Source organism: Triplophysa dalaica, unplaced genomic scaffold (assembly GCF_015846415.1).
Source record: "Triplophysa dalaica isolate WHDGS20190420 unplaced genomic scaffold, ASM1584641v1 Contig8, whole genome shotgun sequence".
Taxonomy (NCBI): domain Eukaryota; kingdom Metazoa; phylum Chordata; class Actinopteri; order Cypriniformes; family Nemacheilidae; genus Triplophysa; species Triplophysa dalaica.
Window position 1 is genome coordinate 2,883 of NW_026622642.1, and position 72,089 is coordinate 74,971.

Consider the following 72,089-nt stretch of genomic DNA (forward strand, 5'->3'; position numbering starts at 1 on the left):
TGTATAATTTGTTACATTTCGTCCTTACTTTCAATATTGTTTAACCTCATTGGGAGTTGTATTGTCTCTTATGCTGATATGAGTACCCAATGGTCTCTATCTCGAGGTTCACAATTACGTCACAAGACAATATTTGATACTGTATTCTTACATGGTTAAATACATCTATTGAATCTCCTTCTAGTCAGACGAAGTGATTTAATGCTCACAGCTAGACTGAGCATTAAAGCACAACTGAGATTATTCAATAAAAAAATCAGGTATTTTTCAGTTATTTAACATTTAACAAAAAGGAAGAGAAAAGTCAGGGGAGTGCAATAACGGCCCGCCACAGAGAGCAGCCTTCACCTGGGTTAAAGCCTGCTGGCAAGGCTCCGTCCACTGGACGGTATCCGGTGCCTCCTTTCTAGTGAGGTCAGTCAGCGGGCTGATGAGGTCCGAATAAATAGGTACAAACCTTCTATAATATCCCGCCAGCCCCTTGGGTCTCGGTGTGGTTGTAACTGCTGCCGTCTTATCAATTTGGGGACGCACCTGACCGTGACCCAAGTGGAAGCCCAGATACCTTACCTCCACATGCCCAGTTGCACACTTCTTAGGGTTAGCCGTCAGCCTGGCCCCTCTCAGTGAACTCAGGACCGCTCGAGATGGTACATATGCCGCTCCCAATCATTACTGTAGATATTTAGACATTTTGGCAGACGCTTTTATCCAAAGCGACTTACAGTGCACTTATTACAGGGACAATCCCCCTGGAGCAACATGGAGTAAAGTGTCTTGCTCTAGGACACATTGGTGGTGGCTGCTGGGATCGAACCAGCAACCTTTTTTTGATTTACCAGTTCAGTGGTTTAACCCACTAGACCACCATCTCCATTGATGACTATGTCGTCCAGGTATGCCGCCGCATACCCAGCAGGTGGTCGCAGCAGGCGCTCATGAGCCGTTGAAAGGTCCGAATGGAAGTGAAACGAATTGGTGTTATCCAAACAGCGTGGTGAAGGCTGTTTTCTCTTTGGATAGGGGAGATAAGGGGATCTGCCAGTATCCTTTCGTTAAAACCATTGTCGAAAAAAAACAAGCCGTGCCCAGCCGATCGGATCGGATAGGCATCGAACTTCGACACAGCATTCACCCTTCTGTAGTCCACACAGAATCAGACAGAGCAATCGGTTTTAAGGACCAAAACTATCAGACTCGCCCAATCGCTATGGGACGCTTCCCTTAGGACTTCCAACACCCCATGGGGCGGACGTCCATTGAGTAACTCGATGGGGGAAAACCCGTGGAGGCTTGGGGGACATCTCATACCTCAAATAACAGGGGTTCCAGCCACCGATCCCAATTACGAACTTACGGATCATTGCCTTCAACGTGCGATGAAAGCGTTCAACCAGCCCGTCTGTCTGTGGGTGGTAGACGCTGGTACGAACTGCTTTAATGCCCAATAGCCTGTATAATTCGCGGAGGGACCGTGACATGAACGCTGTGCCTTGATCCGTGAGAACCTCCTTCAGGATTCCCACGCAGGAGATGATTCGAAACAGAGCGTCCGCAACACTCTTAGCGGACATGCTGCGGAGAGCCACTGCTTCGGGGTATCGTGTCGCATAGTCTACTACGACCAATGCGAAGTGATGCCCTCGTGCAGACCGCTCTAATGGCCCGATCAGGTCCATACTAATTCTCTCGAAGGGGACCCGAACCAAAGGGAGAGGGCCCAATGGTGCTTTTGGAGTGGCCGGTGGGAATTGGATTACAGTGAGCCGTCTGGAAAAGCATTTCCCGATGGCTCCTTGGGATGACTAACTGGGTTGTATCCTTCTTTGACTGAGTGTCTCGGATCACTTGATACAACCTGTCTTTTAAAATGGCAAAATACTGATAGACAAGTGGTGGAGACGCTGTTTCCCGATGGCTCCTTGGGATGACTAACTGGGTTGTATCCTTCTTTGACTGAGTGTCTCGGATCACTTGATACAACCTGTCTTTTAAAATGGCAAAATACTGATAGACAAGTGGTGGAGACGCTGTTTCCCGATGGCTCCTTGGGATGACTAACTGGGTTGTATCCTTCTTTGACTGAGTGTCTCGGATCACTTGATACAACCTGTCTTTTAAAATGGCAAAATACTGATAGACAAGTGGTGGAGAAGCTGTCCGTCGATGGTACGAACTTGGTCAAATGCATGTTTGAGCGAATCATCGTGAGACTGTTTCAGGGCAAAATCATCGCACCGAGAGAGATTTTTCCTCTCTACGGCACTCCATTCCCCTGAGTCAGTCGCCTGAGGTCCCAGCTCAGCTTCCGGCGCCTGCACGACCACACTCTTGCGTCGCCTTTGATGCCCCGAGGAAACATCCGCACATAGTTTACCCAAGAACACAGAAAACATTGGCCAATTTGTCCCCAAAATTAGCGGATGTTTGATGTTTGAAGTGCGGGTTAACCGCCACCTCCACTCTATTCTTTTAAATTGTATGGGCATTGCCACTAAGGGATAGTTCACCACGTCCCCGTGCACACACAGTACCTTCACCATGCGGCTCTTATACTCTGCCACGGACCAAATCAGGTGTTGGTGGATGGAGGTTTGGTTACAACCTGAATCCACTAAGGCCTGATATGTATTCCCTTGATTCTTGCAGGTATTTGATACAGGAACGGGCAACCTGTGGGTCATCGGGGATCCGGATAACCATACCGACCTCCATCACTGGACAGCGGTCTATCGTGTGACCCAGCTCCTCGCACCCCCAGCAGGTCTGACTTTTCCGCCGCCCTAGTGGCAGGAAGTAGGCCAACGGATTGGTGAGGAGAGGCTTGAGGCAAAGGAGGGCCCGCAGTCGGGCTGAAACGGCCGGGTCCCCGATAGAAGGGTCGTCCAGCTCCAGCGGTGTCCCTGGCCCTTGGAATGGGCCTGGGGCCGAAGGACGACTGTTACCTGGGAAGGGGTACAGGTCGGGAAGAGAGAAGGACAGATATAGAGGCAGGGAGAGAGAGAGATGGTTGGGGTAAGCCGACCCCAGGGCACGCCACCATCTGGTCCTCAGCCAGCTGGATGGCCTCCGTCAGTTCTTCGGCGGAAGCCGCGCCACGAACTGCTCGAGTGTCACTCGGTCAATGATCTTTTGGACGTCGCCTCCGTCGGCCATCAGCCACTTGCGAAGCTGTTCAAACCACTTCAGAAGCTGCTGAGCCAGGGCAAAGGGTTGGCCAGCTTACCCCAGCTCCAAGGACCGGAACTGCTGCCGCTGCTGTTCAGGGCTCAGGCCGACCCGCTGGAGGACGGCTTTCTTGAGTTCTGCAGATACAAGAAGATTTGGGACTGGCAACTGCTAGGCGGCTAGCTGTGCCTCCCCCGTCAGCAGGGGGATCAGCCGCGCCAACCAAACATCGAGTGGCCATCCCGAAATCTCTGCAGACCACTCAAAAAGCTCTAAAATCGCCTCCGGGTCATCCTGAGGAACCATTTTGTGCAGCGGCACACCTACCCCTGGGGAGCCGGCCGCTGGTACCCTGTTGGCCACCTCCTGGCCCAGCCATCCCCGGAACGACTTGCGATCTTCCTGCTTGGTGGTGCTCGCGATAAAGACCTGTTTTGTTGCCATTAATACCTGGTTGTGCACAAGGTCTGTTTCTTAAAAAATAGTCAAATTCCACTTTGTAAGGACAGTTTGCCGCTCAGTGTCACAGCCTGTAAGTTAGTTTTCATTATTGTCTGAGTAAAGTGACATAAAAATATGTTTTTGAGTTTGACAATAATAAAAATCAGTTATTAACCACCCAGACTTGAATGGAGAATAAAACATCAAAGGAAATAAAATAAGTTAGCAAAATAAGCAGGACTCTCTGCTCTCAAACGCTGGGGGCATGTCCACTGTTGGCTGAACCCACGCCCACTCACGTCGCTAAACCTTAATCCCCAGTGGGCTATATGTGAAAACAGGAAAATCAGAGCTGACACTACGGGACTGTTAGACTGAATTGCTATGGCACTTACACTAAACAACAAGGTTTCTTGTAATCTATTTGATGTAGCAGCACGCACACTACACAACACAACGCAGACAAAGGGATAACAGCACGCCTTGGGTCTAGGACCAACAGCGAAAACACCTCATTGAGAACACTTCGATTTTGATGGTGGATGGCAAATTAGTTTTTGGTGCGTTTACACCAGCCACTGGAATGGAGCGTGAAACATTGAAGTGTCTTTAAAGTGTTTTCTATTTTCCATTATACAGATTTGTTGCTCTAGGATAGTTTAAAATAGCTTTATGTCTTTATCTAATAAACAAGCCATTTAACATGCTCCGTTATTATAATGAACATGTTCCAAAGTGTCCACACAACAAGATCATATGGCGATACTGTCAAACAGGTTTGCAAATATTGTAGCGTGTGGGATAGCTCAAGACAGGTCCAGATTATGTTGCACACCTGCTTATACTTTACGAGCTTCGGCAACTGAAATGAGCAACGTATTGGTCGCGATCCGGAAGTTTTGTCGCAGACCTTAGACATCTGTCCGCGACAAAAAGTTGATCACATCGTTTTCACAGCTTCATCACAGCTTCATTCACATAGTTCATCACAGCTTTGTCTATTTGTAGTGTATTTGTAGTGATCATGACCCTAAGGCAGAGCAGAGGCATTTTTATTTATTTATTTATTTATAAGTAAAATATCTGTAAGCTCTAGATTAGTATCTCGATGACTCTGTGATATTGGTTTTAGAATGTTGTTATCTGGGAATAACACATCTTAAAATGTTACAACTGATCAAGAATCAAGTATGACAGAGTGATACACTCAAACAAATCAATGTCTTGGTAGTTGACCAGAGTCTAAGCTTTACACATTGACCAGTCCTGCCCAGTCCGGTACCCGTGATTGGTTAGAAGTATAGCATAGACGTAAAAAGTAATTAATTCCACTGAATCTAGCATACATTTCTCTGTAGACAGGGTTACATTTTAACGCTGTAAATAACAATTACAAACACTGCATCCCATGAATGTCTGTCTTAACTCCTTAAAATTGTTATAGCGCGTAAACACTATCCCTATGTCCCAGTTTGAAGGCTGGATTCATTGAAGTACACACACTTTGAGGGTGAAGACTCAGGCTGCATTCCAATTCATATTGTTCCTACGCTGTGTTTACTGCTCCCTACTTCCTGAGCTCAGGATGTCCCCAGAAGTGGACTTTGCTGACATTAATCTGTGATTTGGAATGCCCTGCAATGTCTTAAAAGAAAGGCAATGGCAGGATTGCGCAGATTGTGTGATATAACATAAATTAGCATTGTAATAACAATGCAACCTGTAGTGAAATCCGCTGAACAAACTAACTACAGCACCCCTAAGGAGAAATTGCAATTATTTTCAGTAGATCACGATGAACTGTCTAAAATCATTAGATCATCTAAATCATCAACATGCATGCTACACCCTATACCTACAAAACTACTGAAAGAAATGCTCCCAGAAATTATAGATCCTCTTCTTAGTATTATTAACTCATCTCTGACATTAGGACATGTGCCTAAAGCATTTAAGGTGGCTGTTATAAGGCCTCTTTTAAAAAAAACCAAACTCGACCCTAAAGAACTAGGGAGTTACAGGCCTATATCGAATTTACCTTTTATATCTAAAGTTCTGGAAAAAGTAGTTTCAACTCAATTATGCTCCTTCCTCCAAAGGAATGACATTAATGATGAATTCCAGTCTGGATTTCGAGCATGTCACAGTACAGAGACTGCTTTGATCAGAGTTACAAATGATCTGCTTTTAGCGTCTGACCGTGGCTGTATTTCGTTATTGGTGCTGCTAGACCTCAGTGCTGCATTTGACACCATTGACCACAGCATACTTCTACATAGACTCGAAAATTACGTTGGCATTAACGGAATAGCATTGAAATGGTTTAAGTCTTATTTATCCGACCGTTTTCAATTTGTAGCAATAAACAATGAGGTGTCCCGCAAATCACAAGTCCAGTACGGTGTACCACAGGGCTCAGTCTTGGGACCCCTGCTCTTCGCATTATACATGCTACCTCTAGGAGATATAATAAAGCGACACGGAATTAGCTTTCACTGTTATGCTGATGATACTCAACTTTATATTTCCTCGATGCCTCATGAAACCCAGCAGTTTCATCGAATAAAGGATTGCATAGTTGACTTAAAAATGTGGATGAGTAACAATTTTTTCTTACTACTAAACTCGGACAAAACAGAAGTGTTACTTACTGGACCGAAAACTGCTATGCGTAACAACCAAGAATACTGCTTAACGATTGACGGATGCTCCATAAAATCCTCGTCATCAGCTAAGAATCTTGGCGTTGTATTCGACAGTACTCTCTCATTTGAAAGCCATGTCGCAAACACCTGTAAAATTGCATTTTTCCATCTTAAGAATATATCTAAATTACGTCATATGCTGTCACTTTCAGATGCAGAGAAATTAATTCATGCATTCATGTCATCAAGACTAGATTACTGTAATGCACTTCTAGGTGGTTGCCCTGCGGGCCTATTACAAAAACTGCAACTGGTTCAAAACGCGGCAGCTCGAGTTCTTACACGTACAAAAAAGTATGAGCATATAACCCCGGTTCTGTCAACCTTGCACTGGTTACCTATAAAGCATCGCATTAACTTTAAGATCTTGCTTATAACCTATAAAGCCCTACATGGTCAGCGCCGCAGTATTTGAATGAACTTCTATTGTATTACAGACCTCCACGTACATTACGCTCTAAGGGGTCCTGTCAGTTGGTAATACCTAGAATTTCAAAATCAAGTGCAGGTGGTAGATCCTTTTCTTATCTAGTGCCTAAACTTTGGAATATTCTTCCCTGCACGGTCCGGGAGGCAGACACACTCTGTCAGTTTAAATCTAGACTAAAGACTCATCTTTTTAATCTTGCATACACTACACCTCCATAATATTAATCCTCAGAGGATTTAGGCTGCATTATTTAGATCAACCGGAACCAGGAACACATCCAACAACAAATGATGTACTTGTTGCATCAAAGAGTGCAGAACAGTACTCTACTCTCAGCCAGTCTTGTCTCTTTGTTCCAAGGTTACCGCAGGATGCAGTTCATGCCCAGACCTGATGGCAGAGCTGAGAATGGGAAGCGGTTACCTGACAAGCGCTAAGAGGATAGAGCTGGATAAAGGACGCGACCATTTTTTTTTTTCTACAACATTTCAAATGCTATTAGATTGTTAATGATAATCTTTAATCCTTAATTTTTATATTTTTACTAAGCCTTGTTGTGCAAGCACTGTTGAGCTTGTGCAGAGGCAGCAGCTTTTGCCAGAGGGGAACTGGAATCCCCTGGTTGGGCCTGGGTTCCCCTGAGGTTTTTTTTCTCGATGGGAGTTTTGGGTTCCTCACCACCGTTTGCATATTGTTTTGCACTATCTGCCTGGCCGGGGGGGCTGCTTTAGAATTCATACTTGTATTAAATGTGTCTCATGTACAGCTGCTTTGTAACAATGAAAATTGTAAAAAGCGCTATATAAATAAAGTTGAGTTGAGTTGAGTTAATGCAGGGCTCTATAGTGCGACCAACCGTTTCGAGGGAGAAAAAATGTCTTCCTGTGATTCAACAACAGACACGCATTAGGCCCATATCGTGGTCTAAACCAATCAGAGATGGTGAAGGGCGGACCCCCCACTGATTGGCCGTGGTCCATTTATTCCTGAACGTGTGTGTACCAGAGGCCGCGTTAACCGAAAATTATCTGTCATTGACAGATTTTTTTTAACAATAACAGAAAAATCTGAAGGCAGACCGTCATTTTGGCGGATTACAATGAGGAGAATTTGTAAATCCCCGTTTCCCTTCACTAGAACGTGATATGCTCGCGAATCGAAATGCGTGTTTTCACCACATTATAATATGTTTCTAAACCAAAAACATATAATAAAATTAATAGTGATCATAACATGGTGTTCTATTGTTTGCAAACAATGCATCATCTTTACTCTTAGAAGTGTGCACCCTGAAAATTGAATGTACTATATCACTCTTTATCGACAATATACAAATGTGTTTCTAACACACGGCCTTTTCGCTTATAAATATTAAAATTTAATGAGGTGTAGTGCCTTAGACAGAACAGACATTCAATATCCTAGTTATATTTCTTAAATATAACAACAACACCCCTCACCCAATCAACAAGCTAGTCTCCAGGGGGTCTAATACATGTACAGTACTCAATACTTAGTTGGGGCTCCTTTTGCATGAATTACTGCAGCAGGGCAAGGAGTCAATCAGTCTGTGGCACTGCTCAGGTGTTATGAGAGCCCATGTTTCTCTGATAGTGGCCTCACCTCTTCTGCATTGTTGGGTCTGGCATATCGCATCTTCCTCTTCATAATACCCTATAGATTTTCTATGGGGTGAAGGTCAGGCGAGTATGCCGGGCAATTAAGAACAGGGATACCATGGTCCTTAAACCAGGTACTGGTAGCTTTGGCACTGTTTGCAGCAGTGGCGGCTGCTGATCTTTTAAAGAGGGGAAGCTCATTTTCGGCCTAAATCATAAAAATTGTCCATTTATTTATATGTAAATTCTGCCCTACGTTCCTTTTCAAGAAAATGCTCTGTAACCCATGTCAAGAGACATGGCCAGCAGTACATTTTCTTTTTCACAGCACTTCCAGTCAGCCAGCTAACTTTGTCATACCAGGAGAGCTGAAAAGACCTGTTACTTTTCCCTATCTTTTGCACTAAATCAATCTTAGGTGTTGATCTGCCCTGCTGTTTAATTCTAAGTTTCTCCTCGTAAGGAAGACTTTCTAATGGCTTTGCCAAAATCAGGTCGACAATATTAGCACTGTCTGCCATCGTGTGCAGTTTGCTAGCTGGCTAGTTCAGACTATATGAATTAATGAACAAACGATCTAATATGTATATATATATATATATATATATATATATATATATATATTTAACTCAACGGGAGGAAATGTGGGAATTATGTTAAACTGAAACAATGAATGTGGTGTGAAATTGTGTGAAATATACGATGAAGGTTGCAGCAGTTTGTCTTTCGACTACACATGCAAAATCCGCGATGGGACTGAGTTGGAAATGGAGACACAGAGTGATACGCGTCATAATCTGAAGACCACACCCACGCCCACACCAACCGTCTCTTTGCATTGCGAGAAGCTGCCGCCTCCTTGTCATTTATGATTTATAAAAAAATTAAAAAAAAAAATGTCTAAAAGCTGATATGTGACAATGTGTATAGCAAGGTGGTTTGCAGGTGCCAAGTCCTGTTGAAAAATGAAATCTGCATCTCCATAAAGTTGGTCAGCAGCAAGAAGCATGAAGTGCTCTAAAACTTCCTGGTTTACGGCTGTGTTGACCTTGGACCTCACAGAACACCGTGGACCAGCACCAGCAGATGACATGGCACCCAAAACCATCACTGGACCTCAAGCAACGTGGATTATGTGCCTCTCCTCTCTTCCTCCAGACTCTGAGACCCTGATTTCTAAAGGAAATGCAAAATTTACTTTCATCAGAGAACAAAACTTTGGACCACTCAGCAGCAGTCCAGTCCTTTTTATCTTTAGCCCAGGCGAGACGCTTCTGACGCTGTCTGTTGTTCAAGAGTGGCTTGACACAAGGAATGTGACAGCTGAAACCCACTCTTTGTGAATCTCCCCCACATTTTTGAATGGGTTTTTTTTTCACAATCCTCTCCAGGGTGCGGTTATCCCAATTGCTTGTACACCTTTTTTCTACCACATCTTTTCCTTCCCTTCGCCTCTCTATTAATGTGCTTGGACACAGAGCTCTATGAACAGCCAGCCTTTTTTGCGATGACCTTTTCTGTCTTGCCCTCCTTGTGCAGGGTTTCAATGGTCGCCTTTTGGACAACTGTCAAGTCAGCAGCTTTCCCCATGGTTATGTGGCTAACAGAACTAGACTGAGAGACCATTTAAAGGCCTTTGCAGGTGTTTTGAGTTAATTAGCTGATTAGAGTGTGTCACCAGGAGTCTTAAATATTGAACCTTTTCACAATATTCTAATTTTCTGAGATACTGAATTTGGGGTTTTCATTAGTTGTCAGTGTTAATCATCAAAACACAAAGAAATAAACACTTGAAATATAAGAGTCTGTGTGGAATGAATGTATACATTATAAAAGTTTCACTTTTTGAATAAAATTAGTGAAATAAATCCACTTTTTGATGATATTCTAAATATATGACCAGCACCTGTACTCCTTTAGAACCTTTCCATGTATTGATGTTCTTGTTGTTATGTATGTTTTAAACATTAACTTAAGTAGTTTGAATGAATGTGTGTAAAACTATAATAATTATTAAATTTGTAGTAGCTCATTTAGCCAAGATGATATACTGTATATCATGTTTGGTGTCTATGAGGCGCATTTGTGATTTCCTTATGTTAATGTTTATTGTGTTTTGGTAACTCTTTTCATATTAGTTGTGTTAAACTTTTAGGTTTTCTTAGAGAAAATTCAATCAGCTTCCACATACAAAACACCATGATGGAAGACAAAGACAATTAATTCTCTGATTGACACAGTCACATCTGTAGGATGTGAAATACTCAAAGCTTAAAAGAGGCCACAGTCTCTTCCGTTAGAGGGTTCTTCCTCTCCTCTCTCTTCTTGCATTTTGCTTTTCATTTTGTTAGGGTTCTGTCCGTGCCACCTCCACAAGGGTAGAGCTATCTCTAAAGGATGGACTTGAAAAAGACTTCACCTGGACCCCTAAATTTGTGCCAGGCTAGGACCATTTCTTTCCAGATACAGATCCTCTGCATAAAACCTTCTTGATGGAGGGAACAAGACGTTGTGTCGAACCGACAGATTGGGTTTGACTTGAGAAACCTATCATCTTCTGACTGACTTTGAAAAGGCCAATGAAATTGGCGAATGAATATTGCATGCCGGACTCCGCCCCAGATATCTTGGTATAAGAGAGAGACGGCGCGCTGCATTCATTCACCTTATGTGCCGAGGAGCCTGAGAGGATCTCTCGACTGTTGCAGCGGGCGGCAAGCATTTTGGCATGATGGACACGCATTCCCTTTTTGTCGGTCTCTCAACATTGTGTCGAACCAACAGATGGGGTTCCTATCGAAAACGACACTGCGCTGTGCTGCATCATAATCTCTAGCGAAGCTACTCTGAACGGCCTGGGTCTTGTCAGACATGAGCACTACCGTGAAATTGTAACCTTCCAGTGGATAGGTAGGCGGTCCCAGAGCTTTTGGAAGGGTGGGAAGCCCCTGCCTCCGGCCTTTCCAGGCGGCGGCCTTGTTTCTCTAACAGCAAGAAGCCGCCCATCACCGTACGGGCAACTGGGGAAGCGTTATTTCCTCACTGAGGAAACTCGCTACAGAGACCACTTCCTACCGTAGGGAGAAGTTTGGTGGAGACGTCAACATGGTCTCGTCGTCAGGGGAGAACTCATGGGAGGAATGTGCGGACTGCAGGGAGTACCGCAAGGTGGAGGCCCACCTACACTCTAAAAAATGCTGACTATTTATAGACTATTTATATTAAAATTTTAATATTTTTTAAATATAAAATCCTAGGGGTAATTTTTAACCCAATTTGGGTCAACCCAACCCAGCGCTGGGTCAAAAAGGGACGAACCCAGCACTGGGTTATTTAAACCCAGCTGGGTTGGGTTAACTGTTTGACCCAGCATGCTGGGTTATTTTTTGACCCAGAAATTGGGTTAATATTAAACATACTGCTGGGTTAATCTCAACCCAAAATGGGTTAAAAATTACCCCTAGGATTTTATATTTAAAAAATATTAAAATTTTATTATAAATAGTCTATTTGTGAAAGTAAACGTTGTGTTTGTGTGCTGGGGTCTGAGAGAAGCGCATGGCAAATCAAGTGGGGGGAACAAACAATTTAATCTTTTTAATGTGTAGAACAAGAATTGTTCAAAAGGAATGGCCAGGTTTGTTGAGTAAACAAGTAAAACCTCAGTAGTTCATTATGCAAAATAAATATTTTACATATCGAAAGAAATGGTTATAATACATCAACTGTAATGTAAAAGAACATTGACATTAAAACATTCTCAAACTTTATAACTTGTTGAGAACTATGCACATCTACACAATGTCAGCATCAGTTAACATTCAGCAAAAAACAACAATTTTCCTAAGAGAGAAATGGTCACAGTAAAAATGAATCAATTGTAGTGTAAAAACATTGGCATAAAAACATTCTCTATTTTTTTTAACACACCTCTGCACAATGTCAGCATCAGTTAACATTCTGCAAAAATAACAAACCACTAAAGAAATTGTCTCAGTAAAATCAATTTTAGTGTAAAATCATTGGCTTTAAAACATTCTCTTAACTTGTTTTACACTTTATGCACATCAGCATGTCAGAATCAGTAAACATTCATCCAAAGCAACAAACTGCATAAATTCTGTTTTCCTAAGAGAGAAATTGTCACAGAAAAATTCATTGTAAAAACTTTGGCATTAAAACATTCTCAGAACATGTTTAACACTTTATGCACCTCTGCACAATGTCAGAATCAGATAACATTCAGCCAAAATAACAAACTGCATATGTTCAGTTTTTCCTAGAGAAAGGGTCACAGTAAGAACTTCAAGCAAAATAAATTGCACCAGCAAAGTTGTTCTAACTAACAATAACTACTCTTTAGCAGCAGATATAAAAGCACGTAGAATTCTTATTGATGGAGTTTAAACTCCAAGAAGTCCAAAGACCACAGTCTGTAGAAACTGCCAGACGGGGGAGCACTGCTTGGGGTAATTGATATCGAAGACGTAGAAAGCTTTAAAGCAAACATCTACTGCTGCCAGCAATGTTTTTTGCTCAATTGCTTCTCCATTTAGTATAACAAAAGCCTGAAAGCACTCGTTGTCTCCCAGCATGAGAACATCGCTTGTGCCTTTTGACCGCAGGTATTCAGCCATGTTGGTTCCGATCTGAAAATAATAATAATGTAAGAACAGAGCTCAAAACTATTGTACAAACTAGAGTGCATAGTGTGAAAGTTAACCCAATGATCCTAAAGGAATAAAAAAAAAACTTACTGAAATACTTTATGGAAGAACCCCAATATTAGTATTTTCCCATAGTTGATTTGGGCTCAAACAAATTAAAGATTTCTTGCGAAATGTGAAGGCAAAAAATTGTTTAAAGTGATTGATTGCATTTTTTACAAGATTTATACACTTGAAATAATAAAAGCTGTAGCTCACATTAATATGTGATGCTAATAAATATGGAGAGCACAATGTCTTGTGACACCTTGATGTGCTTTTAGCAATGGCTGTTAACTTACCGGTTGTATGTCTATGAAAGCCTTCCTGGTTTCAATATAAGTCGGTCTGAACATTTTCCTTCCAATCTTATAAATTGAGGTTGGAAGGATTATAGGTAGGACAAGTAAGGTGATGTCACTCTGATGGTCTGCAATTAAAATTAAACGAGTTCATGTAACCACTTAAAGTGCTAGCATCCTTAAAATTTGACTCAAAGGGTTACGCTTTTTACAAAGGGTAAAATAAATATTAAAAATTAGTTTGGAATGACATGAGGGAGAGTAAATAATATACTCTGCATCTAGGCAGACTCAAACATAAATGCCATCCATCCATCCATTTTCTACCGCTTATCCGGGGCCGGGTCGCGGGGGCAGCAGTCTAAGCAGGGATGCCCAGACTTCCCTCTCCCTAGACACTTCCTCCAGCTCTTCCGGGGGGACACCGAGGCTTCCCCAGGCCAGCCGGGAGACATAGTCCCTCCAGCGTGTCCTAGGTCTTCCCCGGGGTCTCCTCCCGGTGGGACATGCCCGGAACACCATCCCGGGAAGGCGTCCAGGGGGCATCCGGAAAAGATGCCCGAGCCACCTCAGCTGGCCCCTCTCGATGTGGAGGAGCAGCGGATCTACTCTGAGCTCCTCCCATGTGACCGAGCTTCTCACCTTATCTCTAAGGGATCGCCCAGCCACCCTGCGGAGAAAGCTCATTTCGGCCGCCTGTATCCGGGATCTTGTCCTTTCGGTCATGACCCACAGCTCATGACCATAGGTGAGAGTGGGAACGTAGATTGACCGGTAAATCGAGAGCTTCACCTTGCGGCTCAGCTCCTTCTTCACCACGACAGACCGGTACAGCGAACGCATTACTGCAGAAGCTGCACCGATCCGTCTGTCAATCTCCCGTTCCATCCTACCCTCACTCGTGAACAAGACCCCCAGATACTTGAACTCCTCCACTTGAGGCAGGAACTCTCCACCTACCTGAAGTGAGCAAGCCACCCTTTTCCGACTGAGATATACATAAATGCTTCATGACAAACTTATCAGTTAGATGAACTAACCCCTTTAATCTTAATTACCTGCTGACATAGTTTCTAAATTGGAAAGTAAATGAACAGGCTGCTTTTCTCGGGTGGCGAACTGTCGGATCTTATCCTTGAAGACAGGCACCCAGTTCTCGTGAGTTTTGAAGCAGAGTCAGGATTAAGAATTGAAAAGTCCTTGGATATCTACAGTACAAGAAAAAAACAGAACGTTATTGTGTATAACTATCAAACTTACATTTTTTTCAAATTTAAACTCACCATGTCCGGAGTGTCGAGGAGACGTGGATACTCTTTAACTATTTCCATGACTGCTTTGGTTCCATTATCTCAAATCCATTTTGCCCGATGGATGGCTGTCTCTTTCATGTATTGTTCAACCTAACTTGGTGGCCAGATATTATTTTTAAGCCACTCAGTCATTTGAACGGCTCGTTCCATGTCCACAGTTGATTCTGAGCAAAAATGTAAACACAAAGAAATAAATGAGAAAATATTAACCTGTAGATAAAGGTGGGCGGAATGACCAAAAATCTATTTCACGGAATGAATACTGGGTTTCTGCAGGTTTCACAAAGTCAAATTAAATTAAATTTTTTAGACCATTATGAATAAAACTTAAGACCTGCATCACAACATAAAAAACCTCACACCCAACATTCACAGATCAATTCCTTTCTGGCATATGAAGCCAGAAGCTTTAAAACATTTTGTTTTTCAATGAGCATTAGAGGTAGGTTTACATGGCTGTAGGAAAATTAAGACCTGATTAAAATTATTTAAGACCTAGAACACAATATGTCAGTGAATTTAAGACCTTTTTAAAGCCTAAAAATTTGGTTTTGGAATGTAAGACTTTTTAGGACCCTGCAGTAGTTTTTAGGAAACCCTGGAGTAGTTTTATATCATAATAACGATATATTCAAAAATAATTCCAGTATATCGTCCAGCCCTACAAGATGCCAAATTATAATTGCAAAAACCCTACCCGGCAAAGTTAAGTTATTGGCTTCGTCAGTGTTGTTTGATATACTCTGATTTGGTAAGGCGCTCCTCCAAGAGGCCTTTGGCAGGTCTGTGATTTCGACCTGGACTGAACCATGCTTCCTTGTGTTTTAAAAAGAAAAACAGGATTAGAAAATATGCTATTATGAATGGCATCAACACCCATAATATCTACATTTTTAGCTGTGTCAACCAATTTGTAAACTACACAATTATTCAATTTAATTATAAGTTGGATTCATAAATTGATTTGTTTCTGTAAACAGCTTAATGTAACATTTTCCACTTAGAAGCCACGTTCATCACACTCTACTCACATAGCCTTTATTCTGGCAGTCCTTAAGGCCTTGAAACTGTTCAACAACAGATGAAGCCAAGATGACTTTTGTACCGGCATATGGACTAAAGGCAACAAAAGTAATGCACTTTTTTTGATTAAAAATGCACATTGAACATTTTTCTTAAGCACTTACTTTTCTCCAAAGCACCTCCTCAGATGTGACACCAATATCCGAACCATGGCTCGTCTCTCATGAATTGACATGCAGTGCTTTTCTTCTATACCATTAATAATAGGTTTTCCATCAGGTGTTGCCAGAAGAATTTCTCTTACGTTCTACAAAACATAACACCTGTTAAGAGCTGAAACATAATCCTCCCACTTTAAATAGGTTCTTGAATGTTGGTCTAGTAAAACAAACTAATGCCACAGAAAAAGTAAACCTACAAATGAAGTTATTTCCTCCAGAGATATATTTGGTTCATGACCATGCTGCTCTGCACTTGTTTTTTCAGATACTGCTCTGCTTACTGTGCCAGCATCTGGGATTGATTCCTATAAAATAAATTGTGGTATGTAGATGATGTCCAAGGTTGAATTATAAATTCTGATTGATACATACAGTACAATAGAAGGGCAATTTACCTGTATTAATTCTAACAGTATGCATCATATTTTATTTAAGTGTTACTGAACAAAAGTAAACTTAATTTTCAATTTCAGCAAGTTTTGACTATCATATTATAGTGAAATTTACTGTACCTGGATTTTGATGTCACTAAATCGTGAACATCTCTATGTTTTGTGATGTGCCCATGATGACTGATATAATTATTACCCGAATATTGTTAATAGTCAAGAGGTAGTATTGGGTAGTAGGTGTAGACAAGCTTACCCTTTGTTTTAGTTTGATTAAATCTGACATTAAAACCAAAAAATAAAAATGACTTTAAACTAATACTCACTTCCACAGCTTTGGCTGATGATAAGCCATTTTAGCTTAAAAAGGAAAATACTGAAATGTTAAAACTATTATTGCATAGGATGCTCTTTACAACTAGAGTGAGTAGTGTGTAAAACATATGCTCTTCAAGATATACTACTTAAATAAAACAATGTATCATCAGCCTTTATGGTTGCCTCTGAAATAGCCTGTTTCTCAGAGAAACGTAATTATTACGGTCATTCTCTTTAAAGGACGTCACAACATGGAGAGGGTGGTGATCATCAAGTGACTGGATGTCCACCAAGTCAAGTGCAGAAGAAGGAGACACCGTGAAAGCAAAAAAATGTCTGTCAAATCCTACTGTCTCCCATTGTTTCACAATAAATTTGATTTTGGTGTCAATGAGCACAATGTTTTGAATGGTTCCGAACAGGGGCTCACTATCACCAGAGTGAGACACAAAAAGTGTCATTCCTGACCTGTAGGTAGTTCCCTTAAATTTAATCCAAGCAGGCAAGACATCTGAGAACAATGGAGCTCCATCAAACCCACATTTTACTTTTTCAAAATTCTCTAATAATGCCAGGAGCGTGGTGTATCCTGGACCAACTTCCAAGTCATGTGAGAACATCTGGTCAGACAACATGATGTAGCACATCATCATTTGGTGTCGGTAAGCCTGCGTTTTACAAATATTGCGAAAATTGCACGTGATATGGCATACTCTCTTAAAAAAGCCATATTTGGCCTCCAAACTTGACCAAGGGTCCGAGTTTTCTGATAGCCCCAGGATAATGAAGCATAAAGTGGTGTTTTGGCTTCAGATGCCTTTCTGGATAAAGCTCCAAAAATAGTCTGTTGTGTTCCTCAATCAGATGTTGTAAAAATATAACTGCCTCTTCATTCAAAGCTGGAGAAAAAATCATCTCCATACAGCCAAGCAAGGAAAGCGGTATTTCCCAGTGCTTGTGACCTTCTGGAATCAAATCACCAATCATAAGAGGTAGTAGTCTCAGAAGCCACCATGTCTGTGTAACCGGCTGGTACTTGTTGCTTATTACTACTCTGCGTTGTGTAACAGAATACGAAAAGAAACAACTGGAACTGTTGCTGATGGAGATTTTATTATGAGGCCTGGATGGATTAAAGAGAGTACAGTATGAATAGATGTTACGTCTGTAACTTTTCACCTCTCCTCAGCATGCTCAAAGCGATCTCAGTACACATCACAAGGATAAATCAAAACAAATGCCAAAAACACATTACAAAGCGCGTAAAGCGCAAAATGAATTGTTTCAAACACTTATCTAAACATGCAATATAATCTCCTGCAGCTAGTTTTAAATCAATCACGAAAGTTTAACAATCGACACAAAATGGATGTAATAAGAAACAAAACAGATTTAATCATACCTGGATGGATTAAAGAGAGTACAGTATGAATAGATGTTACGTCTGTAACTTTTCACCTAAACAGATTAAGAGCAGTTATTTTATCTGTTAGTCACAACATTCTGTTGACGCACACACACATACTCAAACCGCTGTACTCGGTAATAAAACCATTAATACAATCCATCCATTCACAAAACACTTTCTAATACATCCATAACACTGTGAACAACAATATTACTGCATGCCGTTGCCTTAATCAAACTTTTATAAACTTTTACAGACATGTGCTGAGAAAGCACCGCTAATTGCTTACCTCTCCTCAGCATGCTCAAAGCGATCTGAGGACGCAGCGTGAGTTTACCCGAAATGACGTCATCACGCAAGGCAGATATAAAACCCTTTCCCAAAACAACAAAAACAAAATACAAAACTAAATTACAATGCTTTTTTGTGGACAAATTATTACAAAGTAAAAGAGTAAAAATTGAAAAGAAGGATTGTTAGTGAAATACATTAATATTAGTATATACAAGGATATACTCATTAACATCCGTCACATCTCGGCTGCAGTCTGTCTGATGGCCCCATCAGGATTTTTAAGATCTTGAGGCTTTATGGCAGATGGCTTGTTGTGACTATCAGAGAAGCCACAGTCAAAGATTGTCAGTCTATTATTGATTTGATCAAGGGTTCAGAGTTTTTGTTCAATCAAAGAATTGAAAATAAGCTTCATTTCATAACCTCCAACACCTTCTAAAATGTCATGCATAACATCTGGAGTCACGTTGTCAGTTACATGGTAGCACTGAAGTTTATTTAGTGCACACTCTCGTAAAATACCACTTTCAGTTGGGTTATTCTGAAGTAGATCAGAGTTATAGTTCACCTTGTTGCGCAAAACTGACAGATCTTCAACTGTCTGTTCTCTTAAGATCTCTTTTTGCTCTCGACACCATCGCCAAACTGTTTTTCCTGAGAAGCTTTCAGTGTAACCTAGGATGCCATTAAGACCCAGGTTATCAGAATCAGAAAGCGCTTTATTGCCAAGTATGTTTGCACATACAAGGAATTTGTTTTGGTGACAGGAGCATCCAGTACACAGAATAAGCAACAACACAGAGACCATCAAACAATACAAAAAACAGTTACACAGATGATTTAAATAAGGGCCTATGTGTATAAAAATTAAGAAATACAATACAGTAAACATAAGAGTAAAGCTATAGAGAGTAAAGTTATGTGTGTATGTAAATATGTACAAGTAAAAAATAGAATAGACTATTTCAGTAAAAGGTATGCGTTATATACAGCAAGATGAAATATAATTTACAGAAAAAGTTGTATAAAAATAGATCGTGTATTATCTGAAGGATATTGAAGATTGCACTTTGTTATTATTGCACAGAGTTAATTGCACATAAGAAGTTTGCACGCAAGAAAAAAATTAAAAAATAAATTAACTGTTCAAGAGGTAGATGGCCTGAGGGAAGAAGCTTTTTTTGTGTCTGGTTGTTTTGGTGCTCAGTGCTCTGTAGCGCCGACCAGACGGCAGCATTGTGAAGAGATGATGGCCTGGATGTGAGAGGTCCAGGGTGATTTTCTGAGCCCTTTTCCTCACTCTGGATGTATACAGTTCTTGGAGGGTGGGCAGGGGAGCACCAATGATCTTCTCAGCAGTCCGAACCGTCCTCTGTAGTCTTCTGAGGTCTGACTTTGTGGCTGAGCCAAACCAGACGGTGATGGATGTGCAGAGAACAGACTCTATGACCGCTGAGTAAAACTGTTTTAATAGAGTTTGCTGTAGGTTGAACTTCTTCAGCTGATGTAAGAAGTACAACCTCTGCTGGGCTTTTTTAGCAATAGAGCCAATGTGATTGCCCCACTTCAGGTCCTGAGAGATGATGGTGCCCAGGAACCTGAATGACTCCACTGCTGCCACAGTACTGTTCATGATGGTGAGAGGAGGGAGTGCAGGGGGGTTTCTCCTGAAATGTTTTAAGCGTGTTCAGCTCCAAGTTGTTATGACTGCACCATTGCAGTCACACCGTTGGTATGATTGTTATCACCACCAACCTGTGCAACACCTGCTTGACAATGCCCTTGAAATATTTGGTTTCAACCTCAATTCCTTCCAATTCCATGTCCTTATTCTCACACAACTTGATCCAAGACGGCATTTATTCCAAAGGTTTTACATCATCTTGTACACTGCTAATAAGAAATGTCAGTTTAGTCTGGAAAGGTACTCAGATGGCAAGCATTTCAGAAGTAAATAAATGAAACCCAGCTTGTGCACTGAGGTTTTTGAACCTAGTGGGTTGTCCATCCCATAATCATCACTGTAAAGTACAAGTGGAATAGATAGATCTTTGGAAAAAGGGGCAGTTGCTTTAAAGATTGTGCCATCTTTAAAATCTTCAAGGCCAGATCTTTTTTTATTTCGCCATTCAATTGTTTTCTCCATTGTTCCTGGACATTCTAAAACTTGTTTTAGCATAGGCTTTAAAGGAACACGATAGAATGTGTCTCGGACTGCCACTTGTCTTACAGTCCCTGTCAATACATCTCTTTGTTGTGTGTACGAAAAAGCCAGGGAAAGGTACTTCTTCTGGCTTCACAAAGCATCCAGATTGAGTAAAATACTGCATTTGCTTGTATTCTGACTCAAAGCCCTGAAATGGATGAGCAGCAGATGCAAAATGTTCTAAAAGCTTCTGCCCATTAGGACTCTCGACGTGTCCTGTCTCTTTTAAAAAAGACACCGTTTGTCTCTGTAGGGATCCAACAATATCACTGATAAGGCCAAATGTCTGCTCAACTACATAATTAACGGCACTCAATGTCTGTGAGGAATTTGACATCATCAACAATGTCATCACATTCCTCAAAAATGTTATCACAATCCTCATCACAATGTTCAACAGCATCAACAACTGTATCTGATGAACTGTCCCTGGGCTCAACTGAAGGGGTTTCCACCACTTCTTCTGTAAATTCTTTTAAATGGACCAGTAGGTGTCTTCTTAATTATCTAATAATACTAAATGAGCGATGACATCCAACTTGAGCACACTGAAAGAACCTTGATGTAGAAAATACATGATGTACAATTCTTAAGTGTGCAAAAAAAGCTCTGATATTAGGCCCTAAAGACCTTTTGCACTTAAAGCAAAAAAAGGTGACATCCAGTACATGTAATATTCTGATGTTGAAACTGTAAAATTGGGAATTATATTTAGCTCTACTAAATCTCTCTCTCTCTCTCTCTCTCTCTCTCTCTCTCTCTCTCTCTCTCTCTCTATATATATATATATATATATATATACACATACACATACACAAACACCTAAGTTTTTTTCATATAGGTGCCTTCCTTCTGCAATTAAAAGAACTTGGCAGCAGCTGAAAATTAAATATAAAAACATAATTCAGTCAGGTGAGTTTAAAGAAATAAAATGCTCTTACTAGTAGGATGCCTGACTGGGAGATGTTTGATATATTACTTAAACAAGCCTTAAAAGTTATGAGGAGAACCGAGCGCTATGGCTATAGAAGACAGAAAACATGCCATGCTTGCACCTGCTACCCCAAGAAAATCATGGCAGATTTTTCTAAATACTATCTGTAAAACAGCTATGCACTGGATTTGATAGTCCTTGAAACCACAACCAATGAAATTAATCAACAGTTGCAATGGCCTACCAGAGAAAATCCTCTCTGCATATCTTAATTAGAGTAATGACATTAATTTGACTATTTCATGTCTACTCAGCCAAAAGAAAGAGGGCAGAGGCACGTAAAATGGGAGGAAGACCTGCACCACCACCTCTGACGGATGCAGAGGAGATGGCCTTGAGCCTCAACACTGGGCGACACTGTTACTCCCCAGGATACAAGTGCTTATATAATATGTAAGAGGCCTGACTATCTTGGTTTGTACAGGCTCTTATAGTTACATTTATTTCACTTTGGCCCTTTTTCTTTGTCTCAGCAGATTCTGATGGTGAGGTTGGCCTTGTGGAACCTCTTGTCACAACAGAACCCCAGGCAGTTGTAAGTGGCCTAACCAATGCAGAAAAATTTAAGGGCATTCTTAAAAAGTGAATTCTACACAAAATTCACATCTTCACAGGATGAAGAAACTTTGTCTGCTGGCACAGAGAGGCCTACAGAGGTAATGTTCATATGATGTATCTCCAAATCACACACTCTGTAGTAGACCTCTAGAGTGCTAGTTGGTATATGTGCACGAACTGACATGCTTCTCATTTTTTGAACAGAGCATGGCAGAACAGGAGGAGGGTCCAACAAATTCTTACTCACAAATTAACGTTCAGTAATGTTCAGTAAATGTCATTGTTTGAATCTGCAGAATTTTTGAGAACTTCAACATCTAACCTCAGTCTTGTGTTTTTCAGTTGCCAGTTAAGGAGCTATATAAACTCAATCTCATAAAACAATTACAAAAGACTGATAAAGAACTTGTGTACTTGGATTCTAAAAACAGATTTGGAAATTGAGCTGCTTCAACACAAACTAGAGGTGCCAAAGACATTACAGCATATGAGGTCTCTGACCACCCTTCTATCCTGGAAATCCCCAGGGTGTATGACGTCTGCTTCAGGATCTTGAATTTGTAGGGCAGGGTGTTGCTCCCCTCTAACGTGATTTCAACAGGCCTATGGTCATCTCCACCCGGGCTCGTGTCCTGTTGTGTGCCATATTGAAGTGCTGCTGGGGGCCTGGCTCAGGTTCTGGGTAAGGGGTTATGAGTGTAGGTTGGCATGGTTAACCCCTATCACCCAGCACCACTATTTCCACAAACAGAGATGACCATGTGGTCAGTGCATACATTTACTTACCTTGGCCCATTCTGTTGCTCAGAGATGACTTACGATATATCCGTGAATCATGAACAGAGCCTGGCCACTTAGCCTCCACATTTGTAATTATGTGTGCAGCATCACATATGATCTTTACAGTGACAAAAAAAGACATTAGTGTTACTGTACTTGGACACAGTCTTTGAAATTAGGAAACATTAGGCCATGTCAGTGTACCTGCACATTAATGCTGTGGATGGACTTCCGATTGACATAATCTGCCTAATTTTGTGAAGGAGCGATGATGGGTGTATGGGTGCCATCTATGCACCCAATCACATTGGGAAATCCTAAAGGGGATTTTAATTATTAGCTTACCTCCACAGGTGGCAGCAAGACGTTATTAGCAGCACAACATTTATTTGATCAGCCTAATTTAGAAAGATGTAGACCATTCACCTGCAATCATGTGAAACTCCTCTTTGATGGCTCTCACAGGTTTGTGGCCAGGAAACTTAACAAAAATGTGCAAAAAGTGCTTGAGAGCGAGGCACACTTTTCTTACCGCTCTGCATACAGCTGCCTTGCTAACATGTTCTGCATCCCCGGTGTTATAAAGAAAGCTACCATTAGCAAAGAAACGTAAGGCCATACAAAAAATCTGCTCAGATGTAAGAGCACGGCCATGACGAGTGAGGTTTGTGATGTAGGATGAAGCAGAGTGTGTATGTATGTTATGGACTGTAAAGAAAATCGGTATCGCTCAAATAAAAATCCTCCAGATATGATAAAACATCCAAACGGGGCCTCACAATTCTCTCCCGACATAAATCTAACTCTGCGAATTAATGCAGCTTCCTCATCTACGGGTTCCTGAATAAACGGACATGCCATTTTAAAGTCTGTGTAACTAAATTGAGCGCGATTAGGAACACGAATGAACAAACAAATGGCGTATACAATTTCAACACCGCTCGCGCTTCGAAAAGGGGGCAGAGATTGTAACAACCCCTGGGTTTGTGGAATAAAACCTGCTCCCGACCAGGTTAGGTTCACGGAGTAGGTTACTCTGGTTACTCACTCGGAGTATAAGATACCTAGATTTCTGAAATGGGCTTGACTTACCCCGCGGTCGCGGGTTTGACATACCACACGTTCTGAAACCAAAAACCCTGAGTTTTCGTTTTCTTGGGTAAAAGTACCCTGAGTTTGCACTTACCCTGCTTTCTGAAACGGGCCCCTGCTGTCTGTGTCGCTCTCGCTGTATGATGATGTCATACGCTGATCAATCTGAGCCAAAAACTGCTAAATTTTCTTCCAATTTGACAGTGTGTAGCCGCTGCACTGTATTACAATGTCTAATGAACCTGCTGCTGAAGTGTATGAAGCTGGTGTGCGTGGCTTTATTCACTGCTCCCGTCTCCTCCAGCACAGACAACAACACAGCAGACTTGTATCTGCAAAGACGTCTGACGTGCTTGCCAATATATACATATGCAAATATGCCAATAAATTTGTGATGTCACCAGCGCCACAAGTCTGTCAAAATCCTGTGAACACTGTACTCAATCGTGGATAAGCACAGATAGATGAATTCGACACATGCGAAGTACGTCACAGAGTGGACGCAGCTGATTCAACATTTGGGGGCATTTAGTGATAAGGCAAAAGTATGGTCCGGCCGTCAGTGTCCCGCGTGATGTAATTTTCATCATCAGGAGGCTCACTTAGACTGGACGCATACGACAGGTCATGCGCGGAAAAAATGTTGAGTCAGGCGTGTCCACTCGGTGACGTACTCGCCATGAGAACACCACAAAGCAAGCATCCACGTTGCACGCTCGAGTGGTGCCTAAAAACTGAATGCGCATGTGTTGAAGTGCTCTCATGGACGTACTGACAGGGTAGAGAAGAATATGTTGATCAAAGTACTTTTCTGGACCTTGACGGTAACAATTAGCATGATGTCTATGAGGTGGTATGGAATATCTCGGATGTGGATCTAAAATATCTTAATTTAATCTGAAGATGCTAGGAGGTCTTAAATAGTGTAGAACGTCATGTGGGTGAGTAAACATTAGGGATGAGCGAGTACAGCATTATCTGTATCTGTATCTGTTAACCATATGAATTATCTGAATCCGTATCTGTACTCGGACTGGGCGGGGCCTAACCAGGAAGTGGGCGGGATTTTACCCGGAAATTGGGTCGGGTTGTCTTGAGATGGGCGGGGCTTTAATCTGTATGTTATTTTAAGCAGGCAATTGATATGGGTTGATCAGAAATTGTTATATTTAATGCTGATTAGAAAAACATTTACATGACAGCATCAGCATTGAGCTTCAGATCAATGGTTTTGATCACGATGACAAACGAACTATATACAGAATAAGTTTTGCAACAATGAATACAACACATGCGGTTGCAATTATGAAGTAAAATGTAATGAACAAGAGTTTTCATCTCAACATAACTTTATTTTTTGTAACTTTTAATTAAAAACTGGTTAGAGCCAGCTGACGGTTTAAAAAAGACGCAACGCGAGTCGCATTCTACCAAGCATCACGTCTGAACAAACCCCACGTTTATCAAAACTCTACTGGTTAATAAGTAAGTACTACAAACCGAAATAAAAAACAAAGCTGAAGAGACCTAAACGTTAACGGAAAAGACACGCGAACCTGAGTGACTGAGGGAGAGACGGAGAGAGAGAGCTGCGAACACAGTCAGCAACACAATACATCTGTATGTGTGTAGGGGAGGGGCGCTGTGACTATCACAGAACGCAGACACAGTCAGCTACCCAATGAGGATTTTTATTCAATCCAAGCACAGATATTGACTCGTATTAGTCGTACAATACTCGTACTCGGCAAAAGTGCTTTATCCGTACCGGATACTCGTTTCAGCCGAGTATCCGGCAAAACTCTAGTAAACATTATAAAAATTTGATTTTTGGGTGAACTATCCCTTTAAATAAAACTTTAACCTTGAATAAAGGAGTGCATTATTGCATTGCTATATCAAAAACACTGTAAAATATTATACATTCACTCTTACCTTCAAATGAGGGAATTCACTCGTCAAGTTTCCATTCTCTAAGCTTACTTTCTACATATTCATCCATCTGAAAAAATTGACATCTTATCATACTAGACACATTTTAATATAAAACCTCAATTATGTAAAGTGGCATGTAAATAATAATCTATATATGAACAGTTCAGATGCAAAACCCTATAGCTTAAGTCCGTCTGACGACATTTCGTTTAAACAAGAATTTTTTATCAGGCCCCTCCATTTACTTCCAGCAATACCAGATATTTCAGATCGGGCAGAGTGTAGTATTTAGTGGGTTTTGATGAAAAATTATTTGAGGTAACGCATAATATGTCTGGAGAGCATTCATTGAACATCATAATCTAATTTTTGATGAAGGGGGCTTTTAGAGGGGTTTGCATCTGAACTCTTCATATAACTGTCATGATTCCACCTCTTCTTGTTAGGTAATTCTTGGTCTTGAGCTGGAATCATACAGGATCCTCTGTTTCATGTGGGAGAGAGACGATTTCGTCTCTCTCCAGTCTGCGTCATTGTTCCTACCCTCCTGTTTCCTAGTTTGTGTTAATTAGTTTATCCCTTGCGCCTGTTCCCTCTTGATTTGCTCCCCTTTAAAACTTCCGCGTGTTCTTTGTCCTGTGCTGGTTCATTGTATGACTTACCTGGTCTGTAAGTTGTAAGTTGTAAGTTGTAAGTTGTAAGTTGTAAGTTGTAAGTTTTACCTGGTCTGTTTTGTTGTTTTCCTGTGCCACAGCTTTACAATAGCCTGACAATAACAATTGTTGTTGCTTTCGTTGCATAGCTTATTCGAGCTACTCGGTTCGAGTTATTCGAACCGAGCTACGGGAAAACTATACCATGCACACAGAACTAGCAGCCTGCTACGTTAGATTTAAAACTTTCGAATCAAAACGCTGGCATAAATGGTAATGAAGCGTATGTCTGATTTATTCAAGAGAAATTTAACGTTACTTTAGTTATCTAAATGAGAGCAGGTTTAACATTTAAGACCGCTAAAAAGCCACTGAACTCAACATTAAATAGTATTCTCTGTGTTAACAAATAAATTGTGATGTGATGAATAAATAACTACACGAAAATTGTCGAAAAAAGAAAACTTGCTAGTCGGGAAATTATCGTGCTAACAGAAACTCAGGGCATCAACTTGATGGCCAACATGACCGTATCAATAACCACAATTATAAAAAACTTATAATACACCAAAGTGTATCTAAGATATAAATAATACGATTAAAAAATACTAAAGTCATTTTACATCTTACCTTCTCTGGCCTCAAGAATCCAACGCCGGGCCTCAGCTTCAGTTTTCGCGCCCTCTCACTTCACTGAGCAGACTCCGTTTACTAATTGCGCAGCAGGCAGCACATCCGCCAACTAAAAATAGTCCTTAAGCCCAAAGCGTCAGGTTTTTAAGTGTCGTAAAGAAAAGACTAAAAGGCTTATTTTAAATACACTATGAGTGAAGCGTTTTCATGACGTGTCCCAAGAAAGTTTACACGTTCCCTCTCATTTGTCCCTCTCACTGGTTACTGAGGGATACACGCCGATTTAACCCACAAAGATCACCTCAGGCATATTCACATTTTACGCTATTTAGTTGTTTTTTCCCCACACATATTTCTGCCAAAAGCCGTAATATTTTGTCAACCACCGCAAACGGAAGGCGGAGTGTTATCAGCACGAGGGAATCTTCAGAACTTGTTTAACGTGACGTGCATGCTCTCTTTAACGTTCGCATGAACAACCCAGCACTGTTGGCTTACAGTCGCCAACCCAAATTTGGGTCAAATCAACCAGTTTTCGTACCCAGCGGTCTTAACCCAGCGTATGGGTTAAAAAAAACAGCAGTTTTTAGAGTATAGGTAAGGTCATGAGTTACCAAGATCGGAACCAGATCATGAGGATGCATCAGACGGAATCACCCTGCTGGGGGGTCACTTCGTCTGGAGCACTACGTCCGGCTAGAGTTATGCGCTAGATAACTCGGCTGATACCCAGGAGGCAGGGCTGCTCTGCCCAGCCTGCCAGCAGGGTGGTCTTACAGAGTTCCTCATGCACTTCCGGGAAATATGGCACCGGGGCCGGGCGTGGCTTTGAGCCGCGCTCAGACCCGACGCACCACGTATCCAGCATTGGGACGGTGCGGTGCACTGCAGGGGCTGCTGGGGAGCAGACGTCGCTCGGGATCTCAATGGCCGAGTGCGGCGTGGGAGGATATGCTTAATAACCTCTGTCTTTTTCTTTACTGTCGAAAACTGACGGGAAAAGTGGCGGCCCGGAAAAGCATTGCTGACATTTCAACGTCAGCTTCTTCCTGGGCTCGACCCCCCTAGGGAAGGAACTCCGAGGAATCGTTGTGGTCGGATGACAGTAAGTCAACCTCCAATGCTGCAAGGGATATATCATCACCGTCATCAACATGGTTTCCGAATACTTGGCTGAGGAACAAGACGGGGTCGATGAGTGTGTTGCACCCACGATAACAGCGGGACATGCCACGCTGGAGAAATTAGCTCTTTTAGAGAATCAAATACCTCTGAAACTGCCCAGACGCCCAGGGGAAGTTGCCACAGGAAGGGACAGTACATGCACCACATCATAAGATTCCAGCAGATTCTAGAAGATCAGCGTAGATCAGCTTTGAGATCATAAGATCGAAGGCTCCGAAGAACAAAAGGTGAATGAATGCAGCACGCTGTCTCCCTTTTATACCCGAATAACTCGTCAATTCTCACGTCAAACCCCATCTGTCGGTTCGACACAACGTCGAGAGACCGACAGATAGAGACCTGATGTTTTGTTAGGCTATTGGACTTCTGAATATCAAATACTACACTCTAAAAAAAAATTTGTTTACTCAACTTAAATTTCCTAGTTATCTTTTTGCACTTAAGGATTTAAGTTGAATTTACTTAATATTTAAAGTATTTTCAACTTAAAATGTGTAGTTGGCATAATTAAACTATTTGGCCCAACAATTTATTTCAAGTTGCCTGAACTCAAAAAGTTTATTTGAAGCACGTTAACTTACATTTTCTAGTTATCTAAACTAAATTGTATGTTCTTTGAACTTATTCTGGCATATTATCTCAACTTGCAATAGCACATTCAACCAAATAAATAACAGATATTTTTCATTTAAATTGTTTTATTGTCCCTTACATATAAATACTCGTTAAGGAGAAAACTCAAAAAGTAGATTCTCATGACAAAAATGAAATATAACATTATGTGTCACATTTACATTTACATTTAGTCATTTTGCAGACGCTTTTATCCAAAGCGACTTACAGTGCACATATTACAGGGACAACCCCCCTGGAACAACATGGAGTAAAGTGTCTTGCTCAAGGACACACTGGTGGTGGCTGTTGGGATCGAACCAGCAACCTTTGATTTACCAGTTCAGTGGTTTAACCCACTAGACCACCATCTCACATTTAAAGTGTCTCCTACACAAAATGACATCTCCACTTCAATAACTCTGAGTAAAACTCATGCATAAATACACATATCCTTACAGAAAAGACACATGAATTTCACATGTGATCATATGCTTACCACATGTGTTTAACATGTGCAAAAAAACACATGTCAAATGTGTGTTTTTTGAACATATGGGTGTGAATCCCATGTGAATTCCTGAGTGAAACACATATGATAACATTTAAAAATCCATGGGATGAAAAGTGAAAAACAGGTTGTCATGTGAAGAACATGTGTTCACATGTGGAGACATATCACCACATGTCGCACATGTCATCCCATGGGTTTTTACCTGTAATCATATGTGTTTCACATGGGAATTCACACCCAAATGTTCCAAAAACACACATTTCACATGTGTCTTTTCTGTAAGGGATATAAATATATATATATATATATCAGTATATATATATATATATATACATAGAATATAGAAATACTGAAAAGTTAAAAAACTATTTGAACACACATGAAAAGTGTTAGTCCACAAAAACATGATTTTGGGTGAACTAACACTAAGATTTTACACATTTATAAAACCACTTTAACTTCGAAGTAACTTAAAACAATTGAAAACTTAAAGAATTTCTGAGTAAAATTTAAACAGATTCTTGGAATAAATTAATAAGACAATGCATTTTTAAGGGAGTGCACTCTTGAAGTACAAGTTTCAGCGCTGACGTTCATCAGTGGCCTCTGAATTACCTCAAAGGTGTATCTGAGGTTTTTGGGTAGTTTATGTTGACAGCATACAACAACCCCATCATGTTCACATAGGCATTCTCAGAACAACTGCTTCCTCAATTGAAAGGGCCACATCACACAAGCTGCACGGAAGGGGGTCTGTCACATCTTCCACCACTGTGAGGATTCCAAGAGTCATGCCTCTGGTCATCACTTCTTCCGAATCTGTGTTCTGTATTTAAAAAATGACAAACTTCAAAATGTGTGTTTTCACATATACAGCACTAAACATCAAAGACTTAAATACAACATGAGTACACCAAATCGTATTTACATTCAACAAATCAAACCTTATTTTAAAGCCAACATGTACTTTCATGACAAGTCCAGCTTGAATAACTATGCTGACGCATTGCTGCCGTGCATCGAATGCACCATCAGAATAGTTCCTTACTAATGAACAATTGTTTTTCATAGGGATGTACAGAAATGCCTCCACTTTGAATAAACATCATCCAAATTCATGTTTAATAACAGAACCCAGGCAAATTCAGTTTTAAGATGTCCTCAATGGAAACAATTACATTCCAACTAGTGCTATTGCTGATATGACATGTCTTTTAACCCAGCCCTAGTCTCTGCTATATTTAATTTAATACATACCCACTTGATCAAAAGTTAAGGATCCCTTCACAAAAATGTTTAAATTAAAAATAAATTATAAATTACAATAATAAATTAAAACTTTTAATTAGAGTCCAACAAAAAAGGAATTTCTTTAATACTGTTTAAAAGGCTACCAAGTTGAGACCCCATGAAGCTGAATGATAAAAAGCAAAGTGTACGGTTTAGCAAATTTTAGTCAAAGGGTGACTACTGTGAAGATGCTAAAATATAATATACTGTAAGTCATATATTTTGAATGCTTTTAAGCCACAACATAAATCCCATAGTTACAACAGTGTTGTTCAAATTTCTAAATCTTTATTTCTTTTTTTTACTCTAAATTTGAGTAAGTGATCCTAAACTTTTGACCGGTCCTATACTCCATCCACATCCAACTTCAACTTCTCAATTGTGCGTACGCATGTTTTACAAATCCCTACTATCGAAGAGTGTACAGAAGCTAAATTTTCAGGTGCAACAAGTGCCAGATTTGATAATGAAACTCCGAACTGGACATAATTTTAACATAAAAACAATTTTAATGCTGCAAACGAGTCAAGTCTGTAAAAGGAGCTACTAATTAGGTAGCATGTTACAAAATTGTATTAATGTCATTGTTCTGCTGAACACAAAATAACATATTTAGAAGAATATCAGTGACTAAACAGATCTCATCCCAAATTTACTGCTGTAGTAGGGAAAATAAATAATATGGGATTGATTTGGTTACTGAGATTCTTCCAAATATCTTCCTTTGTGTTCATCAAAACAAAGAGATTAATACAGCTTCAGAACAATATGAGGGTGAGTAAATGATAATAGCATATTCATTTTTTAGTAAACTATATATTTAAATAATAACAGAATCATACCTGTCTTTCACAAAAAAGAGCAGCCCATTTCTTCTTCCTTTCAGACACTGGAGGCTCTTTATGAATGATTTTCTGTCTTCGTAGAGCATATGTGCTGCTCATGGCTCCATCCACAAAACTCATGTCTGGATTTTTCTTTTTCATCTCTTGGCACATCAGTCCCCTTTCGTGTTCCAGTGTTTTCTGGTCTTTTCCGGCAGGTAGATCTGGGAGAAAGTTTGTTTCAGATCTTTTTGGCTTCTTCACTTTGTTTTGTTGTCCTTGGACTCCCTCTCTACCTCTCTTTGTAGACTTTACTCACTGTGCTTATAACAAAACAGCGCCTCTCTTGAGGCATAATGCCGCAACTGCAGTTACAAAAAACAGTCCATTGAGTGCACCCAGTGTTTTTTGAGAAGACTACCAACTTGGAGTTATTTAAATGATGTGTGATCTTTAATGTGAAAATTCATGCAGATGTAGTCAAATCACACAAGCTGTTTTAATTAACCACTTTAGCAGTAACGTTTGCGAAAAGCATGTTTCACTCGCACACAAAGCTATTCTAGTGTTTGTTTATTCATGTCACTTGCAACGAAATAATATAATAAGTATTATGATCAAAGTTTTTTCAGCAATGGGAGCGTTCACTTACATCTATGTCGTCTAAATAGGTCGGACTCGGTTCAGCTGCTAAGTAACTTTTCAGTTCACGTGAAGGAGCGTCCGGTCGCACAGGCTTTAAAGCCTGCCATACGTTACCATTTAATGTTACAAAGCTTTACATGGAATAACATAACATTTGTCAATCTCGCGTAAACGCTGATTTGGCTGTATAGTGATTCGTTTTGACGCAAATAACTTGAACAGGAAAAATTAATTATGAAGGCGCGTTATGTCTCACAACACATTTTCCCGCTCTGTATTTTGCCATTTATCCATATTTCTCTCTCACATTATTAGAACGGTGCAGATTACTTTACTTAATTACACATTAATTGAAATATTGTGATATTATTTGAATAAGGGAGGGCATATATCATATATCCTCCATGTAAAATTAGCAGCAACCGCCTTTTAGCAACAAATAATGCACGTCTTTAATGAATTGTAGAAAAAGATGTGCAAGATTAAGTTACTAGTTTTGTTGATTTTTTTAGCTTTGATTTGCAGATGATCAACTAAAGTACTGATAACTGGGTTATATGTGGGAACACCACATGGATTGCAACGGTCTAATCAGTCAGATCTAGAAATATTAATAGTGTAAAAACACATTGACGATTTGTAAAAATACATTGACGATTAGTTCATACATGTCAGTTTACAAGTAATTACACCTTAATGAACAAATATACTTACCAGATTAGATGATGATTGAGGAATTAAAAACAACTGCCGAAATAAACTCCATGTCATGGCCTACGAACATCTCCCGCCGCTTCGCTGCAGAAGATCTCGCGATATGCTAACCTTACTGGTTCAGCAAACATTTTTAAGTTGAGTCGACACATTCTTTAGTTCAGTCAACTTGAGACTAGTTGAGACAGTGAAAACTTAGCATGTTCAGTTATATCAACAAATTAAAAAACTGCAAGTTGTGTCAACTTACAAAATTATGTTGAGAAAACTAAAATGCGGAATCATTTTTTACAGTGTAAGAGGCCGGGTTCTACTCTCGTTTTGGTATTCAATCAAATTGATTTAAGACTTAAAATGTATTTTTATTCATAACGTTTAGGGTAAGCCTTACCCGGTAAGATTAGGGGTGTAGGGCTTTAATATCTCAATAAGTTGCCATCATAATAATAATTTGAATAACACACTGTAATTGTTGCATATCTGCCACAATGTATAAGTATGAATAGCATCTTACTACTATTTCTACTTAATCCAAAGAAAATACAGCCATTTTTGGTTAGAGTAAAAAGCATTGCTGCCTTAGCCGGGCTATTTGTAACGGTACTCTATGTAAATAACACTCTGTAAATGTAGGACAGTTATTTCTATATTTGAAATAGGTCTACAGCAGTGGTTCTCAACTCTGGCCCGCGAGATCCATTTTCCTGTCGAGTTTAGCCCCAACTCTGATATAAAACACCTGAAACAAGCTAATCAGCATATTTTATCTATTTAAAAGTATTGTTAGGAAACGGGTCAAGGTAATCAAGAGTACATGACATTTAAATACCTTAAAAACACAGGAACAATAGATAGAATATAGGAATTAGTATTATTATTATTTTTTTGTATTTCTTTCTTCCAAAACTATGTAATTTCCACACTCCAGATCAATAGGTGGCGGTAATGCACCTTTTCTTGGGTTTGCCAAGCCGCCATAAAAACACTTGAAGAAGAAGAATCAGCGTATTTAGGAATAGATGCGTTCAATTTAATGCAACGCTGCGCAAATCTATCAGCGTATGAGATTTAAGTACCGCGAAAGCAACTCAACTGCGGATTTCTCGGTACGCATTTGAATCGCTCTCGTGGTATTTTAATGCGATATGCCATACTATCTGCGAAGCCCAACATTACATCAAACGCGTCTGTTCCTGAAGTCACTGATTAGCAAGGTCAATCAAGTACTGGGTATGTAATATGCAACGACTGTGAGGCATTGTATGTATATGAAAGCCATAAGACTGGTACCTCTAATATGGTACATCCAGTGGTGTAGTCTACGTGATACGCAGGTATACGCCGTATACCCACTAGAAAAGATCAAGAATTTCCGTATACCAACTTAAAAAAGCGCAAGGTTTCGTAACCACATCGTTTGTGTCAGAAAAGTGTTTATAAATCAATGTTTATAATTGTTTTAGATGATAAGAGATGAGAACTCCTTACAAGCCTTGTGAGAGTCAAGCTAGAGACAGTGCAAGCAATCTATAGGTGCAACAGGTGCTTGATAAAACTGCACAAATGTTCATTGTTAATTATTATAGTTAACTATCAATGTCAATAATAGATGCAACTCTCACACTTCAAGTGTGTGAAAAATCTAGTTATTAGGAACGAATATCAGAGTTTGATTTTAACCATTTTTTTCAATATGATTTACTGTAAGTCTCTGACTTGTCCTTAGTCAAACTAAATCAAAATCTAAAGTTTATACATTCACAAGATATTCTTTACATTATGTAGTTGCCCTTCTTAACAAAAACAATAGAACCCTGCCCAAAACACAAGAGATGCAGATGGGAATCAATAGAAAAGGCATAAAATAAAAAATTATAAAGAAATGTGTTTCATAATGGTATTTAAATTGAAACCACTAGAATGTATTTAATACTATTTTTAGCAGGATGGGTTTATGTAGAAATACTTAATAGCTTTTCCTGTGGATCACTAATGTGCATTGAAAATTGCCAGCTGATAAAACCTGTACTTTAGTGACTGTATACATAAATAAAACTCTTAACTGACTGATTTAAAACCAGCAAGTCCCACAGCTGTCAATGGCTATTGAAATCTTGCTTGCAATAAATCTTTCTTGATTACATATAGAGGCATACTCTATCCTTGCATTCGTGAGTGTGGTGGTGCTCATGGGTTGTCGACCTGGAACGGATGAGTAGGCTAGGGGGAATCAGAGTATACTCACTATAAAAAACTAGACTACACCACTGGGTACATCATGTGTGTGCTAAATCGAAATATTAGATTTAAGTATTTATAGACAAAGACAATGCTAGAAAATTTACTGAGTAATTTAAATGACGATCGAGTCCGGGTCGGATGTGGATATCTATATCAGAGAAAATTATACGTGCTGGTGGATAATTTATTTGAAACAGCGGATGTGGGTGACATTTTAATTGGCTTATCCGCGCATCTCTATCGGGCAGTAGCCTATGTTGTAGAGGAAATGCTTCCCTTAAACACGGTTGACTCGCTCTCGTTTCGTGCGTTTTACACTTGTTTTGTAAAATCACTCCTTGCTGCTCTAATGCTGTGAACAACAGTTTCAATGTTCATAAAACATGTTAAAAAAAATTAATAGTTACATTTATAAATAATGTAGATTATAAATAGTATGTTTTGCCATTATTAAAGTGTTACAGTTAAATATGTCATGTCAAGAAAGACTGTCTTTATTTTTTTTATATATAAAACAAGTATTTAAGTTAAGTGAAATAAAAAAAACAGTCTTTATATTATTTTTAATAAAAACATGTTTTTTTTCAGGAAATACTCTTTAATTTCAATTTAAAATGTCAGGAGATACATTGTTGACATTACTGTTAAAAATACACTTCCAATAAAGTGAGTGTTGGCAAAACCGATTGTCATTTTTATGTTGAGGCTGCGGGAGTGTTGGTGGCAGCTGCTGAATGTAACTGATAAAGTAACGTGTAATCTAATTTAGTTACTTTTAAAATCCAGTAATCTGTACAGTAACTAAATAACTTTTTAGAGGTATATTCAGTAATCAGTAATCAGATTACTTTTTCAAAGTAGCTGTGGCAACACTGGGGGCGACAGCACAGAAATCAAATCGTAACGTTAAACATTCTACCTGTAGATCAGAGGTTCTCAACTCTGGCCCGCGAGATCCACTTTTCTGTCGATTTTAGCCCCAACTCTGGTAAAACACCTGAAGAGGTTATATTTGACCAACAAATTGTAGTAGAACATAATTATGTTATTAAAAACTTGATATAAGAACTGTCATATGTGAAATTTTTGCTAAAAGTTTTACTTCAGTGTTCATTATTATTTAATTCGATTAACTTATGAATTAATTAAACAAGCCTTATTTTTGTCTTTAAGAATACAATAATGGAGAAAAACTGCCTTATGTGCTTGAAATTTGTGTTAAATGTTTCACTTGAGCGTTATTAACATATTTTAATTATCTGCACATTTATATCCTAAAAAAGAATGTGAAATAAGGCATACAGTATAAGGAGAACATTTTTTATGTTTAAGTCACATAACTAAATAGTTGAAACTTTCATAAACAACTTTACAATAAACTCTAGAAACATGACTTTTTTAAATCATTTCAAAACACACTTAATGCACTACCCACTTCTTAATTTGATTCAGAAACACCAACTAGTGTTTCTTTTGAAAATAAAACAACTATAATATTATTTTTAAATTATGTAACATACTTTCAAATCATTACCAAAGTACATAGCAGTAATTTGATGTTAGTCACATGGCTTCCTGTCTCACTAAAGTAGAGTGTTTTTTCAGTGAGTTCTGGTGTACAGCGTGTGTCAGTTGCTTGTTGTTTGTGTGAAGAAAATGGTCATGGCAGCAAAAGCAACTATTCTGTATGACAGAGAACCATATGACTATGGTGTTAGGTCTTTATGGTTTGTATTTTAATATTTTTTTGTATTGTATTGTCTGTGTACTAATTCTTTAGCCATCTTCAGTGAGTTTTTAAATCACGTCAACAGTGGTGCATCGCCTCACAAGAAGTGGAAAGGAAAATTTACCCAGTGTTCATTGCAGCGAATAAGTAAAATACCAAGCCAAAAGGGGTTGATGCATTGGCAAGTTCATTTGCTGTTAAATGCTTATGATATTTGCAGATAGATAATAATGATATACAATTATTATATTATATTAGATACAAAGCTTCAGTTATTACAATGCAACATCCATGACCTTGGTTCACATAGCAGTGATAACAAAATCAAGTAAACCAAATCACAATTATCTTCATAGTAACATTGCAACTTTGCTGACCTACAGAATTACTCATTCTCGCTTGGGGTTTCTTAAAGAACTATATATATTGTTTTTATTATAAAACTTAAACAAAATATAATTATCTTTAAAAAAAATACAATAAGTTTTGTGCATGTAATACTATTGGATGAGTTTCCTGCATATTTGATATTTTGCACGTTATTGGTCAAGTAGTAAGCTTTAAGTTAAAGATAAGTAAACAAGATGTTGGTTTAACCTGGCAACCTGAAATCTTTAGAACAATGCATGTTTAGCAGGTTTTTTAAAGAGTAAGTAGCATTTGATTTTTAAGGTCCTGCTTTGGTTTATGCAGTGTACAACAACAAGTTTATGTACATAGGTGTAAAAAATACTACTATACTAATAGTCATTAAACATATCCTGCAGGCAACGTGCCAAGATTATTGAAGCAATCTTCAGGTGAAATGACGCACGCACAGTAAAACCCTGGGGTTATACTCCTTTGGTGTCATTTGAAAATGAATTGTAACCATTTTTTCCTCAGAAGATTTTCCTTTGGTGGTTTAAATAAGATGCACTTAGTTTCACAACGTAGAACACAGGTTCTAGACGGCACACGCATCACGAAGGAACAACAGTGTTTTGCGGTAGGAGAGTGAAGTTTTCGCGGCAGTCGCAGCTAAACGTAGCAGAAACCATGTCAAGTGACGTAGATATGCGGCGGTAATAGTTCATGTCTCGTTTGCGTGATTTAGAGTTGAAGCCCTTTTTTATAAGCCAATAACTTCATCAATTCATCTTCAGGCTTACAACTTGGCAGACTGCTTACTTTCAAACACGGCACACTGGATGAAATGTAATTTTAATGATCTAATGCTACTTACTCTTTAAGTTTTTTTGTTAGAATAAAAAAGTCCAAAAATAATTTTTTACAAGTTAAAGAAAATGTAAACTACTTGGACCCTATGAATTGGCAAATAAGTAATATTTACAAATTAGACCATATGAATTGGCATTCAGAAAACTATGGGTCCAAACTTCCCTCGAAACTGAAAACAAAGTCCCAGCAGGATTTGCTCATCCAGTCCCCTTTCTTCTTTCTTTTTTTCATTCCCGCTGTAAACCCTGACCCACAATGCACAGGTCAGGGTGTGAGGCGGACCGAACTGTGCCTCTGAGTTCTGTTTGCTCATTTTCCCTGGTAGAACCATCTCCCAACCTGTTTCAACAAAATAGAATAAGACTGTTAGCAGACTAAAGGATTAGAAAAGTGGATTAGAGCTGGTTAGGACTATTCATAAATTACTCGTTGAGACATTACGTTTTGCCACATTGTCATTGTTAAACTTCAGGTTCCTTTCGAACACTAAGTTTCTTTCTGTGTTTTGGATTACCCTTAAAATCAAATCAGGAATAGGTAGGATGTTGTGAGAGAATTCTTCTGCAGATCTGGGAGCACAACAACTAGACACAGAGGCATCCAGCATTGAACTCATTCATTTTAGAAACTACAAGTCTTTGTATAGGTACCAAAAGACATCTGGATTGTTTCATATGTCCAGTAGCTTAGAAGGAATACCCTCTTATAGACAGAAAGAAACCCTTCCTCCAACTATTTAGCCGTCTATTCAGTGAGCTTAACAACTTTACAATTCATTATTTTGATGGGCTTGTATTAATTTATGCGGAAATTAAATCTAACAGTCATGTTTTGTATTCAATACAATGTAAATGGAAAATAATACCTTTACATTTTATGACACTATACATTAAAAGTGTGCTTTATTCATTAAATTATCTAGTAGTAATTTACTTCATTAATCTCCTTAGTAACACTTTAGGGTTGTATTTGCTAACAATAAGTTAAGGCATAAACTAAGCTAACATGATCTAACAATGAACAATATATATAAAGTTTTGCATATCGGTATGTACTGTGTAATGACTTACCAATTATGTAAAGCTGAGTCTTTAATATAGATGGGTTTTTTGGAGTTTCAAACTAAATTTAAGCACTTGGGTGTAACGTTTGATGTTCATTTAACATTTGACCCCCCACGTACAGAACAATGTTAAAACGAAATTCTTTCATCTAAGAAATATTGCAAGACTGTGCCCAATACTGTCTTTTATTGTGGCAGAAAAAAAACGATCAACACACTAATTTTTCTTTTTTACATTTTGTTACTTTTTTTAGTCGAATGGAATGCAAAAACTTTGAAGATTGTTATCGCAAAATTAGAATGATTAGAATACATGTGGAACTTGTTTTTTTTACATCTAAATAAACATGTGTCCCTACATACATGAAAGCTTTAACCTTAATCTTACTGTGTGTTGCTCCAGCTTACAAGGTAGTTTCCAAAAGCTGCTATTATTTTGGTGCAAAATAACACATACACAGCATTCATTTGTGATGTTCTTCCCGGGATTTCTTATTGATTTAAAAAAAAACTAAATAAACAGGTTTCCTTACACAAACGAAAGTTCATTAACATTTTTCTATTTCATTTGAAAATCTAAAACGAAGGGTGACACTTCAAGCATTAATGATACTTAGTAACTACTTTTACCAGAAAGATGTTTTAAATAAAGTCTAAGTGTGAGAATCTTAAATGCTCTATCTATTGGGCATCAGAATCCAAAGTGTTCATGGATCAGAAATAAAAAATGCACTGCGGCCTTTTTCAGTAAATGTATGGGTCCAGCTCATAGGAATTTCGAAGCGTTTTCAGAACATTTGTGCATTTGGTCAAGTTATTCGGTTATTAGCCTTATTTTTATTTTGTCATATAGTAATATACATTATGATTGTGTATTTATACATACTTTGCCATGCAAGATCATACCAAATTTAATATCTGATGATAATGACTATCTATAAATGAAGAGTTTATTTGCAAACGTGTTTTTACTGTGTTTATTGCCTTTCGTTGTTTTAGCTGTAGGTTTTTGTTATTATTACCTAATCAAAACAACCCATTTGGAGTTTGATTGATAAATAATTGGAATGCACAATAAAAACATGATTTATGAACATTTCTAAAAATAGAAATTTGCAAATAAACTCACCCGTGGGTGCTAATTGCTGGTTCACTTCCACAAGTTTCTGCCACAGAAAGAGTTGGCATCCTGGGCGGCAGGCTCAAACTTGGTCTCCTGTCTGACTGGCTGCGTTGGATGAATGGTTGGGCTCCTCGTGCAGACACTGGTAACCGACCATGCTCCCCCCAAGGACGAGGTAGAACACTGCTACCAGAGGAGGCCCATGCCTGTGGGGCCTTTGGTGGGGGAACAGGCTTAGCCACAAATAATGATGATGAAGCTGGACAAAACACTGATCGAGCATTGCTAAATACTCTCGAAGTAGAGTCCTCACAACTGTTTTCTCGAGACAATCGCTGCACTTTTGGAGAAGCAGGAGGTGAGGGTGCCTTAAAAGGGTAAGCAACACCAGATATTACGCTGGATTTGAGGTCGTGCTGCATGGCAGAACTGACTGGTAATATCCGTTGTCCAGTAGAAGGAGGGGTTGGGAGTTTTCGAACAACAGAAGGACTTGATAAAGTTGTATAAGTGGGTTGGCTTTTAAATACCAGAGGACTCGGGAGCCTCCGATGTAACAAAGGTGTCGATGGTAGGACACGTGTTCTGGATGAAGGTGGAGTGGAAGTAGTTTGGTCCCTACATACATTATTTGGCAGTGTTTCATTGGTATTGTTCTTCTCTTGTGTTACTTCTACTCCACCTTGGCAGAAGGAAACGTTTATTTGTCCCTGCTCAGCCATAAGTTGCTTTGTAGGTGAGTCAGAGGAATGGATGAAGTGAACATTTCTTGCTTGTTTGTCGATAGCCTCCTCACTTTCAGCATCTTTTTCGTGGCTGGAATCATGATGGCCAACCTTTCCAACTCCTCTTGTATCTTTGTGTGTGGTACGAACTGGTGACATGCTAAGAGAGCCCTCACGAAAGTTTTTCTTACTGGGTAGAACTGTTACAGACTGAAGAGATGCCCGTAGTCTCTGAGTCATTGCTGTCCTTTTTGGTATGGTGGATCGGCCTCTGCTTGCTGAGTTTTCTTCCGTGTCTTTTGTCTGTACATTTTCAAAAGAATTGTCCATAAGAACCTCAAGTGGAGGGGGTGGTAGACTGTCAATATCAAGATCCTCTGTCATTTCAGAGCATTGTGACTCCCCCTGACCACAGAGTGTATTATTTACATTGAATGCTAATGTGCCAGAGGTACTTAAACCTGGAATGATGGGAACACCAAACTTTTTAACACCTTTAAGAGTTCCAAGCACTTTGGTACTCTCTGGCATCTGTCTACTTCCCTCCATCCCTTGACTAAAAGTGTCTATCAGTTTCTTAACAGAATTACTACCCTGGTAAATCCCTGAAGATTGCTGTGGTGATGGTGGAGGGCTTGGCATAGGTCTTACCTTAACAGGACCTGTTTCACCTTTTTTGTCAGTGTCTTTTACCTTTTCTTTCATCTTTTTTTCCTCCATCACTTTCTGCTCTCCTAATTTTGTTTTACCTGCCTTTCTTTGATTACTTGGAGAAAAAAATGTTTTATTAAAAGAACCGTGCTTACCAGCACCCTCTGATGAAATACCATGTGTTTGCTGTTGCTGCTGCTGGATTTGCTTCGATACTACTCGCTTTGTTTTTCCTTCACCCTTGTTCATCCTTTCCAGTCTTTGGTTTAGTTCCTTTTGAGTTTTCTCAAGCTCAATAAATCTAGGATCTTCAGCTTTACATCGAAGTGAATCTGCTGATCTTGACCGGCACTGTTTAGTTACTGTGGTCTTTTTCATTGGTGTTCTGTTGGCAGCTGTTTGGGGTCTTTTGGAGCTTTTGTCACCCGTCTCATTCCACTGGTCACTACTGCTCTTCAGGATATCTATCTGTTTTGGCTTTACTCCTGAATCTTCACATGGCAAAAACTGAATTCGTCTACTGATGGCATCTTTCAATTTCAATGTCATTTCAACATTTTGTGGATTCTCTATGCGCTTTGCTGGCAAGCGACGTGGTTTTAATTGAGTCATTTTATTTACATTGTTCACATTCTCCCGTCCACAGCTTTCACCTTCATCCAAGGATGCAGAGCCAAGTAGTAATTCTGTATCATTCTGTTCTTTTTCTGTAATAGTGCAGGTTGAGTCTATGGAGTTTAGAGAACTGCTGTTGCTCACTGTTCTGAGAAGTCTGCCTCTGCTACCTTTTGTTACTGTTGTGTAACAACTTTCTCTGTGCTGACATTGTCTGTCTGAACCTGCTAGTGATTCACTTTCTGCCCCAATACCACTGTCTTCACTAAAAAGTGTTGAGTCCTCTGGAGCAGGTCTTCTCTGCGAGGCAGACTCAATTCGAGAAAGCAACTGCATTAATCTAGACTCAAATGTACGCTTTGTTTTGAGCTTCTCTTCTAAAATTTCACAAATCGAAGAAAAATAATCCACTGCCTCTTCAAGTGCAGTCTCACCAATTTCGCACACTGATCGACCCACTACCCGCATCCTTTGAACAGTGTATTGGAGGAGTTGTTGAAGCAGGTCTGGTGGGACCTCGCTGAAGGTGGGAGATGTCACAATGTTTGTTGCCTTGGATGAGGAGAAACAGATTTTTTGGCAGGGCCAAGCCAAATGGTCACTGTGTTTTTGAAACATTTTCTCTCCTTCTTCCACTATTTCCCCAAGCCCTTTATTGACCTCTTCATACCGTAGGACCAGGAATGTCACCATAGGTTGTAAGGAGATTTGGGTCTGGGTTGCATGATCAAGTAACCCTAACAGGTCTTCATATTTAGTAATACTAGGGTTAAGGTATCCGTACGCAGCGTGATGAGCTTTCACAAGTGGCTCTGGAAAATCTATTTTTTCTTCAACAAAACACCTTTCCTTTTCTTTCTTCTTTTTCTGTTTTACATCTTTAAAGCCTTTTTTAGATTTTTTCAATCCTTTTTTCTCAGAAGCCTCTTGTTTTACTATTTGTTTGTCTTTCGGTTGAGATAAAATGTTGACGTTAATACCTTTTGTGCCTAGTTTGATAGAGGCACACCCAGCATTTTCTGACTCTGTTGAAGGATATTTTCTTACTATTATTGTGGAATTTGTGTTTTTCTGACCTGTTGCATTATCTGTGTCCCCTCCACCATATATTTCACTCCCTCCATGATCAGACTGTGATTCTCCGGGGCTTTCCTGTGTTTCTGGAAGTAGAGTTTTTCCCCATCGGAATGGATCCTGTGCTGTATGGATAGTTTTCCCTCGTGATGGAGTGCAGCCCATTTCAAAGCAATTGTGTTTCAGCAGTCTTTAGACCATAAATACATAGTCCAGTTCAAGCAAAAAAGAAAAATTCTCCATCTGATACCACAATAGTTCAGATCCTTTAGCTGTGAATGTCATTTTTGGATGGCTTTAACTACCAAGAACACTGTTGTATTTGACTGTCTCCATGTATCCTGCTGAATCACTGTCTTTTAAGAAATAAAAAATTATGTTGTAATGTACCAAAGGAGTCATATATATTTATCTTTCAGTTAAAATCCAACCAAAGAAATAATATTCCATGTTCTTCCAAAGTATTGTCATTCAGTTTGTTTGATATAGTAACGTCCCTCTGTACCGTCTGGAGGACGAGCAGCTGAAGAGATTAGAAAGGATTTGAGTGTAATCTTCAGCATGCACACATGTCCCCTTACAGCAAACAAAACTTACTTGGTTACAAGACCTTAAGCTCATTAAGGTAATCACTGTTTTCAGGGGGCTTTTTATAACTCAAGCCCTCCCTATTTGGCTATACAGAGAACCTCCAAATAATAAACTAAATGTTGAGTGAACCATTATGTACTCTTGAAAAAAAAAATGTTTGGGCATAAATTTTACAATCTTAAAACAACATAGAAAAACAGAAATAGTTGTTTGAAATAGAACACACTGTAATAAAACTTGTACTCTGACTCTTGTGTACATAGCTGTTGTATTAGCACAGTGACACATGAAGTGGTATTGGCATGAGCTACCCCTGACTGAGTTCTGACGTCAGTGAAGTGAAGAGAATGCTGAAACAGAAACTTGTTTCTGCAGAAGAGAGCACAGCTATTAACAGGATGAAAAGCTCATGGATATGTACCCCAAAAATATTCTGAACCTATGTAGTTTAAAATTTATTTTGGTTTAATTTAGTGTATTTTGATGGGTGTAAATGTTTCATTATTTTTTTCCATGATGATGCCGATATAGGAGAATACAATATGCAGGGCTCTAGACTAACTTTTTGCACTGGTTGTAATGGTGCGACTAACTTTTTTTCTTAGGTGCACCCAAATTTTCGACCGCATCGCAATTGACGCATTTAACTGGTTTTACCAGTTCACTTTTTTTTATGCAAAATTTACTTGTAAATGTTTACTAACAATCTTGTCAACACAAACTTCTTTATTTGAAGCACAAATCTTCAAGAAAGGTAACTTACTGAAAAAGTGTTGATGCTTAAAGTGCTTCACTGAACTGAAATTTAAATTTAAAAGATCTCAAGATAAATGGACCAGGGCTTGACATAACCTTGACATAAGGTTGATGCATCCGTGTCAGAGCATTGCTTATGATTTTCGGATGGATCAGGCCTTAACTTAACATTATTCACGAAAAAGTTGTCAATTGTTCTTTTCATTTTCTCTCATTATCCACTGCTAAATCCACTCTTAACAGACGGCCCTAGGTTACTCGCCTCTCTCTGTCTGACTGCAGCACAAGCATTTTCAAAGTACACACCAGAGGTTGCAATAGACTTTTTTTATTATCCATTTTCTATTATTACCCGTCACTATGGTGCAAGGTTGCATAAGGTGGTAATTAGTACGTTCCTGACGTCATCACGCTGTACTTGCGTCTCGGAACTTGTTGTATTTTAATACAACCGAATGCCCAATAAAGCCGTTGTTATTTATATTCATTTATTTATTTAATCTTTTAATGTTTATGTTCATATGTGATTAGATCTGGGAAAACCCAACACATGGTGCAAATTTATATAGGCTGTTACAGTTTTTGATACCATATTCAAGACCTTTCCAAATCGGTTTTTATTTTGGTCATACCTTGTCGATATAACAAAAGTTATGACAGATGTCAGCTGAAGCGCTATGATTTTCAGGAACGGAATTTGAAGAAAAACGTGTTTAAAGTTAAGTGATGAAAATAAAAGTCCAATATCACAAGTAAAAGTCACTTTACAGTGGTAAGATACTTACTCTAATAACAATTTAATAAAAAAAAACATTTCCTAGAGTTTAATTCTATAAAAATACTGTACAAAACGGTTTGAATAAAACGAAAGTAAGGAAAATGGTGCAGGGCACAAATAACGAGAGCTCTGCCATTATCACTAGACAAGGAAACTAACAAACATTACGGACAAAAACTTATAAGCAGTGAAGCACGTTTAGCGTTGTTTATCATGTGCATAGTGTCTTGACTTTTGATCATCCCTTGTATGTTTTGCGATCGCGGTCCAGCTCGCATGAGCAGCGGACCAGGGATAACTCCCGGTGCTGCAGACTGGGGGCTCTGTCATCTCATGAAAACATTGTATAATTTTTATCACAGTAACATATTACGTTTTGCTGTAACGTAGTAGTGTAAAGCTTTACTAATCAATTTTCAGTAAAATTTCAGGAACTGAAAATTCTTTGGTATAATTGCTAACATAGCAGAAAAGATCATAATTCAACTCAACTCAACTTTATTTATATAGCGCCTTTTACAATTTTCATTGTTACAAAGCAGCTGTACATGAGACACATTGAATACAAGAAAAACAACTAAAGATATATACCTGTAAAAACAAGAAAAAGGTGGAAACAACAAAAGACAGACATACAAATGCTCCACACACACAATATGCATACATACTTACACACATTGACATAGACGCACACGTGCAAACACACACGCAAAGTGAAAGCACACATAGGAGAGAGAACCACAGGTCAAATATTAAACAGACTATAAATTCTTATATGCAATATTTATTATGTCTAATATAATATAATGGTAGTCAAAGGTGACCCAGACGTTTTTGCTTTCCTAAATCCCCCAAAATAACTTTTGAGTTCAACAGAACAAAAAATATATACAATACCTAGGAAACCATTCAGATAAGTAAATATAGCAAAACGTCTTTTGGCTGTTCTTAACTTCATTTGACACCAGAATTTTTATTTTATTTTTTTTATTCCCTTTGGGCGGGTTTTGAGTGGTCATTGGGCTGCTTTCAGGAAGCTAGTTCGCAATATCCCTGTGACCAGCAGTTTACATGATGACCAGCTAGAATTCTATATAATGTAGTTCAGTGATGGGATGGGACTATTTTGTATTTAAATACCTTTAAAAATTGTTTTGTTTAAATGTGTTTAATCTAAGTATTTTTGTATTTTCAAACTAAATACTTTTTGCAAATCAACCTCCTTATTAGTGTCAGGTTTTGGCAGAGACGAAACAGACAGAATGGTAAGTTTATAAGTTTAATTTGCAGAATGGATCGGTACAACGAAATAGGTGAATATCCGGTAAAATGACAAAACAGATGGAAACTTATCCGTAGTGTAACCAAGTCTCTCTCTTTATCTTGCTGATAAAGCTGATGAAGAATTCCTTTGCAAGCGGGAAGAAGATTCGCTAAGAAGATCGGGATAGTAGGTAGGAATACAGGTACGTATGGTATAGAGTCTGTATCATGTGTAGACGAGATCAGACAATGAGTGAATGTTGGTCTGTGGTATAAATGGGTGCACTGCTGATGAGGTCCAGGTGATAGTGATTAGTAATCGGGTGACAATGAGCGTGTGAATGACTGAGTTGTCGGAGTGAGGGAATGAGTGGAGTGAGATGGTGATGGAATCCTGAAATACAAAATACATTTACATTTACATTTAGACATTTAGCAGACGCTTTTATCCAAAGCGACTTACAAAGACTTTAGGAGCAATAAACGAAAGTTTATACAGGAGCCATAATACATTAGGTGCCAATACAAAGTTACTGGTTTCAACAAAAGCTAGACCACTACCTGTTGAGAGAAAGGGTTAGTGTATTCCCATTCCATTTTCTACCGCTTTATCCGAACTACCTCGGGTCACGGGGAGCCTGCGCCTATCTCAGGAGTCATCAGGCATCAAGGCAGGATACACCCTGGATGGAGTGCCAACCCATCGCAGGGCACACACACTCACTCATTCACTCACGCACTCACACCCTACGGACAATTTTTCCAGAGATGCCAATCAACCTACCATGCATGTCTTTGGACCAGGGGAGGAAACCGGAGTACCCGGAGGAAACCCCCGAGGCACGGGGAGAACATGCAAACTCCACACACACACAAGTCGGAAGCGGGAATCGAACCCCCAACCCTGGAGGTGTGAGGCGAACGTGCTAACCACTAAGCCACCGTGCCCCCCGGTTAGTGTATTATTATTATTATTTTTTTTTTTTTTCCTCATTTGTTTGTCAAGTATTCACAGAAGAGATGGGTTTTGAGTAGTTTTTGAAATGTTGTGAGAGATGTGGTTGAACGGACAGAGATAGGAAGAATGTTCCACAAGGAAGGAGTTGTGAATGAGAAAGAGCGAGAGAGCGATTTACTACCCTTATGGGAAGGCAATACAAGCCGCCGCTGGTTTGCTGAACGCAGGGATCTTGATGGGGTGTAGGAGTGCAGGAGAGAGTGGAAGTAAGCCGGTGCAGATCCAGTGATAGTCCTGTAGGCAAGCATTAGTGACTTGAATCTGATACGGGCTGCAACCGGTAGCCAGTGAAGAGAGATGAAAAGGGGAGTCACATGAGCCCTTTTGGGCTGTTGGAAGACGAGGCGTGCTGATGCGTTCTGAACCAGCTGAAGTGGTTTGATAGCCTTTGCAGGAAGACCAGCAAGGAGAGCATTGCAGTAGTCCAACCTGGAGATTACCAGGGCCTGGACAAGGAGTTGTGTCGCATGCTCCGTGAGATATGGTCTGATCTTTTTAATGTTGAATAAGGCATATCGGCATGACTGTGTTGTCTTTGCAATGTGATCATTGAAGGACAGCTGTTCATCAAATATGACTCAGAGGTTCCTGGCTGTTTTGGAATGGGTGATTGTGGTATTGCCAAGATGGATGTTGAAATCGTGTTGGACCGTAGGGTGTACCGGAAACACGAGTAGTTCGGTCTTGGCAGGGTTCAGCTGGAGGTGATGGTCTTTCATCCAAGCTGAGATGTCCTCGAGGCAGGCTGTAATGCAACCTGCTACAGTGGTATCGTCTGGGTGAAACGAGATGTAGATCTGGGTGTCGTCGGCATAACAGTGATATGAGAAGCCATGTGCCTGTATGATGGGTCCCAGTGATATTGTGTATATGGAAAAAGCAGCGGTCCAAGCACCGACCCCTGAGGGACCCCAGTGATCATGTGGTGAGCCGTGGACAGCAAGCCCCTCCATGACACCCTGAAGGATCTGTCGAAGAGGTAAGATTTGAACCAGCAGAGGGTAGAGCCTATGATTCCTAGTGATGACAGGGTTGCTAGCAGTATCTGGTGATTGACAGTGTCAAACGCTGCAGATAGGTCTAGCAGATTCAGGACCGAGGATTTAGATTCCGCCTTGGCTAGCCGCAGTGCTTCTGTGACCGATAGCAATGCCGTCTCAGTGGAGTGGTTTGTTTTGAAGCCAGACTGCTTGTCATCCAGTAGTTTATTCTGGAACAGGTAGGAAGACACCTGGTTGAAAGCTGCCCTTTCAAGTGTTTTTGCTATAAATGGGAGGAGAGAGACAGGTCTGTAACTGTCGGGAGTAGAAGGGTCCAATGTTGGTTTCTTCAGTAGGGGCGTGACCTGGGCCTGTTTGAATGTGGATGGAAAAGTACCGGTGAGCAGGGAGGTGTTGATGATGTGTGTGAGTGCAGGTGTGAGCGAGCTGGATATGTCCTGAAGGAGATCGGAGGGGATAGGGTCAATGGGACAGGTGGTGGGGTGGCTGGAGAGAAGCCTGGTGACTTCAGTGTCCTTAAGTGGGGTGAAAGAGGAGAGTTCGATGGTTGAAGTGTGGGAGGTGTTTCCCAAGGTCTGAGGTACCGAGAATTGTTTGCTGATGGATGATGTTTTGTCAGTGAAAAATACAGCAAAGTCTTCCGCAGTCAATGATGAAGTGGGCGGGGGAGGATTGGGGCAAAGAAGAGAGTTAAATGTCTTGAAAAGCTGTCGAGTGTTAGACGCTTTACTTACCTTGGTTGTATAGAAAGACATTTTTGCTGTGGTATCACTAGCAGAGAAAGAGGAGAGTAGTGACTGGTAGTCCCCTAGGTCAGCAGGGTTCTTGGTCTTGCGCCATTTCCTTTCAGCAGCCCTGAGTGTACTACGTTGTTCACGGATGATGTCAGACAACCAGGGGCAGCGGGGAGTGGCACGAGCCGGTCTGGAGGACAGAGGACAAAGGTTATCTAGACAGGATGTAAGTGTTGAGCATAAGGTGTCTGTGGCAGTGTCAGCATCTAGAGAAGCAAAGTTGGAGGGAAGAGAAGATGTCACTCTGGCAGAGAGTGTGCTAGGGGAGAGAGAGCGAAGGTTCCGTCTAAAGTGAACGGGTGGTGGTGTTGGTGTAGTGCATGTAGGAAGGAGCATGTTGAAAGTGATGAAGAAGTGGTCAGAGATGTGAAAAGGTGTGACTTGAATGTTATCTGTGGTGCAGTTACGGATGTAGATGAGATCCAGCTGGTTACCAGATCTATGAGTACTGGCTGTGACGAGGCGCGTGAGGTCGAACGAGGCGGTGAGGGTGTGGAAGTCAGCAGCATAGGGTTTCTCCAGGTGGATGTTGAAGTCCCCAAGGACTACAAGAGGGCCGCTATCCTCCGGAAATGATGAGAGCAGCACATCTAACTCTTCAATGAAGTCGTGAAGAGGACCTGGGGGACGGTAAACTACAACAACGCTGAGCTGAGTGGGAAAAGTAATATTAACAGCATGGTATTCAAATGAATAGTTGGTGCATAGGGAAGATAGTGTGGAATATTTCCAATCATTGGTGATAAGCAAACCTGTGCCTCCTCCTCTTCCAGTTTGGCGGGGAGTGTGAGAGAAGGAGTAGTCTGTTCATTTGTAACAGTATTTTGTATTTAAGTGCGACATTATTGTTTTATCTAAGAGTGATTGGTGCCAATAGTTTAATATTTTTATATGATAAATGATTAAAAGTGATGGGGTTCCGATTATCATCAATAAGGCATAAAATACATATGCTTCAAGAATATGACCCTGAACTGTTTCTTTTAACGTTATTAAGCATATAATAATAGTATTCTGACAAAAGTTTTATTTAATAAGAAATGTCAACGATAGTTAGTTAAGTTTTAACAGGCTTCTGGTATCGTTCGGGATGGCTGTGTATTTTTCACGTATTAAACAGGGTCGTGTTGTCTAACGAAAAAATTGTGACGTTTTAGAGTTAATGCAATGATCAAATTTTAAACAAAATGGTATTCTGAGTCACGTCATGGCTTACCGAATGAGTGGTGAGACGCCAATGTGACTATGTGAACCAAACTGATTTAAATCGTATTCTTTGAAATGTCCGTCACCTGTACGTTGATTTTTAAATTAATAACTTCCTTATGGCTGAGAGGATATCGGGGGTCTACGATGATTTCAACATGATAAAGAGTTTTGGGGTTTTGATAGAGACAGTGTGAATGGTAATTCATGTTTATCACAGATAGTCTAGTGTTAGTGTGTGTTTGTATGTGAGTGTGTGTGGTTACAATGACCGGGGGTGTGTTTTTGCATATGTTAATGGGGTCACCGCCTAACTTTTTAACACTGTGCCCTGTGAATCTTTATAATGCTGAAAAAGTTAGTTCTTTCGTTACGGAATCCTGTCGGTTCATTTTGAAAAACTACCCAATCTTCTAAATTGGCAAGATTCATTAACGGTATGTGATTTTTGTTTTTTCTTTGAAACAAATAAAAACAAAAAGTATATGTAGTCACGGTATTGATACCTTGTTTAAAAGAAGTTGTAGCCTATTTAATGAAATAGGTGCTTTGAACGACCCCAGTTAATCCTGACTTATAGAAGAAATTAACGAACTAAATGGATCAAGTGGTATGTAAATATTAAAATAGTACATTAATACGGGTCACGGCATTTAGTAAAATATATAATGAATAAGTGCTTTCATTTTATCTACAGGGTTGACACCCCGTTGTAACAACACAACACAGCAAAACCCCGGATGTTTGAGAAGAAGCGTAGGTACGAAGGCCTGTGTGTGTGTGTGTGTGGGTGTGTGCGTGTGTGTGTTTGAGATAATAGTGATTATTAAAAAATCATGTAATAAAATGCTATACTGCCTGATGGCATGACACCCTGATGTTCTCACATCACAGTTTGAAACCTGACGGTTGTGTTCTTAAATTTGAGAGAGATAATGGTTATGCGTTGTTTCATCCAAGTGTTAGTTGGTTCCAGTTTTAAGATTTTTATCTGATAGATGATTAATGTTTTTGGGTCACCATTTTATCATTGTGTCATAATTAATCTTTCTTGTTTCAATGATATGCCCTGCCATGTTTTTCCTGGTCATGGAGGAATGGGGGATTGTTTTTTGTTAGCACCTCTAAGGGGTGTCTTTCTGACAAATGGTAGAGTCTTAAGACAATGACCCCAAAAAAAGTTTGGGGGTTTCCATCCTGACTGATTTTCTGGATATGTCTGTGTGTCTACGATCTGGTGTGACAGAAAATCTTTCATGTTTGTGTTAGTGACTCTTTTTGATATTTTTTGGCATAAAAAAATCAAGCATGTACCACATCTGGTTTAGGGTTAAACTTTTAACAAAAAAAAATCTAGTCAATATCTTCAGCTTCAATTGTCATAGGTCTACAATGTTTTATTTAATAAATGTTGAGTTTCAGATGATATCTTAAGATCTTCAAGAAGGATAGGTGCTGTCACCTGTAGCTCTAACCAGCAGGTTAAAATACAATGTTTAGAGCTTCTTTCAAAATTAAAGATCTATTATTGTATTCTTTAAAAATGTAGAATAGGCCAATAACTTATTGGCATCCTGTTGAGTCACAACAGTGGGGTTTTAAATATAGCTTCTGTTAATAGAGTTGTAGGATGTGTTTATGGTAATAGGTCGAAGAATTTTGGGGGGACTCAAACATCCCCTACATCCACTTTTCATAGCTTAACTCACTAGACTGCCTCAGTCTGAGACTATAGTAGTTTATTTTTCATTACAATCCTCTTCATCGCCATTATTTCTTGTTGTATATTTAATAGCAAAGAAGTCTAAACAGGTAGTGTTTCCATTTCACATTGTTTTAAGGGCATATATTTGTAAGTGTTAGGTAAATGATTAAATGTTTTTAACGGTTCTCTTCAGATCTAAACTTTACACAAACAAAGTATAAGTTGACTCAACTGGGCATGTTTTAAATAATTGGCATCCTTTTCTTGTGTTGCATGCTTTTAACTGAATATAATTCCCTTTCTGAATGAAACCATGTGAACGTATTAAAAATAATAATAAAAGAAGCCCACTGTCAAATTTTTAAGTACCACTGTATTTTCCTATAGGTGTTAAATGCTTTGCCAGACAGATCTGACAGTTTGTTTTGCTGGATTGTGCATGAAACGTGATTGGTAAATGTAGTTGCATTAAAGGATGTCTTTTACGTGTAAAAAATCTATAGACTTAAAGTTCTAACAAACATACAAATAAACAAAAAAAATGGCTTTTGCGTGCAGGAAAATATGCAACTTATGCAGACAATGTGAAAGGCTGTAAATGGAGTTTTAAATGTTAAAAAAGAAAAACATATCAAGCTACAGAGATAGATTTGCTAGGGTTTCCGCTTTAGAAGTTCTTCCTTTTAAAAGTTTGGATGTTACCTCTAGTTACCTCTTTTCTTGATTGTTCTACAAGTACTGGCAAACATGCATATCAGTAGAATCTTATTTGACCTTCACCTTAGGTCTTTCAGTGGTGAAGACAAATGGGAAGTCCATAGTAATCTTGCGCGTTATTTAAGTTAAAGATGGGTTTAGTCATAAAGAGACACTATTAATATTGCAACATTATCTCTATAAACCAGTGTGTCAGTAAATGAATCAGTTGATAAATAACTAATTACTTGATTGATGAATACACGTTTTGTGTTACTATGTCACCCCATTAAATCGATATGCTTTAAGAAATGAGTTTGTGATGTAATCCTTATACTATATCCTCAAATACACATCATGCACGCAACGTGGTTCTCTCACTATATATCTACAGTGTTGATCAAAACTTTCGACCTGTTTTACTACACAAGTTTGCATCCTCACCATGTGAATGTCAAGAACATTTTTACATTTCTTAAATTGTTCATCTTTTGTAAACCTTTTGTACGGTTTCAACATTTGCATTTAGTCAGTACAGAGTTGTCAGGCATATACACTTTAGAAGTTGTTTTGTTTGTCACTGTTTTGTGAACATTTACACATGACGAATTTGATGTGATGTGTCAGTGACGTTTGTTAGCTTCATTTCATGTTTTACCAAATCTAAAGAATTAATCCGATCGTCGGCATTTCAACTGATAGCAAGTAATTGTAGGACAGCTCTTTCATATTATGACATAATCTACAGAAGGTGATAAAACAGACATGTAAGGTTTAGGATTTGTATTAATTTTATAAAGTTTCTCATTTGAACTTTTTCTAAATGTTTTCACTATTTTTTCTGCGTTATTTTCTTAATTTAACACTTCTTAGTTATAACTAGTTGCATGTTTACTTCTTTATGATTTTGAGTTTAATTGCTCAGTTAGCATTTATTATAAATTGTTATTTGACTCCGTACAAAAAGTCAATTCTTATATTTTGACCTGTTCATTGTTTTGAGATCTTGTTCAATTGGCTTATTTTCCACACAAATTTATCCAAAATGTCTTGCGTTATGCTGGTAAGATCAGCTGTTCTAAGTTTTCTCATTGTTCGACCCATGTTTTAGGGTTGATGTAGGTTTGCTTTTATTTAATAAAAAACAAGTATTTACATCCAAAACCTTCTTCATCTTAATGCCTCTATTTATTATATGTTTTTATCTTATACATCTGCACCAATATTTGGCACAAAATATGCTTGAAGTCCTTATGAACTAAATATAAGATTACTATGATATAGCTCAGTCGTATTTTACCAAAGAAAGCATCTTGATTTGAAATTGTTTTTTTTCTTTGAAAGGAGGAAAGCAAAGTTGTTTAAGGTGTCAATTAGTTTCCATGGAAAGTGCATACACACTTGCTTGGTTACAAGATTTACGGCACAACCAATGTTTGTGTGTGTCAACACAACATGTTATACATTATCCATGATAGTCTGATTATTTATTGCTTTATAGTCATTATGCCGTTTTTATGGCAATTATAAAAGCAAATTAAGGAAATATAATTATTTGTCCTGAAGCCAGAAACTATTCAAAAGTAACTTTCTTCCAATGCAATGTGCATTTTCCATGCCGCCGTTCAGATTCAGGATTGGTAAACTGTAAATGAATTCCTGAAAAATATCTAATTAGATCATAATATTGCTGTTTCATTAACCGAGCAAAAACAAATTTAATTTTTACAGACCAAATTGACCCCCGTCTATCCAAAATCATACAGTTTTTAGCTCAAGCTCATCCATATTAAAAAAACATTTAATAATAATGTTTAGTGTACCTTTGAACAATCACCTACATATTGAACAGTGATACTGATTTGTGAAGTGTCAATGAGTTGCTGACAAGCACTGGTGAGAGAAAAGATTTTAAAGCAATATGTTTGTTGTTGTTTTGCTTTTCCGAGGCATTGTAAGTTCTGGTTTCTGTCTGTTCTTTCATCTGTTAATTAATTTGTTGATGTCCCAATCTTAAAAATAAAAATACACTAAAAGTTTGTTTTCAAGCAATATTTAGAAATGTTACTATCCTTCCATACCTAATGTACTACACTTACTTTTAAGTAGTATGTCTTAGTAGTTAGTCAACTTCAAACATTTGTTTCTCTTTGGTAGTCTTCTGCAGTTGTTACAATAGCTCTCAGCTTCAGATGTTACAATTTGGCACTATTTTCAAAAACATTTCATTATTTAAATTTTTACTAATTTCACAACGGATTATAAAAAATGCATTCAATTCTTGTTTATGTCTCGTTTATGAGGAATTCTTGATTCATGCTCTACTAAATGTTTTATCTCTGTTTTGCATTTCCGTTTGTACTTTTTGGGTATAATAGCAAAACAAATTTTCTTCATCCTGAGGTTGACAATTGCAAGAATTGCCCATAACAATGATGGCCAAACAAAGAATATTGGGTTATAATAAAGTCAGTATGCCCCAAGGAGTCTAAAGAGGGCATTTTGCAATTAATACAAATCCTAAAGCTTACATGTCTGTTTTATCACATTCTGTAGATTATGTCATAATATGAAAGAGCTGTCCTACAATTACTTGCTATGAGTTGAAATGCCGACCATCGGATTAATTCTTTAGATTTGGTAAAACATGTAATGAAGCTAACAAACGTCACTGACACATCACATCAAATTCGTCATGTGTAAATGTTCACAAAACAGTGACAAACAAAACAACTTCTAAAGTGTAAATGCCTGACAACTCTGTACTGACTAAATGCAAATGTTGAAACCGTACAAAAGGTGAACAATTGAACAATGAACAATTTAAGAAATGTAAAAATGTTCTTGACATTCACATGGTGAGGATGCAAACTTGTGTAGTAAAACAGGTTGAAAGTTTTGATCAACACTGTAGATGTATAGTGAGAGAACCACGTTGCGTGCATGATGTGTATTTGAGGATATAGTATAAGGATTACATCACAAACTCATTTCTTAAAGCATATCGATTTAATGGGGTGACATAGTAACACAAAACGTGTATTCATCAATCAAGTAATTAGTTATTTATCAACTGATTCATTTACTGACACACTGGTTTATAGAGATAATGTTGCAATATTAATAGTGTCTTTTTATGACTTAACCCATTTTTAACTTAAATAACGCGCAAGATTACTATGGACTTCAGATTTGTCTTCACCACTGAAAGACCTAAGCTGAAGGTCAAATAAGATTCTACTGATATGCATGTTTGCCAGTACTTGTAGAACAATCAAGAAAAGAGGTAACTAGAGGTAACATCCAAACTTTTAAAAGGAAGAACTTCTAAAGCGGAAACCCTAGCAAATCTATCTCTGTAGCTTGATATGTTTTTCTTTTTTAACATTTAAAACTCCATTTACAGCCTTTCACATTGTCTGCATAAGTTGCATATTTTCCTGCACGCAAAAGCCATTTTTTTTGTTTATTTGTACGTTTGTTTGAACTTTAAGTCTAGATATCCTTTAATGCAACTACATTTACCAATCACGTTTCATGCACAATCCAGCAAAACAAACTGTCAGATCTGTCTGGCAAAGCATTTAACACCTACAGGAAAATACAGGAAAAATTTGACAGTGGGCTTCTTTTATTATTATTTTTAATACGTTCACATGCACTCTAAAAATGGCTGGGTTATTTTTTAACCCATACCGCTGGGTTGAGTCCGCTGGGTTGTTTTGTTGGGTTATTTTTCCACATGTTAAACACTTTTTGGGAAGTTTCAGTTTTCAAGGTGTTGGGTTAAACCCGCTGGGTTAATGTGCTGGGTTGTTTCTGCCGCTGGGTTATTTGAAGAGTCTCGAGCGCATACCGCCCTGAAGACGTTGAGTGTACTTCGCAACTTTCCTTTTTATAAAGAACAAAGGGGCAAATTCATTGGCTGGAGTTATTTAAAGCTAAGTTTTTTACGTTTTAATTGAACATTTATTGAAATAAGCATAATTTGTAACGTTTTGCAAGGCAACAGTGTCTTAACTAACATTAGGGATGTAATTTAGACGACCAGCTCAGATCACCATTACAGATAAATTGAACTCGCATAGTCCTGTGAAGATGCGCGAAAATGCGTATTAATAAAATTTTAGTGAACCCCATCACATGTAAGCTAAGTTTATGACCTTTAGTGAGAATTTAACAACATTTGAGTCAAACCGGCGAGTGCCCCGCGAGCGCGGGCAAGCATTCACGGTTCAGGAACGCCTCTCTCGGTGTCCAAAATATGTTGCTCCCTCTGTTTTAAACCAAACATTTAAAGGTTTGTGCATATATTAAAGAAAGACGAGTGTGGTAGCCTGTATTTAATGAGTTGATTTGCTGCACGTGTGGTTTCTTAGTGTATTAAGTGTAATTCATAATGTATTATACATAATTTATATGTCTTTAGTTAGTTTTATTAATTTACATTTGTTGCTACATATTGTGGAGTATGTTTATTAGTCATTTTTAATGTTATTTATAATGCTTGTTAATGTTTGATATGAAACATTTTTATTTATAATATTTTATATATTTATAATTAAACTGTTTTCTATTAATTATGCAAATCTAAAAGTATTGCTTTTACTGGGTGTAAAAGTTGACATTTTTATTAACAATTATTTTTTTACAGTCAAATAAAAATTATTTTTTTAAAACAAATGTCAATTGTCTTGATTGACAATGAAGTACAGAATAAATTAAGAATAACCCACCAAGAATAACCCAGAATTAAACACATGAATAGTTAAAATGACAACATTTTGGGTTTTTTCAATAATTATCATGTGTAACCCAGTGTGCTGGGTTACTTTAACCCAGCATGTGTTCTGTCCAATATTTACCCAGCGCTGGGTTGCCAATTGGGTTGTTTTTAACCCAGCCATTTTTAGAGTGTGGTTTCTGTCAGAAAGGGAATTATATTCAGTTAAAAGCATGCAACACAAGAAAAGGATGCCAATTATTTAAAACATGCCCAGTTGAGTCAACTTATACTTTGTTTGTGTAAAGTTTAGATCGGAAGAGAACCGTTAAAAACATTTAATCATTTACCTAACACTTACAAATATATGCCCTTAAAACAATGCGAAATGGAAACACTACCTGTTTAGACTTCTTTGCTATTAAATATACAACAAGAAATAATGGTGATGAAGAGGATTGTAATGAAAAATAAACTACTATAGTCTCAGACTGAGGCAGTCTCATGAGTTAAGCTATGAAAAGTGGATGTAGGGGGTGTTTGAGTCCCCCCAAAATTCTTCGACCTATTACCATAAACACATCCTACAACTCTATTAACAGAAGCTATATTTAAAACCCCACTGTTGTGACTCAACAGGATGCCAATAAGTTATTGGCCTATTCTACATTTTTAAAGAATACAATAATAGATCTTTAATTTTGAAAGGAGCTCTAAACATTGTATTTTAACCTGCTGGTTAGAGCTACAGGTGACAGCACCATCCTTCTTGAAGATCTTAAGATATCATCTGAAACTCAACATTTATTAAATAAAACATTGTAGACCTATGAAATTGAAGCTGAAGATATTGACTAGATTTTTTTTGTTAAGTTTAACCCTAAACCAGATGTGGTACATGCTTGATTTTTTTATGCCAAAAAATATCAAAAAGAGTCACTAACACAAACATGAAAGATTTGTCACACCAGATCGTAGACACACAGACATATCCAGAAAATCAGTAAGGGTTGAAACCCCCAAACTTTTTTTGGGGTCATTGTCTTAAGACTCTAACATTTGACAGAAAGACACCCCTTAGAGGTGCTAACAAAAAACAATCTCCCATTCCTCCATGACCAGGAAGAACATGGCAGGGCATATCATTGAAACAAAAAAGATTAATTATGACACAATGATATAATGGTGACCCAAAAACTTTAATCATTTATCAGATAAAAATCTTAAAACTGGAACCAACTAACACTTGGATGAAACAACACATAACCATTATCTCTCTCAAATTTAAGAACGCAACCGTCAGGTTTCAAACTGTGATGTGAGAACATCAGGGTGTCATGCCATCAGTTAAAAAGTTAGGGGGTGACCTGTCATGAATCTCAATGTGAGACATGGCGTGGGAACCCAAGTGCAGGCACAGACAAGGCGGATGAAGGGGTTAACAAAGATATTTATTAAACAATAAACACAAAACAAAAACCCACGATGGGGTAAAACAGGACATGGATATATATAATATTAACAATAAACAAGGACACTGACTAACTCAACTAAGAAAACAAACACTTGATATAAACACTACATAAACTAAACACGGAGGAGACAGCAACATCAGACAAGGTATAATATACAGCTCAGACGAGGACCAGGTATCACATACAGGTACAGGTACAATGCACGAGTACAAGACAAAGAACACGAGGGTGTTTTATAGGGCAACAAACACAGGATCATAAAGAGCAACAGGTGCTGGGGGTTAGCACTAAGGAGAGGCTGACGAGGAACGAGAAGGGCGGGGCCAAAGACGAGACACGAGAAAGAACTATGTCTTTCTCACATAAAACCATCAGGCAATGCCATGGCTCCACTCGAGACAGGAAAAAAAACATGACATGATAGTGGAACCATGACATAAGCACCCCCTTAAATGAACACCTCCAGGTGTTCATCAAGGAGTAACTAACAAGACAAGACTAACTTGGACAAGGACAAAAATCAGACAGACAAGGCAAACATGACAAGGGGCAGACACAACAAGATAATCAACGGGTTGGGGTGGGACAATAAAAATAACAAACATGGGAGGGGGGGTGGGGGCAAACAAGATAACATAGGGGGAAGTCCAGAAGGGGTAGGGCTGGGTGGGAAAGTTCCAGCCCTTTGGGCCGCGCCAGGGCGCGGAGCCCCGGGAGGCTTGACAGGGCTTGGCGCCGGTCGGAAGGCCGGCTGGACAGGGCTTGGTGCCGGTTGCTGGACCGGGCTTGGTGCCGGTTGCTGGACCGATCTCGGACTCCACCAGAAGAGCCGGCGGCCGTGGAGCTCGAGCCAGAGGGTACTGACTCCCCCAGGGCAGCGGCGGCCAGGACGAGACCCTCCGCAGCGCTCGACTGTGAGGTGAAAGACCCATGTGGAACCCCACCCCCGGGGTTGCCGCGGTTGGCCACGTACCTGACCATGTCCGCAAACCCTAAGGGAGCCAGCAGCCTCTTCTCCGACGGTGTGAGGCGCCGTGTGAGGCAGCAGTTGAAGATCGTCTTCAGCTCCGCCTCACAAAAATCGGTCACCACCGCCACCGCCGAGAATGCCCTGGCGAACTTTCGGTCACCATAATTCCCCTGGCGGAAGCCAAGCATCAAGTGGGCCTGGCGAGACCGCAAGGACGACGTCGTACCGCCCATGCTGCCTACTGGGTTCGTTTGTGGCTCGTGCATTCTGTCATGAATCTCAATGTGAGACATGGCGTGGGAACCCAAGTGCAGGCACAGACAAGGCGGATGAAGGGGTTAACAAAGATATTTATTAAACAATAAACACAAAACAAAAACCCACGATGGGGTAAAACAGGACAGGGATATATATAATATTAACAATAAACAAGGACACTGACTAACTCAACTAAGAAAACAAACACTTGATATAAACACTACATAAACTTAACTTACTAAACACGGAGGAGACAGCAACATCAGACAAGGTATAATATACAGCTCAGACGAGGACCAGGTATCACATACAGGTACAGGTTTAATGCACGAGCACAAGACAAAGAACACAAGGGTGTTTTATAGGGCAACAAACACAGGATCATAACGAGCAACAGGTGCTGGGGGTTAGCACTAAGGAGAGGCTGACGAGGAACGAGAAAGGCGGGGCCAAAGACGAGACACGAGAAAGAACTATGTCTTTCTCACATAAAACCATCAGGCAATGCCATGGCTCCACTCGAGACAGGAAAAAAACATGACATGATAGTGGAACCATGACAGTGACCCCATTAACATATGCAAAAACACACCCCCGGTCATTGTAACCACTCACACTCACATACAAACACACACTAACACTAGACTATCTGTGATAAACATGAATTACCATTCAAACTGTCTCTATCAAAACCCCAAAACTCTTTATCATGTTGAAATCATCGTAGACCCCCGATATCCTCTCAGCCATAAGGAAGTAATTAATTTAAAAATCGACGTACAGGTGACGGACATTTCAAAGAATACGATTTAAATCAGTTTGGTTCACATAGTCACATTGGCATCTCACCACTCATTCGGTAAGCCATGCCGTGACTCAGAATACCATTTTGTTTAAAATTTGATCATTGCATTAACTCTAAAACGTCACAATTTTTTCGTTAGACAACACGACCCTGTTTAATATGTGAAAAAAACACAGCCATCCCGAACGATACCAGACGCCTGTTAAAACTTAACTAACTATCGTTGACATTTCTTATTCAATAAAACTTTTGTCAGAATACTATTATTATATGCTTAATAACGTTAAAAGAAACAGTTCAGGGTCATATTCTTGAAGCATATGTATTTTATGCCCTATTGATGATAATCGGAACCCCATCACTTTTAGTCATTTATCATATAAAAATATTAAACTATTGGCACCAATCACTATAAAACAATGCTTTAAACATTAGGACGCCACTCTAACACATCCCCTGCTTGGTTTCCACGCGTTTAATGAGAGATCAAACGTTGCCTGACCATTAGGATGTCAGGACAACAGGATGAGGACAAATACATGGGGACACATTAACACAATAATAAAATGTATACTATCAAACAAGACTGTTAGATCATAAAAAACTCACTTACTTTGATTTACTGATTAAATGACTTACTTAGGGGGAAAGTGGGGTGACACAAACATTCAGAAGATTTCAAACAACAAGCACCAACTCGCTTATTTGCATGATAAAAACCACAAAGCAAAGGAAACAACACTCTTAGAGGAAAAACACTTATACACATTTAGTTTATCTCACTAGTTTACAATATGTCATTCACTAACACCCTGTAGTAAAAGCTAAACAGGATGAAAACAATACTTTTTGATAAGGAAGTAGTGAAGGGGGGTGAGGTAGTAAGACCCACTAAAGGAAGGGTTGGGGTCAGAGGATACCCCACAAAAACAACCATAAAACATATCTGTCATCAATATTGACAGGCCATAAAACCCTCAGTTTGAGTGACTGGTGTCATAAAATTTGACAGGGGGTCATAAATCAATCAAACTTTTGACACACAGTCTATGATTTAACTACTCATGTCTAGTCAGTAACAATGGCAGCTGAAAACACGCATGTCGCTTCGCAAGTATATCACGTTTAAAGGAAACGGGGATTTACAAATTGCCCTCATTGTAATCCCCTAAAATGACGGACGGCCTTCAGATTTTTCCGTCATTGGTAAAAAATCCCTTTTCGGGTAACGCGACCTCTGGTACACACACGTGCAGGAATATCTGTACCACATTGTGGTTTAGACCAAAATATCGGCCTAATGTTTGTCTGTTGTTGAATCATATAGAGACTTTCAGAGTTGCAGAGACTTTTTCCAAATTGGTCGCAGTCTAGAGCCCTGATATGTGTTGTAAAAAGATAGTCAGGTTGAAGAGCAACAACCAAAACCCTAATGAAGTAAATGTTAGCAAAACTATTGCATGAGACCCATCCCATTTCCAATATTCCTCTTCCTTTGGCTGACAGGATGTCCATCCATACATTGACCATGTACAAGTTTCCCATGGGAGGAAGTTTGTTAAATCTGAATGTTGTAAATTTGAAATGGAATTTTAATCTCTTCATTAAATGAAACCTTAACATTTCCTTATATTTTCATTGGAATAAGTACCCTCCAAACATTGTATACAGTTTTTGCAGCATGAGGTTTTGAGTAGTTTCTTAGCTGTACCAGGAGGGCAGTTATCTTAGCACAATATGTGCTTTTTTCAGAAGGCTGTCTGATTAAAATTAGTTAATACTTACAGTATTGTTGTTCCACTGAATCGGCACCTTAATCTAAACTTATTTTTTTGTCAAGTTGTAATTGCCAACTGTAACAGTTCTCTTACAATGATCGATGCCACACGTGATAAGTGATAAGGTGTTTAATAAATCCACAGGTGCAAAACGGGAACGAAAGGGTAGTCCACAAAAACAAAGTGAATCAACAAAAATAGGTAAGAGGGTAAATACAGGTCTTCGCTGGTGAAGAGAGGGCGTGTGTCCATCTGTGATATGTACGTGGGGTGTACATGCTTGTGGAGCTGCTGGTCAGGTGTGCGGGAACTTCTTGTTTCAGTCATACTTGAGTTTATGGCCGCGTGTGCGTGTCTCTGCTTGTTCTGGGTAGTCAGCTGTCTGCTGAGATGCGGTCGGGGTGCCATGCTAATCTTGTGTTAGGATGACTGTCTCTGTGGTCAACCAGCAGTTTGCAGAGATCTGGATGTTTTTCTCAGTAGGAGGGCATTCAAGAGGGTTGTTTGTTTCACATGCCACTCGTGGTCTAAAAGAGTCTGATTTAGATTTTTAAATCCTCCTGTTGAGGTTTCTTGTGGAATCAGCTCTTTTGATGTCCCCATGATCTCTGCTGTTTCAGACGTAGTTGTACTGTTCTTTTGCTCTCTGGACAGGTGTCATCCATGGTGATGAGATAAATTCTTCTATGATTGGTCAGTGGCTCCTAGGTTGCCAGCTGGGTTTCCACGGGGTGCCTTCTCTCGAGTCCGACAAAAGTGGTCAGCTCCATGTTGTCTCAGGGCATCCTGTCTGGTGCTTGGCTGTTACCGGCAGTGTGTAACTGTAAGTGTGTAATCTGCTGAGTCTCTGCTGAAGATCTGCTACTGTATACTGTTAGACATTTCTGTAATTTTTACAGTTATTTACTTTATATCACCCAGTATAATACAGCAATTTATCTATACAGTAAATAACTGTAATTTCCATTGCATTGTGGGAATTTTATGTGACGTTTTATGTGACTAAATACAATGATTTACTGTATTTTATTAAATTGATGTACTATACTGTATTTTCCCTAACGGTCTTTGGCGGTCTTCAAACACAAAGTAATTATTTTGCTCATTTCTGAGGGACAGCATAGGCTTTGCTCTATATGTTTTGAAAAAGGAACCCCACCGCAGAACGGAGAAGGTTTTACCTTCTAGTATATTTGAGTGGCACAGTTCCTGAAAACATCTGATGATGAAAATCGGAGCTGAAAGAGACTGTGACTTTTAAATAAATATTTTATACCTGAGAGAACCGCACGTTTTCAACGGAGCTGAGAGAACTTTCCCGACAGAGCCGAAAGAACCTTACAATTACGACAGAGCTGATAGAACCGCACTGTTGCGACGGAGCTGAGAGAAACTTACATTTCCTACGAAGATTGTATTCCCAAGAAAGAAAAACGCAAGGTAAAGTATTATTGCTACTTTGTTGTAAGCATTTCGTGAAAGACTGCTAGCAATATGTATTTCTGTAAGGTTTGCAACCACAATACTGCCAGTTTTAAAACTTTTTTTGCCCATACAAAAAGTTGTGGAAGCCTAGCTAATTACAGAAATGTATGTGGCATAGAACATTGTCCTGGGAATTCCAGAACGTATTCTGCATTGAAGTCTCACATGTACAGAAATCACTCACCTGGTCTGTCACAGAAACCAAGCACGTTTCAGTACCTTGGTAACCACAAATGCAGCGTTAAAGGATGTGTTTATGTGGCTTATAATGTTTCCTCATTGTGTATTCATTTAAGAGCACATGGAATGGTAAAAAAGTTACTTGTCCTTATGTGGGATGCACAAAATATTTTAGAGTGAGGTCGCCACACACATATCTAGAAAACACAGGCAGTCACTTGTAGCACAGCCACATACACCACAAGACACTGACGTGATTGATGAAGTTCCAGACATCCAAGTCCATGGTGACAACGTGGGTCAATCAATTAATAGTCAAGGAATGTACCAAGATTTGAGCCCTGACACATTTGTTAAGGATCTGGCATTGATTTTTTTTATTACAGGCAAAACTGCTTTTCCCAGCCACAACGCTACAGTGCATTGTGGAGGAATTTCAGGAGCTCCATTGCAGTGGAATGAAGCAAGTGCTTAAAAAAGTGGAGAAGCTGGCAGGTCTAAACATTACCAATGATCAAATACAGAAAATATTTAAGGACCTTGAAAAAGAGTCCATTTTCATTTTGAAAGATGTAAGTATGCTTATATTCTTATTTTATTAGCTTAACAAATTAACATTTTAAGTCATTTTAGGCAGTATTTTAAACATTTTGTAAACACTGTGTTTTAAAGCCAACTGCAACAAAGCAATTCATTGAGAAAGACATTCGTCTGCCAGCCACTCCTAGACTGATTACACTTGCCTTTGACTTTGAGAAAGGTTTTTGTTTTCCATTTGGGTTATACTTAAAGGTGTGTAATATGTACATTATTTTCAGGGAACACATTTCTCTCACATTTCTCTCTTTCACAAAAGAAGATATTTTGAAGAATATTGGTCGCTGGTGACTATTCATTGGATTGGTTTTATGTTCATACAATAGAAGTGAATGGGTGCCGCTGCTGTTCAGGTACCAACATTCTTCAAAATATCTTCTTTTGTGTTCTGTTGAAGAAAGAAAGTCACGCAGGTCTGAAATGACAAGAGGTTGAGTAAAGAAATGAAATGTATGGATGCTTATTATTTATTTTCCTATTTTTTTTTATTATTTCCCTGTTAATGTAAGATTTTTAGTGAGGATAAATCCAGAGGACAGAACAAAGTGCACCGCAAAGACCGAGTCGAAAGACTGGCGAAATTGTGAAGAGAAAACAACCAGGGTATCATCCTTCCTTCACCAACTCACATAATTTTAGTGGAAGAACTTTGATTAGGTGAGACACTGCTCAATACTCAATAGGATATGTACAGTATACAGATAGTTTCAAGTTTATTGGGGATTTCTAAGTACAACTAATGGAGTCTTACTGACTATAAATAAATGTCACCATCACATAGGTTACAGTGTTGTTTGTGTTGACATAGTAAAAAAATTATATGTTTAAGTAATATTGGAGAATGTTGTTATATTGGAGAATGTTATTGTGATAGTCCTGTACTGACAGTTTTTTTGGGGTGCAACAAAAAATATTTCGATGCCCTACAGGAATACCGAAGGATTTGTGATCATTTTCCTGTAGGACTCTCACATGACCAGGAGTCCTACAAGAAGGACCTACAAGATTTCTTATATATCCTGTACTATGGGTTTTTATGCTGTTCTACAGGATTTCTCAATTATTTTATTTATTTATTTTATTAAGTTATTTATATTAATTTTCTTCACATTTGATGCTGTTAAGTGCTGTTTGATGCAGTTAATTGTGAATTCCATTTTAAATCAGTGCTGTATGTATTCCAGATAAAATTCTATAAAATAATTTCTTCTATAAAAAAATTCTATAAATCTACATTTCATATTGTAAGTTAATGATGAATTCGACTTTAGATCAGTTCTGTATGCAGTCCATGTACAATAATCTTTTTTACATTCGACACAATGGCTTGAATGACAGAAGGGTTCATGCATTGCTGCAAATAACATGAATTGTTTAAATGTATTTTGTGTTTTAAACAGTTGTTATGTTTAAATTAATTTAAATAAAAAAACACTTCTTCATTTTGTGTTGGGAATTATTGTCAGTACACTTGTTGGATAAAAGTACATTTTATAAACATATTATAAAATCTAATTTATATTTACTTAAAACATAAACCAATAAATAGGATTACAGTAAAACACTGTTAATCTAGTTTTTTACAGTACCTGGACTGTACTAGATAGTTACAGTAGTGTTTAATTACTGTAAAAGTGAAATACAGTTCTGGTACTGTAAATCTCAATTACAGTAATTTACTGGCAACAGTGTTTGCCAAAAAACCTTTGAAATGTCTAACAGTTTAGTGCATCCTCCATAATCAGTTCTTTGTGATGTGCAGAGATAAACACGATTTACACAGTCTTTATGGAGGCAGCGCTATGTTCTATGTAGTTTTGCTTTGAAGTCTTCTTCCCTTTCTGCCTGTTCTGTCGTCTGACATAGGCTCGGATGCTGGCTGTTGCAGAGGTGTTGTAGCTGCTGTAATCCGCTTCAACAGTTTCTGACTGCTGGTATAGGATGCTTTGGTCCTCTTAGCTGGAGGTAATCCTAAACAGGTGATCTGTCTCTTGTGGTCACACTGGGCAGTGTTAATGCCTGAGAATCAATGTTTTGCAGGTAGGCATTTGTTGTGGCCTCCTATAGTGTTCAGGGTGACAACATTTAGTGGTGACAGCTGTCATGTTTCTGGCCAGCTTGCCGGGGTCTGTGGGGCCATGCAGCGTGTGTGTCTGCAAGTTCTTCTGCATGGTTCCTGCCCCACCCCTCTTTGTTTGCTGGCTAGTAAGGTGTGACACAGCTTTGGGCTTTTAGCTGGGGGAGTGGACAGGAGAGAATCTGTTGCATTCTCCTGTCTGTTTACATTGTAATCTGCAAGTTCAGTTTTTTTTTTCTCCGTTCCTCAGTCATGGCTTGGACTTCAGCATGGAAAGCTTGCAGAGGGCCTTTGTAGGCCTTGGCTGTGGCATTCTGTTGCTGTCTGCTGGGCCATTATAGAGAGCTTCCGCATCTTGGAGTTTCCTACCAGCTCCTCTCTCGTGACTGCTCCAATTGCTCTCTGTATTGGAGTAGGCGGAGTACTGTAACGAGACCGTGATTCGAGACCGGTGAGTGTTAATGAGCGCCAGCTGTGCGAATAAGAGAACGAGTGACCGGACCGTCGAAGAGAAAGGACTGGGCCCGAACGTGTTTTATGTTTGTATGTATGTTCTTGTGTTCGGCAGTCAATCGTGAGGTGGCTGCCGACATTTTACTTTAGTAGTTTTTGTTGTGGTTTGTTTTGTTCGCCGGCGGTCGGCCGAGCGGCTGCCGGCTGCTATTTTTTTTAAAAACTTTATTTAAATGTTAAATAATGTCCGGTTCCCGTCTCCTTCCTTCCTTGCCTTGAGCTTTTCTACATTGGTGCCGAAACCCGGGAACACATCATTCTGTGACTTTGGCTATTCGATTCTTCAACATATTTAGCAAGATTTTTACTGACATGTTCAGTCTCTGATAGGAAGATGAAAAACAAAATCACATAAATTAAGAGAAAGAGAGGTTAGGATAGAGAAGGAGGGTTTCTTCTTTCTGGTGCGGGGCTGAACTGGCTCCACACTAAGGTCTACGACATGGCCCGCAGGTAGGGGGCGCTATGGAGTCAAAGTAAAGTCAGTAAAATCATTAAATGAATAACTGAAATAAAGACAATGAGGCAATTGGGAGTTAATCTCAAAAGGTTTTTTTCTCCATTAATCAATCATTGGAGTTTGGATTCCTCGCCACAGCAGGGCAGTGTTGGCTTGCTCATCGGGAGACTGCATTTATTTATTTACTAATTAGATATTATTTATTAGAATGATCTTGCTTGTTCTATAAACATCTTACAGTGTTCTGTGTTTTACCTTTTCTGTTTTTCCTGTTTGCCCCTGTAAAGCTGCTTTGGAACAATGCACATTGGGAAAAGCGCTGTATAAATAAACTTAAATTTAATTGAATTAATCCTAAATACCTTAAAGAGTGCAATCTGATTGTTCTGATCAAAGTTTAAATTCAATTAAGGTGGTTTAATTAAAATTTAAGTATTGTCAGATACAATTCTAACTGCAAGGGAGACAATGTATGAAACCCTGATTCAAATAAAAAAAATCAAATCATCAAAACACTAACGGAATAATATTAATTATCATTTTAGTTTGTACATAATAATAAGTAATATATATTCTCAAATACAGTTAACGGTAAAATAGCAGAATGATGAAATAATAAAATCAACAAAAGAAGAGACTGGCTGAGACTTCACACATAGCCTTGCCCAAACAAGAGGGAAAAGTCAGGCAGAGATGAGACAGGAGAAGTGATAAGACACTTTAAGACAAACTGACCTCTAGTGTTAGTATAAGGTTATACGTCATCTGCCGGACTTCCGGTTCCACAATTCTGTGTGGAATTACACTTGCGTTAACGCGCGATTACTATGTCAACGAGTGTAAATTGATCACGTGTCGAATGGCTCGTATCAGTTTACTGAACACGGGTACTTGGCTTATCAACCTACACAAACAATAAACACAATACTGCACTTTAACTGACTAACAGGATTTCTTTGCCGTCCTGAAAGTTATTTGTGTACTTGGTCGGGATTCATGGCGGCGAGGCAGGTAAACATGTCTGAAAACCAATAAAAGCATCTTTCACATAGAGGCACGCTCTAAACGCAGCTATTCTGTATATAGAATCTGATACTTGCTATCTCGGTGCTGGACCAATATCCGTACGCGCGTGGATGGAAATCTTGAATAGTTTCAAAATGCTGTCCTGTTGAAATGCTGAGTTTAGGTTCTGAGTCAGAAGTTTCAATAGCGTAATCGGACTTCCCAGAGGGGAGCCATAAGCCGGGGTGTCCCTTGGATTGTCCTCCGCGTTCTCTTTCTTTTCCCTTCCAATTCCTAATTCAAGTTAAAAGAGGATCGGTGATGGTGTTTTTAAATGCATACCTGCCCTGCCCCCAGGTGGCCTGCGGGCCAATGCCATGAAAGTAAAAAGTGGGCCAGAGAAAGTTCCTTTGTTTCTCATGGCGCCTCATTTGCATAGCTCTGACAGTATGGTCAGTTTGCATTTAATACCTAAACTTAGTTATGGACATAGTATGATACATGCAATGTTTTTTAACATAGCTCATCATATAGTGAGTGAAGAGAGAAGTAGTTACATAGGAAACATGCTAAGCTTTGAGCTGTGAATCATCCAAACGTATGAATACATCGAAGTAACCATAAATCAAAACTTGTATATCTAACCGTTACAGGCTATTGGAAATGACACAAGTGCCAACACACAACCTAGACATTTAGATACGTTTAAAGAAAAGGATAGTTTAAATCACATAAGTTGCTATTTGTTAGAGAAGTATCTCTTGTTAGCCTCACATGTTAAGTTAGAGATAAGACAGACTTCTCACCAATGCGTTGAAGCTTAGGAGTTGTAAATATCGTACATAGAAACCAAAGGGTTATTACACTCTCTGTGAGAGTTCAAAACATAAAACCAGACCCCTGGAGAAAAGGGAGTGAGGGGGTTTATGACTGTCAGCATTTGAGACCAGTGATCCCGAACCGGACAAAAGATCACCTCGATCACTGGTTTGAAATGTTACGAGTTTCTGTGATAAATAAACAAACAAAAGACTCCCGGTAACCTATGGATATCACTGTGACGAGGCGCTGTTCTGGAATCAGCGTCACCTGGGACACATAGCGGGGAGTCCCGGTTGTGCATTAGCCATCGATCCAGTCCGTCGTCCAGCCCGTCTTGCGGGCCCTGGTCCCTTCAGGATAGGACCGGCTGTCAGACGGCATTCTCCCTTCCACCCCTTATTGTCTTCCCGAGGCGCATCCATGAGCTGCCCGGGTACCAGGTTGACGCTTGGGGGGATGTGACGAGGCGCTGTTCTGGAATCAGCGTCACCTGGGACACAGCCCGTGAGCTAGCGCTGTGTCAATCACCTGACGGCGATTAGCTGCCGGGCATATAAGCCACCTTCTCCCAGCACTCAAGTTCCCAGGACACACACCACCCTATGCTGTGTCTCACATACCCCCGACTGAGAGCGAGGATGTCCCCAGTGACGGGGACACGGAGGACCCGATTGCCCAAGCATGGAGCGGCGGAGAGCACCCTCGATTATACCCTTTTGTTTATTTTTATTTATGAGTTGTGCATTAAAATCCCCGTTGGGATTGCTTACACCACAGCCATGTCTGTGTCGTGTCTCTTACCCCCGTCACAATCACACAGCTACCGAAATAATACCAAAGCACTTCAAAACAGCTTCCATTAATTGCAAACGTGGATAAAACCTTGGAACCACCAAATAACAGAGAGCCGCTTCGTACGGGCTTAAGATCACAGACAACCTCTGCAATTAATAAAAATGACTGGCAGAGCCCAGGTAATACTAATCTCGAGTGAACAGTGCTCAGTGCACATCAAGCGATCTCTAACAAAGCATAGTGACGCATAGAACTAAAATGTTTTACTCGCAAAAGATTGTTGCGCCATTCCTATTGGATCCAATATTGAAGGCACAGCAGCCCTGCTTTGTAATTTTAAACTTCACACAAATCCAGTGTCGATCTCTGCCTTGTTGACAAAGGAATCCTCAGAGAAATGAAATGAACAAATGCTCCATATTTTTCCAACATGAACTGGAACGTCTTTAAAAATAAACTTTAACCACACATTCCTAATACTGGAATCCGAAGGAAGGTTATGCAGCGACTGTGTTCGTCCACAACCAAGAAGCACATAATTTGTTGTTGGATGTGTTCCTGCTTCCGGTTGATCTAAACAATGCAGCTTAAATCCTTTGAGGATTAACATTATGGAAGTGTAGAGTTTGCAAGATTGAAAAGATGCGTCTTTAGTCTAGATTTAAACTGACAGAGTGTGTCTGCGTCCCGGACAGTGTAGGGAAGAATATTCCAAAGTTTAGGCGCTAGATAATAACAGGATCTACCACCTGCACTTGATTTTGAAATTCTAGGTATTATCAACTGACAGGACGCCTGAGAGCATAATGCACGTGGAGGACTGTAATAAAATAGAAGTTCACTCAAATACTGCGGTGCTAGACCATGTAGGGCTTTATAGGTAATAAGCAAGATCTTAATAGGTAACCAGTGGAAGGTTGACAG

General features: G+C 39.3%; 1 protein-coding gene and 1 long non-coding RNA gene across 7 annotated transcripts; both read right to left on the reverse strand.

The window, feature by feature from the left end:
* Positions 1–12,112: 12,112 nt before the first annotated feature.
* LOC130417023 (uncharacterized) lies at positions 12,113–18,417 on the reverse strand. Of its 6 annotated transcripts, none has more exons than XR_008906103.1 (9): positions 18,333–18,417; positions 16,644–17,814; positions 16,126–16,233; positions 15,716–16,014; positions 15,382–15,500; positions 14,655–14,848; positions 14,430–14,579; positions 13,372–13,499; positions 12,113–13,012 (listed from the first exon to the last, which is right to left on the reverse strand). It is a non-coding gene; the product is annotated as an uncharacterized LOC130417023 (long non-coding RNA). The 6 variants fall into 6 exon arrangements; XR_008906102.1 differs by having other exon boundaries at positions 15,716–15,800; positions 15,887–16,014; positions 16,126–17,814; XR_008906101.1 differs by having other exon boundaries at positions 15,716–15,751; positions 15,872–16,014; positions 16,126–17,814.
* A 19,943-nt stretch (positions 18,418–38,360) lies between these two features.
* LOC130417020 (photoreceptor cilium actin regulator-like) lies at positions 38,361–43,579 on the reverse strand. Its single transcript, XM_056742359.1, is given in 2 exon segments — positions 38,361–38,502; positions 40,356–43,579. Coding segments are annotated over 2 exon segments (3,366 nt in total).
* Between the last annotated feature and the right edge of the window lie 28,510 nt (positions 43,580–72,089).